This window comes from Podarcis cretensis (assembly GCF_951804945.1).
Source record: "Podarcis cretensis genome assembly, chromosome: 1".
NCBI classification, from domain to species: domain Eukaryota; kingdom Metazoa; phylum Chordata; class Lepidosauria; order Squamata; family Lacertidae; genus Podarcis; species Podarcis cretensis.
In genome coordinates this window covers 91,820,719-91,892,807 of record NC_137170.1, presented here as the reverse complement: position 1 = coordinate 91,892,807, position 72,089 = coordinate 91,820,719, and positions in this window count along the sequence as shown.

Below are 72,089 nucleotides of genomic sequence, written 5' to 3'. Positions count from 1 at the left end.
GGGCCAGATGGGCTGACCTCCAAGTATTATAAGACATTAAAAGACTATTTGATACAACCACTGATGGAGGTTAGCAATGAAATTATGGAGGGGAAGAGGGCGCCGGAATCGTGGAAGGAAGCCTTTATCACATTGATACCAAAATCGGAAGCTGAAAAGACACAACTTAAGAACTATCGTCCCATCTCTCTTTTAAATGTGGATTACAAAATATTTGCAGACATTTTGGCAAGTAGACTTAAAAAAGTTTTAAATGAAGTAATTCACAAGGACCAGGCAGGCTTTCTCCCAGGTAGACACTTGTTTGCTAATACAAGGAACATTATTGACATCTTGGAACTTTTGCAAACAGATATAAATACAAAAGCAGTGTTAATTTTTATAGATGCGGAGAAGGCCTTTGACAATATTTCCTGGAAATTTATGAAGGGAAATTTAAAAGAAATGGGAGTGGGACGGGGTTTTGAGAATGGGATTGATGCAATATATTCAGAGCAAAAGGCTAAATTGATAGTCAACAATGTGGTTACAGAAGAGTTTAAAATCGAAAAAGGAACACGACAAGGCTGCCCTATTTCCCCTTTGCTATTTATTTCGGTTCTGGAGGTGCTCTTGAATATGATTAGAGGGGACCGGTTGGTGGAAGGAATTCAGATCGGAGAGAAACAATATAAACTTAAAGCTTTCGCAGATGACCTAGTTTTGACCCTGCAGGAGCCAGAATCTAGTACGAAAAGAATATTACAATTGATTCAAGATTTTGGTCGGGTGGCGGGATTTAAATTAAACAAACAGAAAACTAAGGTATTGGGAAAAAACTGGACAGATACAGAGTCAGAATGGTTTCAGAAAGAGACAGAACTAAATGTGGTTAAAAAAGTAAAGTACCTAGGGGTAAACATAACAGCAAAAAATCTGAGTCTTTTTAAGGATAATTATGAAAAATGTTGGTCAGAAATTAAGAGAGACTTAGATAGTTGGACAAAATTGAAACTTTCTTTGCTAGGCCGAATTGCTGCTATCAAGATGAATGTATTGCCAAAAATGTTGTTTTTGTTCCAAACATTACAGATTGTGGACAAGACGGAGTGCTTCCGGAAGTGGCAGAGAGATATTTCTAAGTTTGTCTGGCAGGGCAAAAAGCCCAGAATTAAGTTTAAGATATTAACTGATGCGAAAGAAAGAGGGGGCTTTGCCCTGCCAGACCTAAAGTTGTACTATGAGGCCGCAGCTTTCTGCTGGCTAAAAGATTGGCTACTTCTCGAAGACACTGATGTATTGGATCTGGAAGGTTTTAACAATGCTTTTGGTTGGCATGCATATTTATGGTATGACAAGGTTAAGATCAATAAGGCCTTTAAGAACCATATTGTCAGAAAAGCAGTGTTTAATGTCTGGACAAAATATAAAGACTTACTGGAAAATAAAACTCCAAGGTGGCTTTCACCGCTGGAAGCTAAGGCCCGAAAAAGACCCAATATGGAGGCCAAATGGCCAAAATATTGGGAAATATTAGAAAAAGATGGAGATAATTGGAAATTGCAGAGTTTGGAGAAAATTAAGGGCAAAGTGCGAGACTGGTTACATTACGCTCAGATTAATGAAGTTTTTAAAAATGACAAAAAGTTAGGGTTCCAGATGGAGAAATCGAAATTGGAAACAGAACTGTTAGAACCTAAGACTAAGATACTTTCAAGAATGTACAACTTGCTGTTAAAATGGAATACACAAGATGAAATGGTTAAATCGGCCATGATAAAGTGGGCACAGGATATACGGCATAATATCATGTTTGAGGACTGGGAAAGGTTGTGGACCAACGGGCTGAACTTCACTGCATGTAATGCTTTGAAGGAAAATGTAATGAAAATGATATATAGATGGTACATGACCCCAGTTAAACTTGCCAAAATATACCATTTGTCTGATAACAAATGTTGGAAATGTAAAGAAAATGATGGAACATTCTTTCACCTCTGGTGGACTTGCCCGAGAGTGAAGGCCTTTTGGGAAATGATATATAATGAGTTGAAAAAGGTATTTAAGTATACCTTTACTAAGAAACCAGAGGCCTTCCTTTTGGGTATTGTCGACCAGAAGGTGTTAAAGAAGGACCGAACATTTTTTATGTATGCAACAACGGCAGCAAGGATACTCATCGCTAAGCATTGGAAAACTCAAGCTCTACCCACACTGGAAGAGTGGCAGATGCAACTGATAGACTATATGGAACTAGCCGAGATGACCGGCAGAATCCGAGACCTGGGAGAAGAGAAGGTTGAAGAAGATTGGAAGAAATTTAAGATTTACTTAAAAAAGCATTGTAATTTGGTTGAATGTTAAGATGGAGGCTAGATCATAAATAATTGACCACCACTAAATTAGATGCAATTAGGATGATAAGTGAGATTGAGGGAAAACCTTAAACCTTTGGGAGAACTATTAGATTATATTCTAAATGAATGGGACATAAGAATGTAAACAAGATGATAAATTGCGGGCAAGAATTGACAAAGATGCAAGTGGGAGCGGAGGACGTGAGGGAGTCCAAAGAAGTTAAGAAATTATGTTATGATATATGTTACATTGTTTATTATATTTGCATTTATGTTTAAAAATCTTAATAAAAATTGATTTAAAAAAAAAAACATAAGGAAAAGCGCGCCTCGGTTTAAGAACGGTTTCAGTTTAAGAACGGACTTCTTAAGTTGTAAGTTTGTAAACTGAGGTACCACTGTACTTGAATCTGCACTTCACCGTTCCAATTCTCTGTTCATGCTAGTTGGTTGCAAGTGGGAGAGGATGCCTTCCTGCACATACACACAGAATCTGCTTACTTACGACAATCAACTGCAGTAAGGAGTCGGGAATATTTCACTCTTGGGAGGTTAATTGAGTGGTTCTGCCCATCATGACCTGTATTAATAATATCCCCACATGTCTTGATGGATGGCTTGTTTCAATTCTGGACTGAAAAGCTCAAGTTTCTTTGAGCTTCATTCAAGTGCAGTCAGGAAGAGGATGCTCTCAAAGCAGATGAAGCCAAGGTCACGAAGGAATAATATTCTAGTCACATTCAACAGATCCTTGTTTTCGGCACCTGAAACCTTGTCCACTTCTTCGTACACCACAAAGAGAATATAGAGGTGTGAAGAAAGGAAAGGAAAGAACTACATTAGTGAAAGATCTCTCCACCTGCATCAGAACTCTTCCCTCCTTTTTTGGTATGCCAATTAGCTAGAAATGTTAAAAATGAAGACTTTAAAAAAAAAAAAAATCACCTAAGGGATGTGTGTACTAAGGCCGTCTGCAAGTCAATGGTACCCATGAAATTTGGTGCTTCCAATATGGTTGTAATCTCCTAAACACTAAAACGATCTACAGAGATTATAGAGTGCATTTGAATATAAATACCAATCACCTGAATGAGAGTATTAATAACATAAAGAGCTAAAGTGTGATTAGATTATGGTCCTTGATGACAATTTCAGTAAAGCAGAACCTTCCTGAGCTTCCTCTGGGGATGGCAGTGCTACTAGGACAAATTTCAACTCATAAGATGTAAGAGCATCAAATAAGGTCATGAACATTTTCTCAAAACCCAGTGCAATAAAACCAGGATCTGAGTGACAGCATGTTGACTGCCAAGAATATTTATCCATGTTATTACATATAATGCTCTGGCATATTTTCAAAATGAGAAGTGAAAGCATTACAGACAGGTTATACACATGCAAACACACACAAACACACTTATGAGCAAAATGCTTTTTGATGTAGATAATAACTTATGGAACAAAGAGCTTGGTGGCTGAAGTGAACATCCTTATTTAACCATGTTAACCTCCTAATCTATTTTTGCAAGACTGTTGTGAATATAAAATGGGATAAACCTACATATATTGTCCTTAGCTCTGTGAAGAAAGGGCAGCATACAAATTAATTATGTGGAGTTTTTGTCTTGTGGTTTTGCTTCATTCCATAGTTTAACTATGCACTGTGTGAAGAAGTACTTTCTTTTGTCTGTCCCTAATCCTACAACATTTGGTTTCATGGGCTATTCACATAATATCATAGTATTATGAAAGTGAAGGACTATCAGCTAATCAGCCCTATAATTCCCAGAATCCCCCCTGGATCTCTTATTAAAAATTGGTGTTATATTAGCCATTTTCCAGTCGTTTTTGTTTGTTTGTTTGTTTTTTGGAGGCCGATCTTTTGGATATATGCATTTTTGGATGGTTGGTGCTCACTCCTAAAATGCGCCAGTGTTTACTCAGGTTTGACAAGAATCTGTGAAGACACAGAATGCAGAGGTGTGGATTGGGAGTGGGGGAGGATATGGAGGTGAGGGAGTAAGCCTGCTGAGACCTCCTAACAGCTTACACCAAGACAGTATCCTGCAGTATCCTGGCTAGGGGAATTCAGATTTGCATGCAGTAAGATTTTTTATAATAATAATAATAATAATAATAATAATAATAATAATAATAATAATTTATTTGTACCCCGCCCATCTGGCTGGGTTTCCCCAGCCACTCTGGGCGGCTTCCATAGAAACCAAAAATACACTAAAATACCAAAAATACACTAAATCTCATCTCTAAAGTATACATTGTATTTCAGGAGAAAAGGGAAATAAAACACACACACTTCTCCTTTCTACTCTCCTGATTCCTTCCCCCACTCCCCAAAAGCTGACAATATAGTGATAACATGATCAGATTTGGGGCTAGCAGCTTTTTAGCACTGAAGGGGGGGGCTGTGGCCCTCCAGATATTGCAAGGAGGATGGGAGTTTAGATCTGGAAAACAGGTTCCCTACCACTGCACTAAAGGTTTGTAGGAAGCTGCCTTATATTGGACTCTTTTTCCACCCAGACCAGTTTTGACTACTGTTGATTACGGTGACTGCAGCATTTCAGTTTCCACACAACCAGTCTCCACACAACCTGCTACATGATCCTTTTAGTTCAGCAGAAGAAGGTCCCAGGGTGAGGGAATCAGAAAAAAATTGCCCTTTTCCCTTACCCACTTCTGAAACCTTCCCTCTTATTATGCCTCGCAGGCATGTCCAAAGTCCATTTTGGGGGCCCAATCCAGCCCACTGGTTGATTTAATCTGCCTCCTATGGCAGTATATGCCCTGGGGTAAAATCCTTAGAAAGCTCACCAACCTTGGGGTAAATTTTTTTTTTTTTAAAAAAAGCTCAACAACTTTGGTTGGCCCTCACGCACGTTCACTTCATCAAATCTGGCCCTCTTTGGAAAAGGTTTGGGCACCCCTTGGGTGCTGGGGATATACATTATGATATTTCCTTGCAAGTGCCACTTACAAGAACAAAAAATAAATACTAGGTTAAAACAGAACAATGAAGCAGTCCTTCGGCTTGTATAGGCAGCTGGTAAACATAAGCCTCTCTCCCAGTGGATTTGCATTTGAACAATTATCTCCACTTTCCATCTTGTTAAAGGAATTAAACTGCTTAAAATCTTACAAAGTGTTACCGTTAACAAATAGCAAGTGTCACAGATGCATTTCCCAAAAAGGATGACAGACAAAAGAGGAGAACTGACCCGGAAGATGCCGCAGCAGAGATGGAGCTGAACGCTTTCCTCCCTCTCTTATCTCAAGTGCTGAAGTCGTTTAAAGTTCAACATTAATTTAAGCACATTGCATTTTCTCTTGGTGGCAATAGAACTGCTTCATAAACACTGGTTTCACAATATTTTTCTGCCTGTTCTATAGCAATCCTCATAGAAGAATCCTGGTAAACATATTGTTGTTTATTTTGACAAGGAACATTTTCTTCCAGTCATAAATGTCTGAATAATACTTTTGTGAATGGCTGGACTTATTGAAATCTCCTCTGCTGCCATAATATATTCCTTCCCCTGACAGACAGGCATGGTTCCCCCCCCCCCCTTGAAGGTTTATTGAAAAATGAAAGTCTTCTATAAAATGTATTGCAGATCATTTATATCATCTCTATCTCTTTTTATAATCCACTCAGTTTTTATTCATTGAAACAATCTTCTCCTGAACCTAAGTACTGCAAGGCAGAGATTAAAATACTGTGTATATGAAACAGGGTTCATAAATGATTATCTGTATCTGCATGCTATATTACCACAACCACTTGGAGGAATCAAAGTCGCTGAAAAATGAAATGAGCCTAAGCTGACTTGCCAACCAGGTTTCATTCTTCTGTGTCCACACAAATCAAACGGTGGCTGATAAAAGAAATGCATTTCTGTAGGAAATTTATTCTCGAAAATATTAAATTCTGAAGTTGAGGAGACCATCTTGAACAAATTTTAGTAGGGAACTGATCGAGATGATAACTTTCCATTCAAATGCTCCATGGAAATTTTCTAGAGACGTTGTGTGCATGTATAAATTTTGCTTTAAAATGTCCACGAGTTATTTCAGTATTTTATACCCAAAAAGCATTTGATAATTGACAGTGTATGTTTAGTGCTGAACAAGCTGTTTTTAACAGGAATTGATATTTGATATTTGGTGTTCTGCAAATGACTGCGGTGTAAGTTTGAATGTCTCTTTTGAAAAACAATGTATAAAAAAGTACAAAATATGTCAGTGTGAAGGTACACAAACATCCATGGGTTTTATGTCCCCAAAATACTGGTCTTTTACATTTTTCAGCACAACATTAGATCAAGCTTCAATATGGAGCTGATGACCTGTATTTGATATTTCATCAAATGAAATATCAAGGTGGGAAACACTAAACGTTCTTGTGAGCAACCCTTTCCCCCCAAAACACTTGGTGAGATACTACTGCTCTGACGTGCTTAAAAGACTAGTATGGCTATTTCTCATGTAATTATGGGTTTTTATATGAATAATCTGCCATCTGAATTTCCAATTCGTTGTAAGAGAATTAGAGATGTGTGGTGTCACTTCCAAAGCATACATTTCAAGTATGGTTAAGAGTCATACCTCCCTTGAAGAACTCTGGAAACTGTAGCTTGTTAACGGTTCTGAGAGTTAGGAGACCCCTGAAAGAGCTACAATTCCCAGCAACAGGTTACAATTCTCAGGATTTGGGGAGAGGGCATGGCGATTAAATAAGCATAAAAGAGCTTCAAAGGTATGCTGTGGATGAGGCCAGAGAGAGAGGAGCTGCAGGGAGGAATAGAGTAGAGAGGTTATGGAAACTCTTCCCCCTCTTCTGAACAAAACTAAGGGCATATAAATAACTGAACTGTGGGTTTTATTACCCCTTATGAAGATGCACTGCACAAAATTCTAATCACATTTAGAAATTGATCAGGCACACAACTACTTTAAATAGCAGAACAACAGTTATACTATCCTTTCCTTAAACTAAAGTTCTATATTAGATTTTGGAGACAGTTAATAAGATACTCATTGATCTGACCCTTCAGGCCAACTCACACAATTCTCTTTCTCTCTCTCTCTCTCTCTCTCTCTCTCACACACACACACACACACACACACTCATGAGCCAGATCTATTGATCCAAGAGCATAAACAAATTCTCTCACACACACACACACACACACACACACACACACATGGATGAGCATTTCAGACTTCAGGTGAGGCTCACATGATGGAATAATTTATTTAATAAGAGATTTCTACATTGCCCTTCATCAGAAATGGTGACAGGGATTTTTGCAATGTGATATAAAATACACTACATAATCACAAAAAACAATTCTCATGAATAAATTAACAGCCTCATTGACATTAACTTAATTCATTAGCCTCTGAAAGTCTGACAAAAAAGGGCAAACCTCCACCTAGTGTCTGATAGAATAGAAAGTCAGGCTGAGGCAACTCACCTGAGAACACCATTCCATAGATATAGAACTACCAGGAGAAATTCCTGTATCACACACCTCATTTAATGCAGGAACCACCAGAAGAATCTCTGCTGATTTTATTACTTGGGCAGGTTGATAGGGAAAAAAACATTTGGGCCTTATGTCACTCAGGGCTTTGAATGTCAGCATAAACACTTTGAATTCAGCATAGAAATTAACTGGCAGCCAGTGCAGTTGTTAGAGCTCCCTTCAACACTCTAGCCTAGCTGCCACATTATAACACTGAGAAGACCAGCATGTCAGAGAGAGAGGTAGTGCTGGCCATTTCCCTGGTCTCTAGTTTTCTATATGGAGCATTCCAGCAAGGAAATCGGTGCCTACATACAAAAGGGAAACATCTATTGCTGGCCATTTGGCCACATTGTGAATACATTCACATGGCCTGCTATGATATATTAATTCTATATATAATATATGATACATTAATTCTAACTGAGTCAACAAAGCACAATAAACCTGAAGGGAGCCCAAGAAAGGGTTCTGTGAAAAAACACAGAATATACCCTACTGATATAATCAATACTCTCCATTTTCATAGCTTGCTGAGAAAATATGGCATATGACATTGAAGACAAATGTGTCCAAACTTTTGCATACTATGAAAATAAGTTTTGCTGTGGGGACATTGCTCAGATATTTGATCTTATACAAAGACAGGCCCAAGTTTAAGACAGTATAGAAGACACAGTTCAACCCAGTTGGGCTTCATTTTCACAGAGTGGGACAGGAGAAGAGAAATGAAACAATGTAATTTGAATTTATGGAACAATAAATGGCCAGAACAGCAGAATAAACATCAACAGAGAACATAAAGATATCGTGAAACATTTCTCCCAATATGGTTGAAATCTCGTCTCCTCAACAAATCCATCAGGACATTTACATTCCAAAGCTAAGGTTATTCCATACAAAGGGAAAAGAGATCATTAAGAGATTAAAAACAAAAGAACTTTTTAGTTTCACACATTACATGTCTTTCAGTGATGCTATTAGGGAAATTAATGAAACCCATTTTCTTTACTCTGGGGCGCTGGGAAAGTCATTAGATTCGAATGAATACATAACAGCACATCAATCTAATTTGAAGAGAGGGAATCGGCAAGCCAGATGCAGCTTCAGAGGGATTCACCTTAATGGTAGTGATGCAAGTTTCATAAATTACAGTAGAAGGCAAATTACAAACAACACAAAGAGACAATGATTCAGCAGTGTGCAAACACAACAATTAAGTATGTCTATATTCAGCATCACCTTGACAATTAAGACCACACACCGCTAATCTCTAGATTTGTCTCCTTTTATTTGTCTTATGTTGTCATCTCAACAAGGTCTTTGAAGCTGCTGTTCTTTAAATACTCATGCATTTGTTAACAGCTTTGAAATTTCAGAGGAAAGACAAGATGCAAAATAAGCATTTTGAAGAGGTACATAAAACAAAGGCATTTTCTTGGAACAGTTTGAAATATACTATATTTACTTTCAAATCACTTCTGAATGCATTTGGGTACCCCTCAACTGCATTTTACATGAGTAAATTAAAATGTTTTGTTGATTCACTTAATGTCAAGTTGACGTCTGGAAAAAATACTTAAAGAACACACCATATGCATCCACATAAAGTAGAAAATTATTGGATTTGATCAGTTGTATCCAGTTGATATCCCTCCATTGATGGAAATATATTTGATCCAGCAGAGCCTTTCATCAAGGGATCAAGGTAATCTTCTACTTCACAAACTTTTCTGAAGGGTATTCCAAAGATCTGGAGCTATTTGGAATGAAAACTGCAAGAGATCACCTCGATCCCTCCTCTGCAAACAGAAAGTTCTGTTGGATTAAAGATCCTTCAATCAGCAAATAGTTACCATATGGATCCAACCTATTAAAGCTAATATTTATCTACTTCAGATGTTTGCATGTGGTGCATCCTTTCAAAGATCAGTCCTCCCAAAGATTGTCTTAACACTAAGTGAATAAATAAGGCATTTTAAATTAATAGTGCAAAATGCGAATCTACCTTACAATGTGCCAGAGCATTGGCTCATGTAAACCAGTGCTGTCTACTTTGACTGGTGGTGGCATTCCTTTTTCCAGCTCTGTTGCTGAAGATTCAAACAACACAGGGAGCTGTATTACACTGAGCATTGTCTACACTGAATGGCAGTGGCTCTCCAAGGTTTCAGATAGGGAGTCTTCCTTATCCCTACCGTTACCTTTCCTATAGTTGTACATGTGGGGAATTGAACTAAGTCTTGAATAATGGGGTACATAGTACTGCTGATGCTGCAGATAGATGGTAGGTAGATAGGGATAGATAGATAGATAGATAGATAGATAGATAGATGATAGAACGATGATAGATTGATGTTCTACAATGGTGCTTTGGATCATAACCATGAAGCAACATGTTTCAAATTATTTGGATAGCACAAACTGGAATGGAGAGATGCAAGCTCCCCAAGATATGCAAGATGTCCCAACACATGTTTCTTTCTATGCCTTGATTGGTCCTTAACATAGATCTGACACTATACCCATCAGTAATTTGCTTCACAACCTAGCAGTGGGACTTACCTGCTTCCCCCTGTGGATGATTAATGGGAGAATTTAGATGTTCTTTTGATCTCTTATGACGCTATGATACAGGAATGGTAGCAAGTAACCAACACATATTTTTAAAATATAGAACATGAAAGCATTTGATTCAGTGAGCATTCTTCTCAGAAAAAAAGGCTTGCTTTGTCAGTAGGCCAAGTCTACTGATGAGTGCAACCTTTTGATCATCCAGGCACACTGGCAACATCACCATCTGCACTGGCAGCAACCAACAACCAGTATACTTTAGGTGAAGAATGTCTCACCTGTAGGAAATATGTACAAAATCATAGATTTCCTATATTGCCTTTATAATTGCCCGTGCAGTGATTGTGACTGATACCCTCTAAAGAGCAGGAGTGCAGAGGAATAAAAGCTGGAGGCAGGCACTTTGGAGACAGCTATGATATTACCAACAATCCCCATCAATCCTCAGATCAGATTTACTGTGACAGCTGACTTGACTTTCCACAATAAACGCGTTTGAGTATGGTATATGTTATAAGATCCCAAGAAAATATTATATTTTGCAGTGTGGTAACTGTCACTCCACTAAATTTAATGAAAGTTAGGAGTACACGGGAGATTTACAAGCTGGTGGCTTTATTGCCAGAGCTGCTGTGGCTGCTGCTATAGGGAAAAGTAGTAGTTGTTTCATAATCAATGAAACAACCACACTGTAAACATAGTTTATATTTTGCCTCGCTGAAAGTTTTATGCTGTTTCATAAATGTCAAGCCAGGTGGAGAGGAAAATATGTGATCTAGCACCTGCCCATCTTCCCATCCATCCTTATCCAACTTTCCACCCATCCTTCCATGTAGCAGAATGGATAAACTGGGATACTATTCCTGAACTGATGACAGAAGAGCAGGACTACAATGCAGCGACCAAAGTTGAGTGCTTCAAGGACTTACATCAGGCATAGTGTGATGGCCTGGGAATCCAATTCAGAGGCTGAACCGGAGGAATCCCAGCCTGCACAGGAGTCCCCGCCTCCAGGGCCAGCTGAACTGGGGCAGGGCCTTGATTCTGAAGCGCCTGCACCTGTGCCGGATCCTCAGGAGCAGGCACCAGGTGAATCCACTCTGGCTCCGGAGGTGGTTGAGGACACAGTGCCTACAGGTGCGCCTCTCCCAGCCCTGTCAGGGGAAGGTGAGTCTCCCCCTGGGTCCAGTAGCCCTCCAGCCTCTTCTGAGCTGCAGAGGCTCAGGGCAGAGAGGTGGAGGGAACTCAGGGCAGAGAGGCGGAGGAGTGCTCGCCTTAAGGCCAGGAGAGGCGGGTCTCCTGGGGGCCGGGACTGCCCCTAGCCTCAGAGAAGATAAAGGCCAGTCAGCCCAGTCCCAGGTTGCGCGAGCAACGTCACTGAAGAGCTGTTTCGGCCAGCACCTAGTCCTGTTCCTCCAGAGTTCCTGTCCTTGCCCGGCTCCTCGCTTTGGACCCCACTTTGCCCGTGGAGGACTGTCTGCCGACCCTCGACTCAGGTCCTGGACCTCACCCCACGGCAACCTTCCCCCAGGACCAACACACATAGGCAAACTCGGCCCTCCAGATGTTTGGGGTCTACAACTCCCATGATCCCTAGCTAACAGGACCGGTGGTCAGGGATGATGAAAGTTGTAGTCCCAAAACATCTGGAGGGTCGAGTTTGCCTATGCCTGACTTACATGCTTTAGAGCAGGGATGTCCAACAGGTCGATCGTGATTGACTGGTCAACCCCTGGGGAGGTTGTGGTGGCATAAGAGCATCCGGCCCTGGCCCCAGCCCCGCCTTCCATTTCTGCATGAACGCTGGAATGGAAGACGAATTCTTCGCTGTGAGGTAGATTGTCCCCTTAGCAATCTTTTGGTGAGTGACTTCTGCCCTTTACTCAATTTTGACATCTTCCTCTCAAAAACGGGACCTTCCTCCCTAAGAAAAGCTCAACAATTTTGACCTGAAACCCCCCACCCCCAAAGGGATAGATCACTGCCAGTTTTTTATTCTGTGAGTAGATCGCAGTCTCTTGGGAGTTGGATGTCCCTGCTTTAGAGTATAATGCCCATCAGCCCCAGTCTCCACATCTGGAGGGCACCAGGTTGGGGGAGGCAGGTAAGGAGGTATTCTCGGTGGCTGTTCCCCAGCTATAGAACTTTCAGACCTGACTACCTTGTGGGATCAAACCAAGACCTTTTATTTTGACAAGAATTCAGTGGGCAGGATGTTTTTTCTTTATTTCTTTTTAGCAATAACTATTGTTTCTCTTAACATGAATAGGTATTAAGACCACACACTGCTAATCAAGCTACTTTGATTCTTTATATGGATTAGGCATCTAAGCAAGCAAATAAGAGCTGCACTTTAGAAAAGTTAATTCAGCATTCAAATTCAGGGTTGTTTCCTGAATGGAGCTGTGGCCATGACCCAGCCAAGTTAAACACCTAAACCCCACTCATTTAAATGGAAAAAACAAGCTTGTGCTAAAATTTCAGACTCAATGGGACTGAAAATAGCTTAGTTTTGGTGGGGTCATGTCCTTAGTAGTCATGGCTGGATGATACTCTTAGCATAGACTTGAAAGTATCCAAACATTTCAAATTACAGAGAACCTGTTTTGGAGACTTTAGAATTTGGTATTTTGGTTCTCAGCTTCACAGACACTAAAATGTCATATTACACACACACACACACATTTAAAAAACAACAACCTGGGAAAACATTGCATCCACTTCCCCTCTGTCAGAATGGATTAAGGAGAAGCAGAATTATTCCTTGGGGTTCCAAAATGCCTGGCCAGTAGCGTTTTCATTTTATGGGCTCACAGCAAAGGAGTAATTATTTGTAAGCAAGCTACAACAAACTTGGTGAATAAGTTACTAACAATTCATTGAGATCTACTTCCAAAGCTTGCAAAATGGGAAAAAGCAATATGCATTTCCTGTTTGCTTCACATTTAGTTGAAATCTTTGAACTGTGAAGTGTTTTGCTGCTGCCCATTGTTCTCAGTCATTTGCTCATCTTCCACATGAAATGCCTTCAGAGTCATTGACTTTCCCTTACCTAAGGAGTGATTTTTTTTTCATTTATGCAACAGTGAGGGTTTTCTGCAGTTCTAGAACCAAGTGAAAAGACCAGAAAACATGCAAATGTAAAGAGAAGCAGACAATCAGGTTACCCAGAGATAACCAAAATTGGAATAACTAAACAATAAATGTAGCTTCACAGGAATGTCATCATCCTTACATATTCCTTGCCAGTATGTCTCCCTCAGCCCAGCAGAGCTGAGGCTATCCTGGTTCAGCTGCAAGTCAGCTGGTAGAAATTAAGCCAGTGGAACATATACCAGTTCTGGTCTTAAAAATGATAGGGTACAGGGAAAGGAGACACTTACATGTATTCCAAACTTCATTCAGCTCAGTCATGTGACCTGGCAACCTAGTGGAACTTAAGCCAGCAAAAGTGTGATGTCAATAGTACCGCCATTACAAGCACAATGAAACCTTAAAGTATATTCTTCCTTATAAGTCTTCCATATTATTAGTGGCATCCAAGTTTATATAGCAAGTCAGAAATCAGTATTCTTGTAGACAAAGGGAGTACTTTGTGCTATCATTTTTAAACCCAGCAGTCTCTGTAAAATAAGGTATTATAAAGTGTTGGTCGGCCTACTTACAAGCCTTGAGACAAGAGAGTATTTTGCTAGCAGTGGAGAGTGCACTACAACCCCCCCTTTCTTCACACACAGTTATGAAGTCTTTGAACTGTAAAAGAGTTTTCTGTCCACTGATCTAAGTTGTTTATTCATCTTCCAGATGAGTTGCCTTCATAGTTATAAGATGGGTATAATCTTTTACTCACCCATCAGTACTCTTTCATCCACACACAAACATAATGACCCAGGAATCCTTTATATGTGAGTGATTCCTTTGCTGTCAATTAAAACTGTCTGGTAGGATTCATTCAGCTCATCCGAGCATACTCTCAGAGCTTTTGCCAATGTAATCCTTTGTAGCTTCATTTCAGTGAAAAATGCCATTGTGAGCACGATGCGATATTACCTTCCACATGGAAATATACAGACATATGTTGCTACATTTACTGGCTGACTGGTTTTTGAACTCTCTCGCCTATATCCATACCTCCAGAGCTACAACAGCAGATTTGGGAATCCAAAAGTGCCAGAATTTCAATTTTTCTGTAGCATCAGGCACTGCAGATCCATTGAAATGATAATATGATGCAGAGGATTCATGACAGGAAGATAATGTGGCTTACTAGATCATGAGTAAACTGATTATTGGACTAAAATGCCCCTACCATCCCACTTTTTGGACCAATGCTTGATTGTTAGGAAATCTTGTGCATTCACCAATGATTTGCCAAAACAAGCAAACATTAAGACTGCTACCACAGCTATGGAATATGTGTATGTAACACCACCTACTATACAACATCATGTGGAAGCCTGGAAAAAGAGACTTCACTCTTCATTTGGTATAATAGTATACCATAGCATAAACCATAGGTAGGCAACCTAAGGCCTGGGGGCCGGATCCGGCCCAATTGCCTTCTCAATCCGGCTCACAAATGGTCTGGGAATCAGCATGTTTTTACATGAGTAGAATGTGTCCTTTTATTTAAAACGCATCTCTGGGTTATTTGTGGGGCATAGGAATACATTCATCCCCCCCAAAAAAATAGTCCGGCGCCCCACAAGGTCTGAGGGACAGTGAACTGGCCCCCTGCTGAAAAAGTTTGCTGATCCCTGGCATAAACCATACAATATCTTGCCAAAGCATAAGGAAAGGATAGATTCCTAAGGGAACATAGGAAGCTGTCTTATATGAAATCTAGGCCAGTGTTCATCAATCTTGCATCCCAAGTTGTTGTTGGACTACAACTCCCATCATTCCCAACAATTGGCTAACCTGACATGGAATGATGGCAGTTGTAGTCCAAAAGTATCTGGGGACCCAAGGTTGAAGGACAGTGGTTTGCCCATCCACACCGATTGGCAGCAGCTGTCCATGCAAAGCAGATGCTGTACCACTGAGACATGGCCCTTCCCCAGAATTGGTACAAAGGTAGCTGAGATGAGTAAACAAGCATTAGGCATAGGGAGAAACCATTCAGTTTGTTTCTAGTCTATGTTACACATGAACCACATGGGTTCAGTCATAAGTTCATTTTATCTTTTTTAAAATCTATGATTTAAAACACCTGCACATAAAGATCATATTTAAATACACAATTTAAATGTCTTTTTCTCAAAATATGATTTTTTGAATACATTCTTTTTCAACAAAATATGCACTTCTAAAGATATTGCCTCTTAAAATATGCATTTTTAAAGCGCACCATTTTAAAAATTATTATTCATAAAAAGCCTTGGCTGGAACATTTGAGAAATAAAAAAGCTAGTGGATAAATAAGTTTTGATCTGCAATTAGTCTGGAGGTACAAATCATGGCAGTTAGTATAGGAATTCACAAAGATCAAATTCTTCAAGCATCCCTAATTAGGTGCTATACTGTCCAAATGGCAGTGAGGTCTTCAGTTTTAGATCAAAGACGTTTGTGTCCAGTGTTCACTGAAGAGCATTTGCCCAGAAATAAAAGCATCATTTAGCTTAATCTCTGAGTTTCCTCCTTTGTTTTTCACCAGTAATATCCCTGACAGTGGAAGGTATCTAACAGTTAAGAAAGTGCTACAACTTTTAGCTGCAGAATGTAAATTCCCCCTTTTCTGCTCTTGGAATGGATTTAGGTGGGGTGTGAGGTGAGTACAGGCAGAAGAGAGGGTAAGGAGGTTACTGAATATTATATACCTGCTCAAATTCAAAACACTTGTTTGTTGTTTAGTCGTTTAGTCATGTCCGACTCTTCGTGACCCCATGGACCAGAGCACGCCAGGCACTCCTGTCTTCCACTGCCTCCTGCAGTTTGGTCAAACTCATGCTGTTAGCTTCGAGAACACTGTACAACCATCTCGTCCTCTGTCATCCCCTTCTCCTTGTGTCCTCCATCTTTCCCAACATCAGGGTCTTTTCCAGGGAGTCTTTTCTTCTCATGAGGTGGCCAAAGTATTGGAGCCTCAGCTTCAGGATCTGTCCTTCCAGTGAGCACTCAGGGCTGATTTCCTTCAGAATGGATAGGTTTGTTCTTCAAAACACTACTGCTATATAAACTATATAAACTAATATTGAATACCGAATAAATAGTCCTGGTTAAAATATCAAATACCACATATCAAATGTGTAGTGTAAAGTATTCAATATCTTATAGATGATCTGATGCTAGAATGCACAGACATGAATACAGGGATTAAAGTTGGAGAGGTGAATACTTCTTAAACTAGACTCATACATTTCTAAATTAGTCTTATCCAGGGCTAACTTTTTGACATGCAGAAGTAACTTAAGGAACAAAAGCAAGGTTACATGTCTTGTTGCTTTTAATAGCATTGATCTCTCATTGGCAGGTGCTACTCTAATAAACATTCTGTGACAAACTAGACGATTGCTTATGCAGGGAGATATATTTGTAAAGATTAGAGTTTTTCTCTTGGTGATCAATCTCCATTCTGTCATTCCCCATAGTATTAATGTCAAAAAGATTGTGCTGAGAAAATGTTTGTGTGAGGCCTTGTGGTGTCACTCTATAATTGATCTAGGAAAGAAGAGCAATTGAGAGTAGTGTCTAGAACTTCTGGTTAGGAAAGCAAAACAACATTATGGATGTCCCAGTCTGCATGTTCTGACACTCTCTCATCACATTTCACAACATGTAAGAAATGAGATTCTTCTGGCATGATTTGTTTTTGAGGAAACCCATGCTGGACCTTAGTAATCATAGCATCCTTTTCTAAGTGCTCACAGTCCATCTGCTTAATTATCTGTTCTGGATAACCCAGAACTGGCCCTATTAAAAATCTTCCAAGACAATAATGCCCACTCACATCACAAAGAGCTCATAACCCACCTACTCTCAGCAGCCAGAAACATCATAGCCAGACACTGGAGAGACTTGTCAGGAGTAAGCATGGACCGGTGGTATCAAATAGTTTGGGAAACAGCCTTATTAGAAAAAATAACCAATAAGCTGAAACTGATATGGGGACAAATGGAAGAAGACACCTTCACCCTGGTATGGCTGCCTTTTATCACATACACAGCCCAACAAGACAACGGCAAGAATCCACCAACAGCATATGAATCAATCTGGCTAACCTGGTTCAAAAACACCCACCCACCCCACTCACACATGAAAACAAAGTTCACCCCAGCCAATCACGAACGAACAACCACACCCTAGGCCAACCCCAACCTCTCTCACCACCAAAGGAACACAAGCGAATAGTAAAGAGAACCCACACAAGCGACGCTGACACAAAACCCCACACATACATTAAGTAAAATAGAAACATCGCCACCCAACCCCAACCCCCCATTTCACCCTCCACCTCTTTCCCCCTTTCTTCCTAATGTAACATTAATGTTTCAACAAATGAAACTGATCTATAGAAAATGTACCTTGAAAAAAAGAGACATTGCACATACTTCTGTAAACCAAGAAATCTTGAATAAAAAATACGTTAATTTTAAAAAATCTGTTCTAGGACCTCTGCTGGTATCAATGTCAAGCTCACCAGTCAGAAGACCACACAGAGCCCCCCTCAAGTGAGTGGAGCTATACCACATTATTGGCAAGATGCCAACTTACTCTGCTTAATTTAACAACACACCCACATGTGCAGCAGGTGGAAGTGAGCCTTTTAGAGCCATTTGCAGAGCTGCATATTTTTCCTCGATGCCTTGAATTTAACAAAACACCTGCTCAGAGCAGCAAACCTAATACACTCTGAAAATAACCCAGTGGGAGCAATATGCAATCCTCATTAGTTCCTCAGTTCTTAGATCTAGCAGGCATTTCTTTCCTAATTGTATATTATGTTACACTCCTTACAAATGAGTGACACTGCTGCTAGACAACATCAAGGTTTTGTTCATGTCATGCCATTCTGCATGAGCTAATAGATCCCATAAATATTCCCAAGGCCTCATCATTGTCCTACTTAAGAGTCTTCCCTCCACATATTCCTTTACTGCCAAACTATGAAACGCACTAAAGCATTTTTATCACTAACTTACCTAAGTCTGAGCAATGTATATTACTGAGCCATATAATTATAGGGCTGGGATGGGTCAGGAACTTATGATGTTGATTCACCAGCAAAAGGAGATCTTCCACATATCAGGACTCTTTCTCAATAAAGGAACATATGAGAAGCCATGTTATAGTGTTGATTCTGATAGTAATATCTCTGAAAACACAACAATACAATCCCACGACTCAGAAGCAAAACATACTTTTTCCACACAACATAATTCCCAAACCAATTTCATGATTTGTCAGAAGCTGTTGATTCCAGGTTCATGCTCTTCACAAGCAGCTGATACTGCTGTATATGCAATTAGGATAAGCAAATTAGAACATATGTCATTAATCTTACTGTAGTCTTCAGTGTCAAACTGCTCACTGCACTGATTTTTAAACAACCAAATCTTTCCCTTTCCTTCATCCTCAGGAGCTACAGACATGTATTTTGCCTCTCTGTGACATATTTTCATACTGTATTTCCTTCTTGGCCTGGAGGTTTATAAAAAACTAACATCACTTAAAATATTGCTTTTAGGAAGGAGCCAGGAAAAAGAACAACGGTTCAGTAAATAAGTGCTTTTTCATTGTTCTACAATTTCCTTAGGAGATCATTTTGTCTTTGCATCCGTCCAATCAGTGGCTTTATTGCACCTGACTCTGTTCAAGCATCCATTTCGCAAGAGAGCAGGTCTCAAGATGCCAAGCAACTGAGGGTTTTTTCCCATCGCAACTGGGAAAGAGCACCATGCTAATAATATGCAGTGTATATTGCAACCCTTTGACACCCTCTCCTTTATTGAAAAAAGAAAAGCACACACAAATGATGCTGGCTGTAATGGCAAGTTGTCTTATACAACAATCAGGTTTAATTGTTCATTCTGACACGCTCCAGCACTCTATTAAACACAGATTACGCAGTATTGAATAAATGCATACAAAGCGACTTGGCCCGTCGCTCTGCACACATCGGTGGAAATAATGAATTACATCATCTCATGAAAATGCATTAAAGGTCCGGGGAAGGTCAAGCGCTTGTTATAATTTCATGTTGTCCATTTCGGGTCTAATTTTCTACAACAGAATATGTTCCGGACACTGCTTCTATCTTGAAGCAAAGGTCATTATCTTTTTTCCCCCTCACTTAAAAAAAAAAAAAGATTTTATATTTGTGCACAGATCTAAACAACAAATTCCAATATGCAGACTGGATGCATGCCTTTAGGACCGCAATACTGAAGACATAGCCAGTCAAGTGGGTCTGTTTTGGCCATTTTGTGGTCTCCTAGCAGATGCCTGCCTCTCCTTCCTGCCTGATGTCCTGTTCCCTGATACTGGGGTTGTTTCAACCTGATTGAAGCAATGCCCAGATTCCCCTGAATCAGTCTTTTTTGGTCTGGGCCTTTGGCGAGTCTGGTAAACAGCTATACTATATACTCCTGTGGAATAACCGCACATGGTCTGAAACCTTATTTGCACCTTATTTGTGTGCATCTGTATGTGTGGATAAAAAAAATGCTGAAAAGTATAAATCATCAATCAAAAACCAGAGCCTGAGTCTAATACTGTAGCATTTTCAACTCTCATTCAAAAATTCTGACAGCCAGTCTGACATTTGCCAAGCTTCCTCCCTCCAGATATCAGCACACGGACGACCCAGGAACTGATTTTGTTTAATGCATGTTTAGCACGCAGCAAAGGAAGATCCGCGATGGCAAACAGAGTAAAATCCACCCCCTGTCCACCAGTTATTTGCCAGCTTGCTGTACAATTACACAGAACATTTCTGATACTGTAGCAACAACTTTCCATTAAGCGTTTTGATGGTTTGAAATTCACTCTTCAGCACACTTCAGTGGGCTTTGTTAGAAACTGCCCACTCCAAGTGAGATGACTCTGTTTCTTCACATCTTCTTTTCGCCCCCCATTAATATTATTGGGGTGAATTCACAGATTCAACTTAAGCAACAGCTAGGATCTGATCTACTATATATTTTGGAAAGTGGTTTGTCTGTCCAGCTGGCCATCTATTCTTAGCGGTTTGGTTGCCTCTTAAGATATTGTTGCCAAAATTGGCATGAGGGTTCCTAGGATGGGGGCAGTGGTTTTCATCAGTGTTGCGTTTTCGGCTGCCACTTTGAATCATTTTGAATCAATTTGGTGGACCAAAATGTCACTTAGGCATGACTTTCATCAGGGAGGTGATCACCAGCTGTCACAGAAATCACCCAGCCGAATTCATATTGAGGCACTTTAATGCCTCCTAAACAACTGTGCAACCAGCACAGATTTTGCTCTTATTTGTTCCTAGGATTTGTAATGGACTTGGGATCTAATATTTTGATCCACTTAACCACAGAGCTGCCTGTAACCTAAAACAAATCAAGGAATTGGGGGATGTAGTTAGAATCAAGCTAGAAAAACAAATTAAAGGAGGACATGAGATAGGAACCATGCCTATCGTGGTCCTCTAGAGCAGGCATCCCCAACCTTTGGCTCTCCAGATGTTTTGGCCTACAATTCCCATCATCCCTGACCACTGGTCCTGTTAGCTAGGGACCATGGGAGCTGTAGGTCAAAACATCTGGAGGGCTGCAGGTTGGGAATGCCCACTCTAGAGTCTAGGTGCTGGACTACAACTCCCATTATGCATATGTGACGTGAGCACATTGTGTGGTGTGTGCACATTGCCATGGAATATTGAGGGGGGCCTGCTGCCCTCCTTGCAAATTGGGGGGGAGGGAGGCCCCTTGGCCCTCCCTATATGGTGGCCCTGGCTGTGACTGTGGTGTGAATTTCATTTAGGACAACATGGTGGTATAGTGGTTAAAAAAAAATACAGGTACTGCAGTGTGGAAAGGATGTTAGAAACTGGAACAGAAGCACTACCATTATAATCAGTAAAACTGATGCAATAAACCCCACCTGTAACTACACCCTTAAATGACTGCAGGTCTTTAGCTGGTACTTTCCCCCTTTCCCCTTACCATTTCCGTTTTCCTCCCTTACTTATAACTACACAATTGCACACACAAAAGCAAACCACCTGAAGTGAAAGGTGCACATTAGACTCCACGGAGCTGAGCTTTGTGCATTTATTTTGGAATGCAAAAGAGAGGCAGAAGCCTGTGTCTAGCAACACTTCCATCCTGATGTTCAATAGGCTCTTCAGATCTCTTTCAGCAGCTGTCTGAGTGAATGCCATAGGTGCTACTGTGAAGGATAAACTAGGAGGTTGTTGACATGATGCCCACTGGCTCCTGATTATGACCATTCCACAGTTTGAGACTAATTATTCTTTTATAACCAAACATTGGCAGGCGGGATTTAAAATATAAATGCCAGTGGGACTGAAATTTTTTGCTACATGCTGCTCGTGGTTACTGTCGCCAAAAGTAAAAATACCTACAGGCAATTTTGACAGCTGATTTAATTTAATTTTTTCCCCATTTGGAATGATATGAAAACTGCACCGCTGGCTAAAGTCCTAGTTCTTGGCCTCCTACATGATCCAGAAAATAGCTAAGGTATTTTTTTTTTCTTGTTTAAGTGAGCTACAAGCAAAACATTTAAGATGCTAGTTTTAAACTTCAAAGCTGTAATTGCTTTGGAGCCAAGTTATCTGAAGGACTGTATGAACTTGCCTAGGTTTAAAAAATCAGCTTCAGGGGTCCTGCAGTTGGGTCAGCCATTGTGGTTCATAGATTGACTGGGTACCAGAGGCAGAACCTTTTTGGTGATGGCTCCATATCTTTGGAATTTCCTCCTCAGTATGGCCCTGTCAGTACTGCTGTTTAAAAGAACCTTGAATGCTTTTCATTTCTATCCATAGTTGATATGCTGGTTTTTAATTTTATTTGTTGCCGCTGTTGCTTACCAGGAGGGAGATGGGGAGGGACAAGGTGGTGGAGAGTTAGGGCTTATCCATAATTCCTCTTGTCCCTCTGCCTCCTCACAGGGAAAACAACTCTTTAGTGCCCAATCGGAGCAAAGAGCAGTTCAGGTTTTCTCTAGATCAGGGGTCAGCAAACTTTTTCAGCAGACTGTCCCTCAGACCTTGTGGGGGGCCTGACTATATTTTGAAAAAAGAACAAATTCCTATGCCCCACAAATAACCCAGATATGCATTTTAAATAAAAGGACACATTCTACTCATGTAAAAACACGCTGATTCCTGGACTGCCCATGGGCCGGATTTAGAAGGCGATTGGGCCAGATCTGGCACCCGGGCCTTAGCTTGCCTACCCATGCTCTAGATTGATGTTTGCTCCAATTTAGCACTAAATAATAAGTTTTCCCTGGGGAAAGAGCAAGGTGAGAAGAAAATTACCCAAACCTGTGCTTTCTAGGCATGGGAGAAGTGGAAGTGTAGATGAGCCTCAATAGTCAATATTAATGCATCCTCAGGAGCAATGGCTTGTCTCTGCCAGTGTGTTTGCACTGCACTGACCTCCTTGCTGCTTTGCCCCTATCCTGGCTCCAGAAGGTTCAACTCTCCTCTACCAAACCCCCCGCTTGCTTGATAAAATAAGGCAGAAAAGTTGACACAACAACACAGAGTTCTGCAGGGAGTGGCACAGGCTGGTCATTTTGGTGCCACCTGGTTTGCCTTTTTAACATATCTGGATAGGGATAAACAAGGTGGGAGATTCTCCCATGTTTGCCTCAGGATGACCCTTAGTATAATTTAGAATATGCTTGATGCACCCCAAATTCTTGCTTCATGGTACCATGTTCTTTCAGATACTTGTTTATGATTTTAATGACAACAATAAAAATGATTTCTTAAAAAAAATACCCCTCCCAAAATAACTTGGTAGCCCTGCACAAGCAGGAAAAAGGGCAATCCCTCTTATAATGCATAGTCTAAACCAGTTGTTACTAGATTATGGACAACAAGCATAAGATGTGCTGTGACTAAGTGAGCCACTAGATTTTCCAAAATCAAATTTGGCTTTATGCATTTAGTCTCCTAGCAATTAAGCAAGCTACACTTAAAATAAATGTTTCTTAATTGATTAATCCTGTTAATGGACCCCAGCATTGTGGCAGAGTGACTTGATTATGCGCATTTGTGCTCTGGTTAACTACATCTATTTTTCTAATTGCACAATGGCGCTATTTGCATAGTGAACAGAAGTGACTCCAAATTACGTTTCTGACAGTGTAATAACTCAGCATAAACCCAGTACCATCTCTATGCTACAGAGAGTTCAAAAAGAAAGAAATATTTTTTTAAAATAATAAAAAAACAGATCCCCTCATGGTGGTACTGCAGTGCTACCATGTTCAGATTTATTTATTTATTTAAACGGTTTATTTACCACAGTTGCACAAGCCACAGGATGATATGCGACAAAGCAAGCGGATAAAAATAGAGTGACAAAAATAATGCAATCCTTTGAAAACCCATAAGAACAAATCACTGCCTAACAATTACTCATAGCAGAAGATGATGTGATCTTGTGTTGAGCATCCCCTTGTTTTTCTTGAAGTAAAGAACTATCCCCACTTTGGAGAAATCAGGTGGGTCACACATTAACAAATTTATTTTTGACTCTATTTTTTAATTATTATTAATGAAAATCAGTTAATGGGAATATATGAGAAAGATTGGACACTTTTTCTTATAATCTAAGAATTCATCATGCTTCAGAAATTCCTTTCAAACCTCCTCAAAGATACCAGGGATTTCTGTATATTGTCCCATAGATTTCAGTCAGCCCACTAGCATGGATTTCTGCTTGTGCAATGGGACTTTGCCTCCCGTGGCCAATGGAAGACGAGGCAGAATGGGTGCCATGGCCATTCCCCCCTTATACATGTCAGGATACCAGCCTGTCCTGTGCATGTCTACTCAGCAGGAAATCCCAACTGATTTCCTCTAAATGTTATTGGGATTGCAGCCCAAATGACTAAAACTAAATATCAAAGTATGTTCAAGAATAATTAAACATGGGTGGCGCTGTGGTCTAGGGCTTGCCGACTGGAAGGTCAGCAGTTTGAATCCCCGCGACGGGGTGAGCTCCCATTGCTCGGTCCCAACTCCTGCCAACCTAGCAGTTTGAAAGCACGTCAAAGTGCAAGCAGATGAATAGGTACCGCTCCAGCGGGAAGGTAAACGGCATTTCCGTGCACTGCTCTGGTTTCACCAGAAGTGGCTTATTCATGCTGGCCACATGACCCGGAAAAACTGTCTGCAGACAAACGGCGGCTCCCTCAGCCAGTAAAGCGAGATGAGTGCCGCAACCCCAGAGTCATTTGTGACTGGACTTAACTGTCAGGGGTCCTTTACCTTTTTAAGGTAGTACAGCAGACTGATAAATTAGTAGATGAGAAGAAAACAAGTAGGTCAATTAAGCACAATAATCCAAAAGGGATCAAGGGATATACTTTGCATTTGCTGAAGGCTGAGTTGCTTCTCTTTTCATTCTGAGTTGTAAACAGGCCAGCACTGAATCAATGCTTAAATGGAAACGCAAGGGGTTTTCCAGTGCCCATGTGATTTTTTTTGTTAAAATATTCAATAATATGTATTTATTTACAATTGTAGCCCATCCTGTAACAAAAGTTTTCAGGGCAGCTCGCAACATAAAATAAAGCAAGTTGACAACCACAATAATAATTCAAAAACAAATGGGAGGATATGTGGCAGAAGTAAGAGTAAGAAATCACCTATTCACATTTTATTTTCTGTTGTCTAGCATATACTCGTAAAAGAGTCAAGCTGCACACCTAAGGGTAACTGAAATGATTTTATTGGCAGAGGATAAAGTTTTTGTATATGAAACTTACTTTATCTGAGGAAATAAGTAATCACCCATGAAAGCCAAAGTCATTCTTGTTCATCTTAAAGGTGCAACTAGACACTTTTAATAGGATTGTTTAAAATATAGATAGAACTGCTGCTCCTTTGTGATGGTTATGCATTCTGTGCAGTGAACAACCTCTTTCCCAACAGTTTTTTCCATACTCACTTCTGTCTACGCCAGCAAAGTGTTCTTAGCTCAGAACACTTCTGAGTTTTGAACACAGACTTACCTCTAGAAAGAGATGCAGATGTTAAAAGCAATGGGTGGGCTTCACCTAAGGAGCCCCTCAGCAGAAGCCCACATAAGGACTTCTGCATGTACAACAGAGTTCTGCCGCCCCTTCTTCCCACACACCCAAAAATTGGCCCAGGGGGACCGGAAGAACCCACAGAACAGTGCAGGAGGAGATGAGCAGGTCATTCTATCTGAAAAGCTGAAATGCTTATGCTGATGGGACAATTGCAATAGCATATAACTAAATTCATTTGAAGGGGAGGCATCTGAAGGGTAGGGGTGAAGTTATATGGTAGAGTAGGGTTGCCATTTTCCCAAAAGTGAATTTTCCCCCCGTCAAATTTGTTCAGCTTTTTGGGGGAAGTATCTTGAAAAAAAAAATTGCCCTACTTGCCATATGTCTGGGTTTTCCTGGACATATTTAGCAAATATCCACCTAGACGCCATTTTTCAACCCAATTTCCGGATGTCTCCAGGAAAACCCAGACATATGGCAACCCTATATAGAGCAAATGGCAGAACACTCCAGGTTCAGTGCCTTCTGTTAAAAGGATACCTGATGCTTGACATTTTAGGTCAAAGTAGACAACGTTTCTTTTCAATATGAGGGCCACATTCTATTCTAGGCAACCTTATGAGGGCCACATTCTATTCTGGGCAACCTTATGAGGGCCACATACGAAGGGCAGGCAGGGACAGATGAAAAAGTGGGTGGAGCAACTAGTATAATTTTTACCTTTATACAGTCGGCTAGTTTCTACATCCACTCAGACACCCCTCTTTATACCCCCCAATCCAGATGAGCAAGACGCATTATTCAAGGATGTAGTCTAGTCAAGCAAAAAATGGGTTGGGTGGGGGCTAAGGAGATCCGGTGAGGGATATGGCCGGGGAAGAATTCTGAGGGCCAAGCAGATGAGCCCAAGGGTTGCATTCAGCCCTTAGGCCTGAGGACACACCCCTGAGCTAGCTGGACCAATAGTCTGCTTCTGTGTAAAATGGCCTGATCATGACTTTGTGTTTGGGAGAAGTCATAGGAAACAAAAAGATCTAGATGGTCCACTTAGCAAGGCCATTTTTATGTCCCTTCATAACAGAGAATAGAATACATAAGGACAATCAGAAACATTAATGTAACGAAGAGTCGGACATGACTAAATTACTAAACAACAACAAAGCTTGCCAAATCAGCATGAACTAGAAGGAATGTGGAGGGAGAACAGAAAGCAGAGAGAGTGAAAATAGATGTTTTCCAAGATAAGGTAGCTGCTGAGCAACAGAAGCTATTTTGAATTCTGAAATAAAGCAACACCCCAGTTCTGATTAAACTTTCCCCATATTTTCTCATATTACCCGTTGGCATGCAAATATTTATGCACTCATCTATCTTATCATCTTCAGTATTATTTTCAGGCCAAAATCCTCTCCTGAAAAACAGAGCGACTGTCAGTGAATTATTCTGGCTAAATGATCAGATGTTAAGAGTTGCAAGAACAGTAGGCACTTCTGTGACTCCCCTGAAATACAACTCTCCAATGTTCGTTGCTGGGGAAAGGTTAAAATCTTTTAAAAGATACAATCCCAAATTCATCCTGTGGAGTTAGAAAGCACTTTACAGAGGTGCTATAAGAGTAGGTTTGGGCAAAAGGTGAATGTGACTTCTTTCTAGATGCCATATTACAATGAATGTCTACATGCATTTCCTAATCCTACTGTTTGTGGATGTGAACCAGCATCTTTTATATCTCCATTTTCAAGTTTCTGAACTTAGGACATTTAGAACAGCACTTTGCACTAAAATGATGTGTATGTGTTGAACAAACTGGCTCTGATAAAGTGTCTGCATTATTCATGAAATAATCAAAGGTTTTAAGTAATGGGGCTATATTTTGATCAGTATCAAAAGAAATTGTGTTTTAGATGGCTGAGTTTAAAGGAATAGGACTTTAGTCTGTGAGGCATTACAGGAATAAACCATTCTGGAAACAGGGTGAAAACTCTCTTCTCCCTTTACTGGAGGAACCCATCTATGGCGGAATCTGCACACTGCTTTTTCTTTTAAGTGTTTTTTAAAAATACATTGAATTTTCCATAAGACTCACCATCGCCATCTAGTGTCACATTGTATATTGCACTTAAAACACACTAAACACGATTTATTTGCAGCTTTATAGCTGAGTCCTATGACTACCCTTGTGGTGAAGGAGATTCTTTGGTTGAAGCAAGGTGGGAGTTATGGGTCTTTGTGTAAGAACATGTGAATCTCCACTCATCTATCTATGCTGCTTCTGAACACAGTCAAACCACGTGTGCAGAACCAGAAAGAGTAGTAAACAAATTAGAGGTTTGGGAAGAACACAAAAAATTGTATGTGTATGATGAGGGGTTGTCCCCCATGCCCCAGACCAATTTGCTTCCTAAGCACTGCTAAGTGAGAGGTAACTCATAAGACTAGTTTGTAGGTATAGCCCACTAATTCTTTCCCTCTTGAGGGAATACTGTACCTGTTAGCTCTCTTGGGATAAAATGCTTTGCTAATTCTCTCCTTTATCTTGAAAAGTAACTAGGGAGATAAACTACATGAAAGTTAAAAGGAAAACAGAAGAGGAAGATGAGGTTGTAAAGGAGGAGGAGGAATTTTCCCCTCCATGTTTTCAAACCACAATATTACTAGGGCCCCATGGGGGAAAGCGTATTCAGAAAGTTCACACATCTTTCGAGTCATTTCCCCATATATGTTTCCACATCCTGCCAATAATTTGTTGGCCTCTTTTATTTGTCTTTCTAACTGGTCCAATTGGACTTTTCATAAAAGAATTTTAAGATTTCTTATACACCACTATTTTATAGGCACTGAGAACTTCCTCTTATCATTTATTTCTAGCAAAGGAATTTAAATGATGTCTAATTTGTATATATTCAGAAATTATAACCTTTTTACCTTCATGTCATAAAATAATGTGGTTGGTTCCCCCTGCTCCCTCTGGATGTGATGGTTATTTTGAATAATGAGATTGGTCCTTTCTTTGCTTTTAATTAGATTGGTTAACATGTAACAAATCCCATTGTCAAGCACTTCTGACTGCCAGCATCTTAATTAGCTGTACATGCATTTTCTGCCTTGTAAGCTCCCTCATTAGCGGTTTAAGAGGGGAAAATCAAACTAAAAGACTTCTATCCCTTTTCCAACTATGAATCCATTTCTACAGTTTTGCATCCTGACGGCACTTTTTCTGATTCAATTTTATATTAGACAAATGGACATCAATACAAAAACATTGTTGTGTGTTTTAACGGACTCACACTCAGTCTAACCAGCTTCTTACCATAGCCAACTTTGCCTGTCTTTACTATTGCAAGAGTAAAAAAAATGTGTTTTTACAGGCAACCATTAGAGTCTGCTCACTTAGAGCAGAGACAGGATCTATTCCCACTTGTGGAAGTATTTTTTGCAAACAGATGTCATTAATGCCGAGGCAAATAGATATTTTTCTTCCTTCCACATATTTATAGATATACATTAGCTATGAATAAAATATAAAGCAAAACCCCAATAGAAAACTGTATAATTGCATCATTTAGAATGTGGGATAAAAAGGGATAGAGCTACATTTGCTAGGTAACATCTAAATAATGAAAACAATTAAAACTCAGTAAAATATCGGTGGACTGTTTACAAAATGGCACAACGAAAGCATAATTTATTCTGCTAAGCTATCTCTTGCCATGCATTCACTTTTTGCTGAGTCGTCATATGAAGTGTTCTTTCTGATCTGCCATCTGTGTTTACAGCAGGCAGCTGCTTATACAACCTGGTAGATATATTCCATAGAAGACAACAACAGACAGTCTTATTAGCAGAGCATCATAGCAACGCTGGCACTGGCACCCAAGCCAACAAATAGACCAGAGGGGCAACTGACTTCTCGCTTCTGAAAGGTGACCACAATCTCTTGTTGCCTGGGCTAGAAAAAACATACCCATACCAAGGGTACAGCTTTGTTATGCAGAAGTGCCGCTGTTAATTCCTATATCGGCATATTTGCAGGGTTTGTTCCCACAGCAAGTGTGCAGTCAGTGATGAGTCTTCACCTCTTGCCAACACAAGGACCTTGATCTAAAGGACCATGTGCCAACAGATGGACACGATCATCATCCTTAGCATGTATGTGCATTTTGATTTGTATTGTTCAAGTATTTCACACATATTCTTCCTGTGATCCTGACTGCTTTGTAATGAAGCCCAGTAATTTTATTCACAGTTCCTCCAATGGGAGACTGGGACTGAGACCTAGAAATAGCCATAGTCATTTATGCTCGAGTAAACTCAAGTTTTGACTGCTGTAACACATTCTACATGGGATTCAACTGGTTCAAAAAACCACTGCCAGGTTGCCAGCTGGGACTGGTCAATTGGAACATATTACTCCAGGGTTTGGGATTTTTGTTTTGCTTTTAACATTTTTGCTTGTGCAGCCACTACTGGAAACAAGTGCTGAAGGTACATTATTGTTAGCTATCTCTGTAGTAACCATAATGTGTTCTGGCAATCCCACATGGCTAACAAACAAAATGCAATTTAATAAGCTAGGTGAAACAGGGAAGCTATCTAAACAGTGTCACATAATAACTGAATTCAAAATATAATTGCTGAAATTTGTAACCCTGGATGCCACTTCTGCAGTAAAACTGGCCAGGTACAGTCACTGCTTATGGCCTTCTTTTCCATCATAGTCAATCCTTTACATCCTTAAGTTTCAACCTGCTTCTTCAACTCTGAAGAATCTCCAAACATGCTTCACAACACCTAGCACAGACCTGCTTCCATCCTGCAGTCTTCTCAGTCTCTGCTTCTCTCACTTCTCCAGTGTCTTTTTTCATATTATTTCTAAGGAAGGGCAAACTCAGGTACCTTTCAAGTGTCAGTGGGAGGAGGCTGATAGGAAATATGGTCCCATACTCAAGAATCTGGTTAGAAGAATTCTGTCATTTCCCCAAGGAACTTCATAAGCCACTAACACATCATTCCCCAACTTGGTGCCCTCCAGATGTTTCTGGAATCCAGTTCCCATCAGCCTCAGACACTATGCTCAATGGTCAGAGGTGATGGCAGCTGGAGTCCAGTGATATATGGAGAGCATCAAACTGGGGAATGTTGCATTAGTGGTGCATGAAGTTCCATGTGATACTTCAAGAGATGGACATTGGACAGGTGTGGAGGTTGGGTGGGTGGAGATACAAACAAATTTGTAACTTGTTTCTTCCGGAATCTGAATCTGTGTTTCTTCCGGAATCTGAAGGAGAGAAAGAAAAAATAAAGAGATATAAAATTGAATTAGGTTGCCAGAGTGTCCTTGTTTGATTTCAAACTGGAAGGCAAGGATGAAAGGAGCACACATGGTCAAAGGAATCTCCAGACCTGCCTAAGCCTTTAATCATCAAAATATTCCCAGAGGTTTTCTACATTTGAGCGGAGAGTGGGAGGAGGTTGGAATTCTAAAAAGTCTGTTGACAGATGCTTTGATGGACAACTCACAGTGCTGTCTTGTCAGTGCATTTCTCTCCAGATAGAAATAATGGGAGCTATGTATAGTTTTTTGGGTTCCCCTCCCCATGACTTATTATTACCAAGTCCTTTGTTCTTTGCAAATTATCAGTGCTATGCTAATTGCTTCCAAGATACATATTAAAATGCACTGAGGTAGATAGAAAATTGCACATGCCTGTCTTCTAAAGAACTAGCCCCTTTTATTAGTATAACTTTCCTAACTCTTGAAAGGAGATGATTTCATGGAGGAGTATCACTTCTAAAAATTTCTATCTAAACTTATATTTTTAGACATTCTCTTTTATTATTTCAAAGGCTGTCATACCACTGCTTGCATTTCATTAGCAGATTATTTTCAGGTGGCGTTTCTTTTTTAAAATCAAAATGGTGCCTTCCATATAACCTCACCCGCCTCCCAATTTCTGAATATAATTACTCTTTTCTGTATTCTTATACCAGCCAAATCAAAACAAGCTAATTTTTAAAAAGGAGAAATGGCAATTTTCTAAAAGGTCATTACCTTAAATCCAATTGTTTATACAGTGGTACCTTGGGTTATATATGCTTCAGGTTACAGAACTTTGCCTCAGGTTAAGAACTTTGCTTCAGGATGAGAAGAGAAATCGTGCTCTGGCGGCGCGGCGACAGCGGGTGGCCCCATTAACTAAAGTGGTGCTTCAAGTTAAGAACAGTTTCAGGTTAAGAATGGACCTCCGGAATGAATTAAGTACGTAACCACTGTATGTAACTTAGGTGAGCCCCATTGATGATAGCAAGGTAATATGATTGTTATGGGTTTTAGGGGGGATCCCACTTAACCCTAGAAATTAATAAATAGTAGGATTTTGATTAGTTTGGAAAAGGGAAAATACAAGCTGTGTAGGAATTCCTGGGTTAGTGTATGCAAAAGAACTTGGCTGAGCTAGGTAGGGCCATTAAGAAGCAATATGGGGCCATTGAGGGTCATTGTCAATGCAAGAGAACTGTCCTGAGGTGTGAACAGAGGCAGGGGTTTTTGAAGCTTGCCAGGGTAGCTGGGTGTGATGTCACAGGAAGAGTTTGGAGCCCTTGGGATGAGGCTTCAAATAGCTGAAACAAAGACAGAGAACCATCTTTGGCAGGTTGGCTGAAGGGAGACTAGGAGAGATTCCTTGGACTCTAGTGCTGCATTCCTGTGGGGATCAAGTTCCTCTTGAGATGACCATGCTGTAAGAGCCAGACTCCCTCCACCTAAATTCAGGTGTAAACATGTTAATAAATCATTTTTCTTAAAGCTATGACAGTCTCCACTCTGTCTTCAATTGTCCACAGGAACGCAGACCCTGGTTGAGGGCCAAGACCCTTGGAATCCTTTGAGAAGTTCAGCAGGATTTGGGGTGGCCTGTAACATTATGTAAGCAGTGGGTGTACCCCATTTTGACAGGCACAGGCTATAAGTGGGAGAACATCCTTTATTGAAATTCTTCGGAGCTAGGAAAAGTTTTAAAATATTTGATGGTCTGGTGGGGGGGGCTACCTGTCAATAAGTAGGGGGGAGCAACACCATTCTTAAACATTTTCTCTCTTTTTTAAAAAAAAAGAAATGAAAGTTATCAGTTTCCTCTATCAAGCAGTGTTCATTAACGAAAGTATATTTCTTCTTTTGCTTTATCTTCCTCCCAGGAAACAATTTAGGTTTGCAGTCACTTGCCTGTGAATTTTACGAATCACAACATGTCTTGAGTGTAAACTAAAGGTTATTATTGTTGGAATGAACGGGTTGTTCCATGTTCACAAGGGGGAAAGTGAACATGATTCCCCCCCCCCATACACAACAATCTTTCTGTAGCAGATATTTCAGCTTTGTAATAATTTCTCATTCAGGTCTGCAGTGTCTTATAAAATGTACAATGTTAGGTCTTGCACTGGAAGAGACATCAGAACCTCTACTGAGAAAGCAGAGATGTCTGAGCAATACTCAGTGACTTTACAGCAATCTTCCACTAATCTCTAATAAGTCATTTCTATAAAGTCTGTAAGCCCACACGCTATAACATTAAGAAAGATCTTTCTGACCTTGAAGCTTCATCGCACCCGAACAGGTCTTGTTTTTTAGACGTACAATGGATAGAATCATCTACTCTCTGTAAATTGGCATTTATTGTTCTTCTTGGTGGGTTTTCTTTAAAAGAATCAAAACAAAACTTTGCACTTGCTCTGTCTCTGTTATTCTGTGGGACAAGTGGCTCCTAAACCTTGGGCACCTCTCTAATATGCACAGATAGTTATAGAAATTTTCACCCTCCTTGGGCATGTCTAATTGCACTTACTGCATTTACCCCGTCTGCACTATATGTTTAAAGAAGTATCATGCTGCTTTAAACAGTCATGGCTTCACCCAAAGTATCCTGGAAAGTGTAGCTGGGTAAGGGTGCTGAACAGCATTAGGAAACCCCTTTACCTCTCACAGAGCTACCATTCTCAGAGTGGTGTCTAACAATGAACCCCTCTCCTTGGGGAACTCTGTGAATTGTAGCTCTAGGTGGGAATAGGGGTCCCCTGGCAATTCTTAACACTCTTAACAAACTACAGTTCCAAGGATTTTTTGGGAGGAAGCCATGCCTGTCTAAAATGCTATGATGCTACTTTAAATGTACAGTGCAGCTGGGGTCTGCTGTCTGCATGTCCATACCATTAGTTTCACAACAAGGCAGGAATTTCCCTTATACCACCTAAGACTATTTGTCCATCTGACCTGTTTTTCTGAGTGCAGCAGCTCCTAAGGACCAAGGCAGAGATCTTTAGTCACCTGCTATCTGAATTGTTTTTAAACTAGAGATGCCAGCAACTGAACCTGTAACCTTCTGCGGGCAAAACATGTCTTCTACCACTGAGCTGTGCTATGGTTTCTTCACTAAATTCAGGCTTCCACTTCCCTTCTTAGGACTGCATAATATTTATGTTTATGTTGTGAACCTGCCCAATGTACTTTGGGACTGATCTAGGGCAAATTGTTATATGTCCAGTTTAGAAAATATAGAATAGGGAGAGTCAAAACAAAAAAATAAGGTAGAGTAGCTTTGTAAGAACTCATGTTCAAATCCCATTATCTCTAGTTAAAATTATTTCAAGTACTATGAGTACAAAATAACATGGATGGGTGCTGACTGTGAGTGTAGATAATACTATATTTGATGGACCAGTGATCAGTTAGAAAAGTCATAATTTTTTCCTATATTTTTGCAGTGATATATAGTTGTGTCCAAGATTTACCCATAAAATATCCATCTATACATTCAAATATCAGTGTACCCTTAGAAATCATTGTGTAGAGAAATATAACAATGGGAAAACATAGTATTATATACAAACAGTAGATTTTATCATTTGATGTAACAAACCAGAAATGGAGGTTGAGGGAACAGCCATTTTAGATCTGGTCTAACCAGTGTTGATGACCTGGTTAGTGGGGTAGAAGTGGAAGGATCATTAGGCGCGAGTGATCATGCTCTTCTGAAGTTTACTATACAGCAGAAAGGAGCAGCCAAGCATACTAGGACTCAATTTCTTGACTTTAAGAAAGCTGACTTCATAAAACTTAGGGAAGTGCTGGGTGAGATCCCATGGACAGTAATACTAAAAGGAAAGGGAGTTCATGATGACTGGGAGTTTGTTAAGAGGGAGATAGTAAAAGCACAACTTCAGGCAATACCAATGAGATGGAAACATGGAAGGTGCCTAAAGAAGCCAGGGTGGCTATCTAAAGAACTTTTAACTGAGTTAAGATTAAAAAAGGATGTGTACAAAAAATGGAAAAGGGGGGAAACCACCAAAGAGGAATTCAAACAAATAGCCAGCATGTGTAGACACAAAGTCAGAAAAGCTAAAGCACAGAATGAACTCAGGCTTGCTAGAGAGGTTAAAAGCAACAAAAAACGCTTTTATGGGTATGTTCGTAGCAAAAGGAAGAACAAAGAAACAGTGGGGTCACTCAGAGGAGAAGATGGTGAAATGCAAACAGGGGGCACAGAATGGGCTGAACTCCTCAATGCCTTCTTTGCCTCAGTCTTCTCCGATAAAGAAAATAATGCCGGACCTGAAGAATTTGGAGCAAATGATTCAGCAGAGGAAACACAGCCCAGAATAACTAAGGAGATAGTACAAGAATACTTGGCTAGTTTAGATGTATTCAAGTCTCCAGGGCCAGATGAACTGCATCCAAGAGTATTAAAAGAACTGGCAGATGTGATCTCAGAACCACTGGCAGTCATCTTTGAGAATTCGTGGAGAACAGGCGAAGTCCCGGCAGACTGGAGGAGGGCAAATGTTGTCCCTATTTTCAAAAAGGGGAAAAGAGAGGACCCAAATAATTACCGCCCAGTCAGTCTGACATCAATACCAGGGAAGATTCTGGAGCAGATCATTACGCAAATAGTCTGTGAGCACCTAGAAAGGAATGCTGTGATCACCAATAGTCAGCATGGATTTCTGAAAAATAAGTCATGTCAGACTAACCTGATCTCATTTTTTGACAGAATTACAAGCCTGGTAGATGAAGGGAACGCAGTGGATGTAGCCTACCTTGATTTCAGCAAGGCATTTGACAAGGTGCCCCATGATATTCTTGTAAAGAAGCTGGTAAAATGCTACCACTCAGTGGATTTGTAACTGGCTGACTGACCGAACCCAAAGGGTGCTCATCAATGGTTCCTCTTCATCCTGGAGAAGAGTGACTAGTGGGGTGCCACAGGGTTCTGTCTTGGGCCCGGTCTTATTCAACATCTTTATCAACAACTTGGATGATGGACTCAAGGGCATCCTGATCAAATTTGCAGATGACACCAAACTGGGAGGGGTGGCTAACACCCCAGAGGACAGGATCACACTTCAAAACGACCTTGACAGATTAGAGAACTGGGCCAAAACAAACAAGATGAATTTTAACAGGAAGAAATGTAAAGTATTGCACTTGGGCAAAAAAAAATGAGAGGCACAAATACAAGATGGGTGACACCTGGCTTGAGAGCAGTACATGTGAAAAGGATCTAGGAGTCTTGGTTGACCACAAACTTGACATGAGCCAACAGTGTGACGCAGCAGCTAAAAAAAGCCAATGCAATTCTGGGCTGCATCAATAGGAGTATAGCATCTAGATCAAGGGAAGTAATAGTGCCACTGTATTCTGCTCTGGTCAGACCTCACCAGGAGTACTGTGTCCAGTTCTGGGCACCATAGTTCAAGAAGGACACTGACAAACTGGAACGTGTCCAGAGGAGGGCAACCAAAATGGTCAAAGGCCTGGAAACGATGCCTTATGAGGAACGGCTAAAGGAGCTGGGCATGTTTAGCCTGGAGAAGAGGAGGTTAAGGGGTGATATGATAGCCATGTTCAAATATATAAAAGGATGTCACATAGAGGAGGGAGAAAGGTTGTTTTCTGCTGCTCCAGAGAAGCGGACATGGAGCAATGGATCCAAACTACAAGAAAGAAGATTCCACCTAAACATTAGGAAGAACTTCCTGACAGTAAGAGCTGTTCGACAGTGGAATTTGCTGCCAAGGAGTGTGGTGGAGTCTCCTTCTTTGGAGGTCTTTAAGCAGAGGCTTGACAACCATATGTCAGGAGTGCTCTGATGGTGTTTCCTGCTTGGCAGGGGGTTGGACTCGATGGCCCTTGTGGTCTCTTCCAACTCTATGATTCTATGATTCTAACAGGGAGGGGGGAAATTGGAAAATGGATGTTTAGTAATGATGATGGATATTTGTTGCAAGAAAGAAAATTAAAAAGAAAAATAAAAAAGAAAAAGAAAACCTTGTATAAGAAAAATGTGTAAATGAGAATAGGTGAACTGGAAATTCTTTTCTTGCCTAATATTGTAAACTGCACGGCTTCTTACATTTTTTAAAAAAATCAAATAGTTCTCTTTGTAGTGTGATCTTTCATATATATAATGTGGTTGATAGTCCTCTAAGTAAAGTCAAATTTTGGGATTGTGGTAGTTTTAAAAATTTGTTATCCAACTTGCAACAAGTTATTAAAACAAGAATCCCCCCTTCTTGCCTAGTTATTGAACCTGAAGGTTTCAGAAAGTCAATGAAATATGTCTTGTCAAATATATGATGGGTTTCAACTCCTTACTAACAGAATGTGAAATGGACTTTACAGAAAGAAAGGGGCCAGCTGGGCACAGCATCTTTTAGGAGAAAAAAACACTGAGCAAGGATGTGCTTTGGGTTGCTTTGTAAAATTCTTTGCTGGAGGCCATCAGATCAGTTCAAGCCCTTGAATAATTAAGCTGCTCAGCTCTTCAATTCTACACAAGTGTATTCATTTACAGAATCAATTTATTTCCATCATGAGGGAGTCGTTATGAGCCGGACCAACATTAAAGTCTGCTGCCTCCATCGCCTCGGCTTCTCCAATGAGCTATTGATTTTGTTTCTCCTTGTGTGGATTTTGGATGGTATTGTGGCAGCTCTGTGAAGCTGTAGGTTGGTGTTTCACACATAGGAGGCATACCTCGGAATTCCATGAGGAAATATTTGAAGGCCCACTAAAGTTTTAAAAGTCAATAAATGAGTAAGAGAACTAGAAAAAAGACAATACAGAAATATTTGTGCTGTGAGAACATACACACATATTTATACATACATGCCGCAAAGAAGGTGGACAACATTTAGAGAAAATCTGTTTGTGGGGTGTAGGGTATGAGAAGAAAAAAAGGCGACTTCATGAGATGTGTTCTGGCAGAGAAACAAATGGGACTGACTGACTTATTTATTTACTTACTTACTTACTAACTTTCTAGAATTGTGCCTAGATGTGAGTGCTCTGTCACATGGTGAATGATGAGCAGCAACTTATGCTTTTGGTTGGATCTGCCTGCTTGAAAGGAAGAAACAACACATATAAGAAATCTCTCTTATCCTTCCTCCTGCCTGCTCTTTTCTCAGAGTTGATGCTGGAGCTGATTGGCAGTCCCTGTGGATAAGAGAGTTAAAAAGGATCTAGCCAGGGATTAATGGTGTGAAACTGGTAAGTCTGAAATGTTGCACTTCAACTCCTTGGCTGACTACGGACTTCAGGAGATCACAGAAAGTCTTCATCATGTGCTGAAGCAAGAGTGGTGCTTGACTACAAGACTATTGCACCCATTAGGGCATACTTCTGAGTAATAATAATAATAATAATAATAATAATAATAATAATAATAATTTATTATTTGTACCCCGCCCATCTGGCTGGGTTTCCCCAGCCACTCTGGGCAGCTTCCACAAAGACCAAAAATACACTAATATATCATATATTAAAAACTTCCCTGAACAGGGCTGCCTTAAGATGTCTTCTGAATGTCAGGTAGTTGTTTATCTCTTTGACATCTGATGGGAGGGCGTTCCACAGGGCAGGCACCACTACCAAGAAGGCCCTCTGCCTGGTTCCCTGTAGCTTTGCTTCTCGCAATGAGGGAACCACCAGAAGGCCCTTGGCGCTGGACCTCAGCGTCCGGGCAGAACGATAGGGGTGGAGATGCTCCTTCAGGTATACTGGGCCGAGGCCGTTTAGGGCTTTAAAAGTCAACACCAGCACTTTGAATTGTGCTCGGAAACGTACTGGGAGCCAATGTAGGTCTTTCAAGACCAGTGTTATGTGGTCTCGGCGGCCGCCCCCAGTCACCAGTCTAGCCATGCATAACCATGATACTTGTAAATATTCAGTTCACAGAGAAATAAGTTGCTATGCAATAGGTTCGAGTTAGAGGAATTATTTAAAGTCTGAAAACTGAACATGATTGGCAATTCTATATTATTCCTTGAGTCCAATACCCAAATAAAGATAGGAAGGTTATTTTTGCACTATATTTTGTATGTAGGTACAGCCTGTCTTTTTACTATACTGATTTTATTATACAATGGCGAAATGGTGATGTTTATGTATGATGTAATAAGATAGCCCGAGGTTGATATAGAGAAGTGGGCTCTTTTTTGTACACCTTCCTGGGCTAGAGAACTGCACTGCAATTTTTTTTCAAAGAATGGCTGCATTTTGGTTTCCATACTGCTTCAGAAAGTGCGAGTGAGGTAGGCTTGTCTTTGAATGTGAACTGAACTGAATTTATCTCCCATACCTAGAGCTGAGAAAGCATAACATAAGGATTTCTATTTGAAGTGAGAGTCAGTGCCTGCCTGTCCAGTATGGAGGAACAGAGGAGACTCTCTGGGGATATTTAATTAGAGAGGAATGAACTTTTTATAAAAACTGACTTGATCTTCTTTTTTAAAATTAACACTGTGAGTTACTGATATATTTTTGTTATATTATTAAGATAGCAAAGCTTGAAGAACTCCAGACCTTATTTTGTTCACTTTGTAAAGAGCCATTCTTACCTGAGGAGGGCTTTTACGGCTATGGTTCAGAAATCTGAGACCCTTGTTTTATTGAGTGAGCCCAGAAAAAAGTTGTTTTGCTCAAGTAGGGGGTCAGGCCTCTGACAGACTGATTAGAAAATAGCATATTGTAGCCAAGTCAGATCCACACCATACATTCAAGGTCCTCTTTTGCAGGCATGGGTTCCCATTAAGATACTTGGCAACTGTGGTTGGTTAAGGTGCTGAGAGTTAGGAGACCACTCAGAGAGCTATCATTCCCAGAACCCGAAACAAACCACATTTCCCAGAATTCATATGGAAGTTGATTTTCCCCTTTCCTTGTGTAAGGATAAACAGCACTGTATTTCTAGAAAAAAGGGGTTCATTCTCACCCAACACTGGAAAACAATCCATAAACACCTCTTTGACTTGAGCTTGAGATTTGGGTGCTATCAGCATATGGATAGCACCAAACCCTTTGTGATATCCCCAGAAGTTTCAGGCAGATGTTAAGTAGTATGGGGAACATGAGAGAACACAAGAGAGCTAAGAGACAAATGTCCCAACAGGAGCATCCCATCCTCACCCGAGAGTGACATCCATGTGCAATTGCTGTTGGATGCCAGAGCAATGCCAGTTTTCTTACACTTTCACTGTGGACTTAAAAAATAAATAAAGTGATGTTTCTGACCATTGCAAGTAGAAAATACTTACAAAGCAACCTAGACCTAGATATGGAAAGATCTTGGGAGTTGAGGCAATCCACAATTTAAAGAAATGGGATCTTAAAATTCATTAGTCATTGAGGTCTAACTCCACAAGGAATCTTCAAATGCCCTTTTCAAAAGCACGGGGGAACCCAGGAGAACAAAAGCCTACAGGTTTGGTTTATTTCTTCTGACTATGTGGCTCAAGGGAGTAGTTTTAGCACTTCACATTTGTAGTAATGGAAAATTCCTGGATGCTTAAGTCTGTGTGGAGCATTTCCTTTGTAAATGTGCCCTTTGATACCACTCTGGTTTCTGGTCTTTCTCCTTCTATGCCATTAGTCCCCCCCCCCCCAGTGGATGCGATGTTTTCAAAATATATGTGTGTCTATGTACGTGTTAAGATGGGACCACATTTGCATGCCATTGATTGGAGCTGCTACAACACCAACCAGAGGCAGCCAAGCCTGAAACTGAGTGTGTTAAACAAACAAATCATGAGCTAATGATTTTCCAATAACTCAGCTGCCTTCCTTATGTTTTTGAGATGCTATATTTTTTTCTTGGAGGAACGAATTGATGTGGAGCTTTGAATTACAACAGAGAGGCTGATGTAAGGTGACTGCAAGAGGGCCGAGGGCTTTTATTTGCTGCTGTTTTCTGATTGATTGGTGTTTCAGCACTTTTTAATTTCATGTTCCGCTTCAGCATGGCCTCACCACAATTGCATAAACTGCAGCCATAGATCAAAAGCAAGAGGACAAAATGTAGCCTGCATCAAGGCCAGCATCCTGTTCCTTCAACTGTTAATATTTTACCCTCTTAATGCTTCAACAGTCTTCCACAACCTGGTGCCCTCCAGCTCTTTCGGCCTTCATCACCATCAGTCCCAGCCAGCATGGCTAATGGTCAGTGATGTGGGAGTAGCACAAGGTTGGAGGAAGCAGGTCTGAACAGCAAAAATGCACACTATCACTATCACCTGCCTGTCTTCTGCACTATTAGCATGATTTCGCTAATCGATTATTCAGAGCCATTGTGATCTGCAAAGGGCAATGAAAGATGGTAACCTAGTAAACACATTTTTGTATGCTATTTTCACCCATATATGCATTTCGTACACAGTTTTGGAGAACTGCATTACAAAATTCAGAGTAGTGAGAAATTCAAAGACTAGCCGCTTGTTTTGATATGCATAAAAAATAATCAACCCTATGCATGATTACCTTCCTCTGGATGTATGCTAAAGCTCTACCCTGAAGGTATTTCAGACACTGTATGACAGACTTATGCTCTTGACTGGTGTTTTGTAAGTATGCTAACAGCTGTGTACCAGGCAAAATAAGAAACATTTGCCCTATAGTAATGTAGCAAGCAAAGCTTCAACTGCTGATTTTCCACCTGTCAAGCTGTTGCCCTACTACATCAAAACATTGCAGGCTGTCCCCCATACCTAACATGAGTGCTCCTATTCAGGGCTCCAACCAACCTGGATTAGGAAGTTTGCAGGGTGTTTTGGAGCTCATGGGGGAGTTCAGGATAGGGAAGGAAAGGGGATGGCTTAAAAACAACAACAACCCTTTCTGAAATCTCCCCCTGCCGTGTTATTTAGCATTAAAATAGAGGGGTGTGCTGTCACTTCAAAACCTTTATTAAGTACCTATATAGTATGGTTGTGCAGTACAGTTCTAGAGAGTGGGAAGTATTATTTTTCCTTGCTTGCTTGCTGAAACATTCTCATGAGTGGCATGGGAGATTAAGTCTTTAACACCACAATGTGCATCCACCAAGTTTTCCCTCCTGGAGGATATAAGAGGCGCTCAAGAAGACCATTGTCCATGTTTTTACCCAAGTTTCTGTAGCTTAGATGAACTCAACATGAACCCTCTCAGCCCTCTGTATGTTGCTGGACTTCAGCTTCCATTACACCTGACCATCAACCATGCTGGCTGGAGCTAATGTGAGCTGGAGTCCAGCCAGGTTCCCTATCCTATTCTTGCTGAAGATCTGGGGAGTTCCCAGGTCCTTGTTAGGCCACCCTGTCCCTATTTAATTATTCTCTTCCTTCTTTATTTGCAAACTAATACACTGTTGCAAATATAAGAAGCTCTCCAGCTTTTCAGTAACTGATCCTGTATCACTTCCAAACTGATAGCATGGGACTGCCTGTGTTTTATACTAGTGTCAGGGTGTGTGGCTTAATAATGATGATGATGATGATGATGATATACTTATTAGCCACATTTTTGCACTCAAGTGCCTCAAAGCAACGTACACAGTAAAATAAAATAGCAAAGACATTAATATCAGATAAAAGCAGCAATAACCGAAGACTAAAATACTCATCTGACAATATATTTAAAAGGAACGTGCCATTTCGTTGTTCTTGTTGATATTAGGGGAAACTAACCATGTTTATGGAAGACAATCTTACTTGGCTACGAGTGATCACCAAAGAGATACAACATGTGTGTTTTTAAAAATATGTTTATTTTCCATTTTTATTGGGAAATAATTGCCTTTGTTACTAAAAAAAATTGTCTGCCAAGGGAAGCCAGTTGCTTGACGCGGGTGAGTGTATGTGCGGGTGTTTATCACAGTGTGTTTTGGATATTTGGTTCTGATGTCACCCTCACATAATGAAAACACAGAGAGGGAGCTCAAAGAGATCAAGAGCTGATCTCTTTCTGAAGTGTGGATGAGCTTTCTCCATTTGGAAATATTTTCAGACTGCAGAATCTTCAGAGCAAAGACCCCCCCCCCTTTCTAAAAGAAGGAATATGCATGAGGTTTTTTTCAGACCATTGAACACACCTTTCTCAAAGCAATGGAGTGGCCAGGGAGCCTAGCCCAGAAGATATGTTCTAGATAAAATGCAAGACTTTATGAGATTCACATGCCTTTTGGCAATTTGAATACATTTCAGTGATTCATCACATACTGGCTTTTCACTTCCGAGAATTCGTGCAATAAACTTAACCTTTGGTTTCTTTTCAATCTCCTGGTCTCAGAAGATTTCCCCCTCTTTCTGTAATATCATCACTGGAATTTTACTTCTGAGTAAGGCTATTTAGGAACTAAAAAAATCACATTTCTGTAATTTGGGGAAAGTCTGCAGCTCTGTGGTAGAGCACTTGCTACATATACAGAAGATGCCAGATTCAATCCTCAGCATCTCAAGGTATGGCTGGGGAACACCAGTCTGAAGCCCTGGAGAGTTGCTGCCAGTCAGTGTGGACAATATTAAGCAGGACTCTATATAGGGAAGTTTTCTGAGTTTCTATGCTTAGGGCTGTTGTCTTTGTCCATGGAGTTTCCTTCGCAGGGATACTGGAGTGGCTTGCTGGTTCCTGCTCCAGGTGGATCACATTTGGTCAAAACTCTCCACTATGATCTGTCCAACTTGGGTGGCCCTGGATGGCATAGCTCATAGCTTCTCTCCGTTATTCAAGCCCCTTCGCCACAGCAAGGTGAAGAGTCGGACACGACTAAATGACAAGGCAGAGTCGGACACGACTAAATGACTAAACAACAACAAATGTTTAGGGCTACACTCTTAGGGCCCAGTTAGATATTATGAGGCAGCCATGGTGTTTCCTCATGATGCTGAGGGGCAGCATTTTCAGGAACGAATTGATACCCAAGGTTATATTTAACCCTTCCTCTGAGGCCGGCCCTATCATTAGGCCCTACCATAACACCAACTGCTGAGCAGCAGGAGGCGGGGGGAACAGGAGAGGAAAACTGGAGGACAGAGCTGTGTGTGCCCCTTCCAGCTATGGCACAGGATTCTGCCTGGTTTATAGTACTGAAGTAAGAGTCAGCTTCCAGTGTTGCCAGCTTTTATACATGTAATGGGGGAGAAGTTAAGTATGTCAGAGAATCCTGACAAAAATGGAAAGGGGAGTTATCCTATGTGCGTAATGGAAATTCACTGTTGCTGTTGCTTTCATTCTGCTAAGGATATGTAATTGATCACTCCCCTCCCCACCACCATTGCGCTGCATTTCCTCGGCTTCAAAATGAATGAGGTGGAATAATTAATTACATAACTTACATACATTACATGATTTACCGGCAGTGAGTCAAATAATGTAGCTGGAGTGCCAACTTGAATAAAATATTGGTGTGGGTCAGGTAATTCCTTGAGTGCTCACTGGAAGGACAGATCGTGAAGCCGAGACTCCAATACTTTGGCCACCTCATGAGAAGAGAAGACTCCCTGGAAAAGACCCTGATGTTGGGAAAGATGGAGGGCACAAGGAGAAGGGGACGACAGAGGACGAGATGGTTGGATAGTGTTCTTGAAGCTACCAGCATGAGTCTGACCAAACTGCGGGAGGCAGTGGAAGACAGGAGTGCCTGGCGTGCTCTGGTCCATGGGGTCATGAAGAGTCAGACACGACTAAACGACTAAACAACAACAACAAGGTAATTCCTGCCCTGGATAATTGATCGCATGATGTGGCACATGCACACCATGTAAATGGCAATTCCCATTAACTGGGGCGGGGGCAGGGCTCCAATATTTTATGGGGGAGGGCAAAGGGACCTCAGGCCCTAGGAGTTTGCACCTATGAAAGTAGCTTTTGTCAGAAGATGAACTGCAGCCAAATGGAAATGGTGCTGCGTGTGACAAATGCAGGGCAGAATGGGAAATGACACCTTCTTACAGCCCCAGGAGCAGTGCCACAGAGAGCAAAATGTATTGAATCTACTTCTCCGGTCTCTCTTTTTCATGTGCTCCTCTAGGCAGTTTTTATCCTCACCCTTCGCCCTCTACCCTGGCAGGGCTGCCTGAATGAAATCCAGGTTGAGGAAATAACTTGGGAGGGAGGAAAGAGAACATTTGCAATTAAATTGCTTTTCATTAAACAGAATTTAACTGATACATCAAACAGGGATATGAAAATGAAGAGAGATGGTTATTTTTTTTATTAAAAAAACTTGACTGAAAGATCATTAGGATTTCTTTTAAAGAAAGATTCTGGATATTTTGGAGGAACTCAGTTCTTGTGAAGTTCTGAAACAACTCCGTCTCTTGATATGGATCTTTTAAAATGACTGCATTCATTTGCATCTAATTAATGGATGTATTTATGCAGAAGTGAATGTGGATTATGTATATGAGCAAACATGAACTTTTAAAAAATCATTTTTAGTTATTTTAATGCTAATTTGTGACTTGGGCTGAAATTGTATATACATTTACCTGGGAGTAAGTCCTGCTATATTTATGGGGATTTTTTTTTTGTAGAAGACGTGTCTAGAATTACACTTGCTTTTGTTTTTACTGTATGTGCTTTTGTCTTTTTAAATGCTTTGAGACCTAGTACCCCTTCCCCCAATTCACCAGCTATGTTACCAGCTGCCAAGTAGGTGGCAGCAGCCCCTCTCTCTCTGCATTTTCAGTCACTTGTCAAGTCATAGCAACATAGGAAGCTGTCTTATACTGAATCATATCATTGGACCATCTGGCTCAATACTGTCTACACTGACTGGCAGCAGCACTCCAGGATTTCAGGCAGGGGTATCTCTCTCTCAACTCAAGCTGGAGATGCTGGGAATTGAAACTGGGACCTTGAGATGCTGTGCCACTGCCCTTTGTGCCTTTCCTAGTCATTGGCAAGGACTGATCTGAGTGACCAAGTATTCATGGAGTGTATGGAGGGGCAGAAAGGGGCTGCATTGAGTTTGGAAGATTGCAGGTGACTCAGGCCTGCTTTTAAAAAGAAGGGAAGAAAAGACCTAGTCCTGAATTCCCAACACTCTGCATGTTCTGTTGCTTACCTGGGTCTCCCACACAGGGAGGTTGTCCCCTTTCAGTTTTAATAGCAGAAGACAGTTGTATGTCTAAAAGTGCCTATCATAGAATTCCAAACATATATTTTTTAGATGTCCTTTTTATGTTGAGATTCGTAGAGACACCATTGATCCTATGCTGAAGAGGCTCGCCGATCTTTCAGACAAGTCTAAACTTAATTCTCTCCTCTTAGGCAAAGATCACAAGACGACCTGGCTGGTAGCCAGATTCTGCACCCAGATTTGTAGGCACAGATCATCCTCTAGAATAAAATAGCTTACTAGGGAAATGCTGAAGTCGCCGTTTGGGGTGCATCAGGGTCAATTTTTATGGTAGCCCAAATCTCAGTTGTATGGGTGTATGTATATATCTCAATTTTAACTCATGAGCTATTGCTGCAATCTGCTCTGATTGTATATTTTATCTTTATGAATGCTGTTTTTATTGTGTTATGCAAGCTGGTCTTTGACCGTAATAAATTATCTATCAATCAATCATAGAATTGGAAGGCACCTCAAGGATCATCTGTTCCAAACCCCTGCAGTGGGGCTCAAACCCATGGCGTTAAGTTTAAGAGTCTCATGCTCTACTGACTTAGCTATCGCTCCTCGTAGAACTGAACAGGAACAAGTACATGTAGGTGGCAGAGGTACAGTTCTATGGGTTGCAGCCAATGATATCTATGGGGAAAGAGGTCAGATTTTTGCCTGCTTGCACAACAGGACTTCGCCTTCCTCTTTTCCTCCCTGCAGCCCCCTGAATGTTCCCACAATCTGCTCTGGACTGTTGAGAGATCCTCCAGGTCAGATTTAGCAAACTGGGAGGGGGGGTTCAGGGGAGGAGAGGAAGAAGTTCCATTTCATGACTGGAAGTTCTCTTGTGCAATGTATGATTTCACCATAGAATATGAAGCACTCTCTGTGCATTGGAGACCTTGTGCTCAGTGAAATTAAGCCTGTGAGGTCCAGTCTACACCTAAAAGAAAGACAGCATAAGAAGTAGCTGATGGCTAAAGTTTTTGTACTTTAACAGATTTTGTACTTTAACAGATTTTTGAGGGACCAGACACCACTGTCTTATCTGACTTATGGTGAAAACTTTTCATTTATTAGATTTCCCTCCCAAATGAAAAGTAATATGCAAAGGCATAACAGTGTTATCTTCTCTGGGCTGTTTTTTCTTGCTAGGCTACCATGTGTAACAACACATTTGATTTCGGAGTAGATTACATTAAGAGGAAGTGTGTGTTTGATTAGGAAATATATTCTATATTACACCAGACGTAAGCGTTATTACTTTTGCCAGAGTCTCAGCATATGTATTTAATGCTTCCATTTTTCTGCATTTTGATGTGAAACACTATCTCTCCTAATAAGAAAGTGTCATGGTTTTTATTATAAATGGATAATGAAGATTATCAGAATAAGGGGTGTAGTTATAAAAATAGGCAATTGGTTTAATGTGCATTGGCTGGTTGATGCATACAATAAATAACAAGCAACCACATTAAGATTGCAAATAGGCAAATCTTATGGGAGTATTGATTTCTTTGGAAATAGGAATTATTACTCTTGGAGAATTCAGATTTGCCCTGGCAACACTGAAGAAGACACTTTGCACTTTGTCTTTGTACACGGCATGATCTACTGTCCCTAGGTTGCAAATCCTTAGGCTACAATCTAATAGACACTTTCTAGGGAAAAGGCACCACCAGATGCAGTAGGACTTGCTTCCAAGGTCACAGTAGGACTGGACTGTGGTATTTAGTCTTAATCAAGCGGTCAAACTCTTGGCTGCAACTCTTGCAGCCAAGCTGGTGCCAAATGTATTGCTCTGCTTTCCTTTAGACCACATCAGCAAGGCTGAGAGCGGGGTGGTCTCGTCATCTGTGCAGCCCAGGACCTCCATAGGCACTGCCTAAGCTTATGCCCTGAGATTACTTTGGGGCTTCTAACACAGCAGTCTGACTTCACCCCTGGAGGCGCATTCCTTTGTCTCTAGAGACAGATGGATGCCAATGACAAAATGGTATCTACCCTCTTCAGTCATAGTATCTTCTAACCTTGATTTAAATACCGTATGTTCCGGCATACATACGTATGTTCCCTAGAAAATCACCCCAAAAGTCGGGGGTCGTCTTATATGCTGGGTTGAGAAGGAGGAGAGGGAGTCGGTGAGCAGAGGCACCCCTTCTGCCATCGCTCCTCCTCCATCCCCACAGAAGGGGACATGGAAAGTCCTTCCGAGAGCGGTGCTCACCCACCCACCCGCCAAATTCCTCGCCTCGGGCTGCTGCTGTTGCTGTTGTTGTTTAGTCGTTTAGTCGTGTCTGACTCTTCGTGACCCCATGGACCAGAGAACGCCAGGCACTCCTGCCTTCCCCTGCCCCCCGCAGCTTGGTCAGACTTATGCTGGTAACCTCAAAAACACTATCCAACCATCTCGTCCTCTGTCGCCCCCTTCTCCTTGTGCCCTCCATCTTTCCCAACATCAGGGTCTTCTCCAGGGAGTCTTCTCTTCTCATGAGGTGGCCAAAGTACTGGAGCCTCAGCTTCACAATCTGTCCTTCCAGTGAGCACTCAGGGCTGATTTCCTTCAGAATGGAGAGGTTTGATCTTCTTGCAGTCCATGGGACTCTCAAGAGTCTCCTCCAGCACCATAATTCAAAAGCATCAATTCTTCGGCGATCAGCCTTCTTTATGGTCCAGCTCTCACTTCCATACATCACTACTGGGAAAACCATAGCTTTAACTATACGGACCTTTGTTGGCAAGGTGATGTCTCTACTTCTCAAGATCCCCTTCATGGATCACTGCCTTGCCGTGGCGAAGGGGCTTGAAGAACTCAGAGAAGCTATGAACTATGCCGAGCAGGGCACCCAAGATGAACAGGTCATAGTGGAGAGTTTTGACCAAACGTGATCCACCTGGAGGAGGAACCGGCAAGCCACTCCAGTATCCCTGCCAAGAAAACTCCATGGACAAAGACAACAGGCTGCTGTTGCTAAGTATTACAAACTGATTTATATATTTCTAAATCAATGGTTTTGAACTATTGACAAAGAAAAAGGTGGGTAATATGTCATCCTCCTAGTGTAATGGAGGTTTTCAAATAGAGGCTGGATGGCCATCTGTCAGGGATTATTTAGCTGCAATTCCTGCATTGCAGGAGGTTGAACTAGATGATCCTATGGGCATGCCTTCCAGCTCTATAATTTTATGCTTCTGTGCTGGTGGATAACAACTTCCTTGAACACTGACCTTGCTGGCTGGGGCTGACAGGATGCCTGAAACATCGTCTGTGTGTGTGTGGGGGGGGGCACATTCCCTATTCCTGGACTAGGAGGTCAGTGCAGAAGGTGATACGACAATCTGAACCTGAGAGAATCCTGACAATGTATCACTATCTTGGAAGCCACTGCACTAGGGTTTTTATTTGGCCTTAAACTTATCAGCAGACCTGTCACTACTGTTATGGAGACTTCCAAGGACCTTAGAGCTGGCTAACTTCACTGCTGTTCTTATTCATAGGATCAAAGTTTAGGGCAAGATTGTATTAGAAACTGGGAAGATATATAATGTGCCTCGCACAGCTCACCTCCTTGCGTTTATAACAGGGGGGATGGTGGGAAATAGACTACTAAAATGAAAACTAATTATTCCATGCAGGTTATCATGAGATCCTTGAATGAATGATCAAGAAAGCAGTTCCATGAAGTAGAATGTCAGACTTGAATTACAACCTCCAAAAGTTTTGTTCAACAACTGCAATGTGTTCTGTATCATTGTCTCAAATGCGAACGAAGTTCCAGTGATTCTATTTACCCTGCCTGTCAAAGTTATCAATGGAAACATGAATATATATTAGCAGTCTCATTCTATTTCATGTGACACCTGCGGAAGAAGATAAGGCTGCAGAACAATGGGAGCTGCTTCCTTTGCCGCACCAGGGTCAGATGCATTTATTGCAGCTTGAATTATGTGGGAAGAGAAGAAGGCAGGTGTTTTGCATACCAAAAGTGCCCTGTTGCTCACAGAGCAGAATGGCCTTCGTGACTAAGTTAGATAAACTGTTAGCAAGCAGGAAGCTCACACTGCCTCCCCCACTCCATCTTGCTAAAGCGAAGCGGAAACTTAAAGATTATTGAGCCATTCCAAGGAAATGAAACTGATTCTGCTTCTTTCTTCTATTAGCACCAAAGACCTTTGAGTGCTTGCTGGTTTATGGAAAGTAAATAAGAAGGACATTTTAAAAGGAGCTGCTATCTTGACCAAATCACCTGTGACCGAACTACGGATCTCACTGAGTTAAACATTGGAATTTAGATTGTTCCACTGCATTGATGCACTTTGCAGCTGGCCTAGAGTAGCATATATATACTCTAGCAAAAACAAGTCACCACTGACAATTAGTTACTCCTAGGTTGGTCAGAATTAATCACTGTATAGCCAGGCTACCTAAGCTAGAATTTTTAACAATGGGGACCCTAATTCTTTTCGGGAGTTCCCCAAACATCTCTGATCTGTGAACGATTGTGGGAGCCATGAAGCCATGGCAGAGGTTTGTAAATGCTGCCTGGTGCCTCGCTGACATCGGACCGGCATGCCTGGGTTTGCAGTGTATTGGATGTATTACCTTATATGGAGTTGTGCTCCCTCTGGGCAGTAATTACCTTATATGGTGATGGGTGTTGTAAAGCCATGGTCGGGCGATGTAACATGAGACATTGGCAGATGACCATGCAGGCTGTGAGACAAAGGATAATAAAAATATACCGGAGAGGACAGAAGTCGAATGAGCTGCCCTCCACCCTGAAAATATTTGCTGTCTCTCTGTGTTTTCTATGCTGTGCACCATTCTGATGACGGCAGGTTTCCATCAAACAATGTTATTATATCCTGATATTGCTTAGAACTGGTCTGCAAAACTGGAGTGGGGCCATTTTGGTCCATTACTAGATCCATACCAGGAGAACTGGTGTAGTTGTTAAGAATGTAAGGTATGATGCTTGAAGTCCCTAGGTCAAATCTCAATCATGAACTCACTATGCGGCCTTTGAAACACAGATCTCGGCCACCCATATACATTTTTAGAAGAACTACAACACTGACATAAGCAGTGAATAACCTCTTTTTGGTCAACTCTTCAGGCCCCTAACACCACCAGTACACACAGCCATAAGTGCACACAGCCCCCTTCCCCATATGATCCATACATATCAGCTGATGAGAGGGTCATCACCCAATCTCTGCTCATCAGCCTGATGACAGAAGAAGGGGCAGTTTCCACCCCTACATGCTCTCCAACATCCTGCTGTTTAAAATCAGGATGCTCCTTTATTTTTGGTCTGGCACTCTAGTGTGAGCCAGCTGACTCCCATGAGAACACGAGATCAAAAACAGGACATTCCAGAATCTCACCAGATGCCAGGGTGGCTTCCGTAATTCTGGGATGTCCTGCTCAAATTGGGACAGTTGAGGGGTATGTCGCTACCAGGGCACTGGGTTCTACTCGCCGCAGGACTGTGTCTATTTTATTTTAATGTCTGCTGTCCTTCTCTCTCATCCTTCAGACACACACACACTTACTGTTGTGTTGCATACTGTAGATCATCTTCCAGCCTTCCTCTTGCCATGCCTTCTGTAGCAAAGAGCCTATCTATCAGCTCCAATAATATCTGGCCTGGAAATGAAAACATTTTAATTGCTTGTGCTGTGCTCTCCCCTTTACTCACAGCAGCATGCCTGGTGACCTCTCCTATAAACCACGGGTAGGTCCTTCTTGAGAAGGTCCTTCTTGAGAAGAGAAGACTCCCTGGAGAAGACCCTGATGTTGGGAAAGATGGAGGGCACAAGGAGAAGGGGGCGACAGAGGACGAGATGGTTGGATAGTGTTTTCGAGGTTACCAGCATGAGTTTGACCAAGCTGCGGGGGGCAGTGGAGGACAGGAGTGCCTGGCGTTCTCTGGTCCATGGGGTCACGAAGAGTCGGACACGACTAAACGACTAAACAACAGGTCCTTCTAACACAGCATTTCAGAATCACCCAGCGTAGATCATTAGAGCATTATGTTTATAAGAAATAAGGGGAAATTTGTTGTATACACAAGGTATTAAGTCTGAAATGTTTTTGGTTCCCCAAATAAATTTGTCTGCATGTTTATGTATGTGAGAGAGACAGAGAATGTTGGAAGACAATTGCAAATTTCCATAAGATTGTAGTATGCATAGCTTATTGTGTCAATATATCAAACCTCCCGTAACAACCCAGAAAATGGAATTCAATTTTGGAGAATGTAAAAGGGCTTAAGTAGGGTACAACAATTTTATGCCAGATTTTGATTGCCCCCTGTAGGCACAAGAATTACACTCTTAATAAAGCTATACAGATTCATACTTAGTACATTCCCTCCAAGGATCTTAAAATGGCCTGTGGAAACTGATTAGTCTCTACATTTTTACTCTTATTGAAGATATAGGTAAGTGTCTATTATGCCATTGGAGCTGCTACATTTTGGTGTCCAGGCTAACAATCACTTGCCAACTTGGATTACACATATGTTGTTCGGAATGGCTCACCCAAATCCTGTAAAAAATTTGTTCAGTTCTGCTAATTTTGGGATTCATGAACTGCATAAAGAAAATCTGATTTTTAGCAAGGAGACACATTGTGAGAACTTCATAAAGCTCATGCCTAGCTACAATGTGTCTGAAGAATATGTAACACCATGTATGCCTATCTCACCTGTTACTCTTGCACCTTCCTTGCCTTCACTCTGTGCTGTCTTCCCCAGCATAAAAAGTTAGATTGTAATTTTCTGAGATAATTTCCTAGGAGCATTCTGAGAACAACTCAGATCCAAAAGATTCCAGTGCTTAGAGCTAAGTGCAAAGAGCATCTCACTATCCCCCTGCCCCTGCATTTTGTGGCAGAGAAACTGAGAGCAACTTTTATCCAAATTTCTTCAGGGGAGGAGAAATTCTCCAATGGCTTCTCAGGGTTGGGACTCACTATTAGCAGTGTCAGTAGCCCAGCTGTTTTCTTTCTTCTCCTAAGTGTTTTTTCTTTCTTTCTGTCACTGGCAGCAGTAGCTGCTGCACTGGCAGCCTGGCCACCATTTTGTATCCTCCACAATGTCCTAGTGTCATTCCTGGTCATTGTGTAACACTATCCAAAAATGGTGGTGAATATTTGGAAAATATTAGGCCTTCTTTTTTTGGGGGGGGGGAGAGGAGAGGGTAAAATCTCGGAAATTTTCTCAGAAAAATGTATCCTGGGAAATTTAAGTTCAGCTCCAATCTCGGTCGATCCCACCCTTTGTGACAGTCTGAGTCATAAAACCAGTTCCACTTTCAGATCTTCTGACTCAACCAGAACAGAACAAGAATCTCAAAGAATGTCCTGTCACATGGACTTGTAATATATTATGGCGATCCTGTGCTAGATATACCTACATACTTGGACATACTGTACTTAATTTGTTGGCTTCCTCTGGGATGGGTGGTTGCATCTTGAGATTATGACCTCAAGTACTCCTTGGGGTTTTCATCAGATATTGCTGATCCTCCATAAGGATGGCTCTAGGCAAAACTGCAGTGATGGATAGGATTCTAAGTGGCACCTCGGAATGGGCATGCATAAGAACTCCCCCATATTCTGATCATCTAGTAACATCACCACCATAGCTTAGCTAGCATCCAACTTAAATTGAGCCATTCTCGTGCATCCATTGTAGCATTAAAAAAACAAAAACAAAGTCCACATCACCCAGTCATCACATGATGGCTACCTTTGCCATAAGCACTTGCGCTGCTGTTAATTTTGTGGAAATGTGGCTGCTTCTGCTGCATGACTTGTTCCCACACTGGCTGTAAAGGTAATACTAGGACAAAAATAGGTGCAACAATAACTGCATCATTGCGTTTAATGCACAGAGTGTTTGTTTGTTTGAAGGCAAATAGCATTAGCTGGGAGATCTGATAATGATCAGATTACAGTAAGAAAGAAGGGGAAAATCAGATTGCAGTCTTGGGGAGGGGCGAGAACCCTCTTTTGAAAAAGGGGGTGGGGAATCTGGCACTGATGATGTTAGCAGCTGTGAGCTTGTGGTACTTCTGTCTCACCCATAAAATCTTGTGCAGGAACAAAATGTTTTGTGGACTCCTCCCAGTGGTTCTCAAGATTCTGTCAAATGCCCATTATACAGATCCTTTAATTCACAATACACAAAGGGCTAATCTACAGAACAATAGGTATGGTGGAAGTGTGTTCTTGAAGTGTATTGACCTTGCAGTATAGAAACTTTTACTTTTGCTGCCAAATTGCACAAATTGTCATACCGGCTCATGTGTGCAATTATGTGGAAGAATAGAATGCTGAGTCTCTCCATGCAAATTACTCCCATTTATCACTGGATATTTTAGATAGATTAATATTTAATGGATGAGATTTACTATTTTTAAGAAATATTATATTTCCAATTATGTCAGAAAAAGCATTCTGTGGAAATTTACATCAGACTGCCCTTCTCAATAAACTGATAACTTTACAAAATGGTTGCTAATGTCCTCCATGCTTATTGCTTAAGTACCTTTGATTTTTGTCGATAAAAGATAAATTAGCCTCTATCCGGCAAATTCTGTCTGGGTGTTTGGATTAATCTGGTACTCCATCTTATCTGAGATATTGATATAAATGCTTTGCAATTGTGCCAACTGGTCAGAGGAATAGGAATGAATATGAATATGACAATAAAGTTGCAAATAAGCAGAAAATTAATCTTCGGATGTTTAATCAAAATAATAATACTTATATACAATCAATTAATTTTGCTTTGAGCCTTGCTATTTACTAGTTGGCTTAAGAGGAGGACAATTAAACAAAATCCTAAAGAGAAAAAGGATAGTAAAAACAAACAAACAAAAAATCATTACTGTGTAAAGTGAGGAAAACAAATTGAAGTACCGTATTTTTCGCTCTATAGGACGCACCGGACCATAGGACACACAGGACCATAGGAGGGGGAGAACAGGTAAATTTTTTCCCCTTGTTCTCCCCCTCTAAAACAAGGTGCGTTCAAGGTGCATTCACCCGAGCGTGTGGGGCTGGCAGTGGGGGGGAAGCGCTGCTTCCCCCCACCGCCAACCTCAAAGATCCATGAAGCCTTCGGAGCGCAGTGCCCCACTGCCCTGCAGAGGCTTTGCGCGCAGCCATCCCCAAGCTAGAAGAGCGAGACGGAGCCCTCCGTGTCGCTGTTCTCGCTTGGGAACAGCCTTGCTAGCCTCTGCAGGAGAGTGGGGTGAAGGCACCCCGCTGCCCTGGAGAGGATTTGCGTGCAGCCGTCCCCAAGCTAGAACAGCGAGAGGGAGCGCTCCGCAGCGCTCCGTCTCCCTGTTCTGCCTTTGGGCTTAGCGGCGCAGCCTGCATTCACTCTATAGGAGGCACACACATTTCCCCTTAATTTTTGGAGGGGAAAAAGTGCGTCCTATAGAGCAAAAAATACGGTAAGTGTCATGCAAAACAAGTCTCCCTTCTTACCTTTGGTGGCTGCACACAACTTATCTGTGCATTGTAACATAGGTGGAAGCAAAAGGGAAGTATTGACAGAACCTGGTATTCAGCTACACCTTTTTTCACCAGTTATTCTGTGAGTCTTTCAGCAATTGATTAATTTGTCAGGAGGCTGCTGGATCCTAAATGTGGCTACTGTTGAAAAACCCACTGTAAGATATCTAGAAGTTCCCTTCTTCTGGCAAAGGACACAAGAGGATGGCCTCCTCGCCATGCCAGAGTTTAAATTCCCCACTGACACACCTCCATTGGCTCTGATTGGTCAGTGAAGCCCACCCTTTGAGCGGCAGGGAGGGTGCCAGTCTCTGACCCTTGGCCAGGTCACTGCAGGGCACAGGGCCTGGCCGCAACACTGCCTACCAAATAAGGTAAGTGGACTTCCTCTTCAAGGTGTAAACCAAGAGGTCTAGACAAGATGAACACAAGTGTTGTTTCTACATTTCATGAATTTGTGATCCCCTCCATTTGCTTAGCAGAATGGGATTTTTGTACCATACAAACAGGGGATACAAAATTGCAATTGCTTCTAGTGAACATATAGATTGAAGGAGGAAATAATTTGGTAAAAAATGGTCTAGCTCAAGGTCTCTTGTCTGCCTAGCTACTCTTGTCTTCCCCACAACAAATTTCAATGCAATTCTTTTACTCAGGTCATGGTTTAGGGTAGATAAAGGGAGGCCCTTAAAGTAGTGGAAAAGCAAAGCTAAGTGTATGAATGAATGTATTAATACATGTGAGAAAATTGTGAAGGCAAGGCTGTTGGATATGTCCCCATCCCCCTAAAAAACGAAAGAAGGGTTTCTGGGGATTCTGAGAAGAAGAGAACTGTGGATTGTAACCAACAGTGCCATTCCACTTGCACAACAGATTTCTCCTTGTGCAAAGGAGCTTCCCCTTCCTCTCCTCTTGTACTCTCTGTAAACTCTCTAGAACAGATTTTGGGGGCTTGCAGGAAAATGGCTGGGGCTTTCTGTATGCATATGTATGTCTATGGGTGCGACATCAGCAATTCATACTCTAGAGAGGTGTGCTTGTATATGTGGAAACTGACCAACTACTTATCCCCTCCCACACATAGACCCCCACCTCCCACCCTCAGCTTGTTTAAATTCATTTTTGAACATGCCTCCAAGGATCAGTAGCCCAGAACATCTGTTGTTGAATATTACTCAAATGCCAGATAATCTCGCAGTCTGTGCTTCTATCTGTGTAACAAATGTTCCTAGCCAGGAATGACATGAATGCTTTGGGGAATCCACAGATATCAAAAAATATAACTGCATCCATTACCTTTGCTATGTTTCAGACAAGTGCTGGATTAGCTATTAGCACTTGTATGCCTTCAAGGACAATAGATGCCTACAATTTCGTTCTATAGCACACCCAATTTGCTTTGTGCCTACTTGAGTCAGCCTGCAATATTCTATCCGTCTTTTCCCATGCCCCAGCTTCACATCTTGTCCTGTGAGGTTATCACTTTTCATCTTCTTCCAACACAGGCAAGCACATTCCAATATGTAGAATTTTTTATTAGATCCCTCCTCATGCAGTGGAAATAAAAGCCTTAGAAATGGAGGATCTGTGGCCAGGCAATCAAGGGTGCCTCTGGAGAACTGCCTCACAGAACTGACATTTCCCCCCACATACATTTACACTGGAATAAGAGCAAGTGCACTGGTCTATGTGAAGATCACAGAAATGTCCTTTTTTGAGGGAGGGATGGGCTTTGATGTTTTTCACAAGTATATGCCCAGACAAAATGGATTTGCATGCATTCCACCATGCATTTAGGTGCCTAAGTACATGTGCAAAAAGCATACACACACACACACACACACACACACACACACACGAGGCAGGGTCTGATGTTTCAGCCTCTCCTTTATGAACCTTTTTTCTCCACTCAACAAGGAAAGAAAAGAATATTATATTTTTAAAAGGGAGAACAAGAAATGGACTGAACAAAGTTTTTTCTTCTTATTTTAAATATTCCAGGAATAAATTATGTCATAAAAAGGAATAACATGTTTTCCAAGCTGAGAAAGAGAAAGCAGATTCAGTATGTTGTCAATAAACTCATATATGAACATGCAATGTGCCCCTGTTGAAATATGAATCTTTAGGGTCAGTTTAAATGGCATATGAAGTTAAAAAAAAACAAGAGGTGCATCAGTATGTTTAATAAATCATGAACTGGAAGCTTATAGAGTGCCCTTGGAGGGAAAATGAAAGTCAGCTTTATTGACAAAGGGACAGGGTTAATACACGTTTTGTGGCCATCCATATCATTACACTGTAAACCGTAACAATGAAAGGCAGTCGCACTTCCACCAGGAATATTCATTAGTAATGTAACAGTTCCCAATTATGTACCAAATAGATGTGCAGGTGAGATATGCATCTCTTTTGCATTAAAAAGACATTATGTCAAGGTGTCAATGAAGACAAAATTTTATATGGTGGAAAAAATGGGGGGTCATAATGACTGGCAGGAACAGAGGAGAGCATTCAGAATAAATATTTGTAAGATAAAGAAATATATAATCATATTTCATAATATAAATGAGTATTATGCTATCCTATAAGGCAAATGAAAGGTAAATGACCCCTGAACAGTTAAGTCCAGGCGAAGGCGACTATGGGGTGTGTCACTCATCTCAGGAGCTGGTGTTTGTCCACAGACAGCTTTCCGGGTCATGTAGCCAGCATGACTAAACTGCTTCTGGCGCAACGGGACACTGCAACAGAAGCCAGAGTGCACAGAAATGCAGTTTATTTTCCCACCTCAGGGGTACCTATTTATCTACTTGCACTGGTGTCCTTTTGAACTGCTAGGTTGGCAGTTGGTGAATATTAGCATCTATATCCTACATTTGTATGAAGTAGCTTTCTTATAGTATAATAAAACTGTGTATTTTACTCCTTTCTGTCCCACAAACTAAACCATAGACTTGTAAAGTTGGAAGGGATCTCAAGGGTCATCTAGTCTAAGCCCCTGCAATGTAGGAATCTCAGCTAAAGCATCCATGGCAGAGGGTCATCCAACCTCTGCTAAATAACCTCCTGTGAAGGAGAGTCCACCACCTTCCGAGGGACTCTGCTCCACCATCGAACAGCTCTTACCTTCTGAAACTTATTCCTGTAGTATGTACTCACAGACTGACTGTTTTATTATCTGTTCTAGGAACATTCCTGGCATCAGTGTCAAGCTGACCAGTTGATAGTTACCTAGGTCTTCTTTTCCCCCTTTTTGAAGATGGGGACAACATTTGTCTGCCTCTAGTCTGCAGGGACGTGGGTGGTCTAAACCACAGAGCCTAGGGCTTGCCGATCAGAAGGTCGGCAGTTCGAATCCCATTGTTCGGCTCCAGCTCCTGCCCACCTAGCAGTTCAAAAGCATGTCAAGTGCAAGTAGATAAATAGGTACCACTCTGGCGAGAAGGTAAACGGTGTTTCCGTGCGCTGCTCTGATTCGCCAGAAGCGGCTTAGTCATGCTGGCCACATGACCTGGAAAGCTGTCTGCGGACAAACGCCAGCTCCCTCAGCCAGTAAAGCAAGATCGCCACAACCCCAGACTCGTCCACGACTGGACCTAATGGTCAGGGGTACCTTTACCTAGTCTGCAGGCACCTTACCTATTCTCCAAGAATTCTCAAAGATTATAGACAGAGGCTCTGGGATTACATCTGCAAGCTCTTCTAGTACCCCTGTGTACTAGAAGCTCATCAGGACTTGGAATTTGAATTCATATACATAGCTAGATGTTTCCCTACCACCTCTTTTTAGGTTGGGCTGCAGCTGCCTCCTTACATCATTTATTCTGTTACTACCAGGTTGGGCACAGCAAAGAACATGTAAAAAATTAAATTAAAATAAAATGTGGATCAGTTCTGTGTTCTCTCTGTCACCCAATAGCATTTCTTATGCATGCCCTTCTTAAATCTCAGCTCATCTAAATAATTTAACGTGACTCCTGAAATACAAATTTTCTGCTTGGTAGATCCCCAAATTGTAAACCCACAAATTTACTTTAGAAGCAACTTCAGCAAGAGCAGATATAGTTTAACAAGTAGCAGTTGCCTGCCAGCCAGTGGTAGGTTTGATGTTGTCCTTTTTGCTATGTGTTGGACTGTGTCATACAAAAGAAACATCAAAGCCTTGGATTCTAAGGAAACCTGGCAAACATCTAAGAGAACTGAAATCAACAACACTTTGAGTTCTGCTTCCCTGTGTCTCAGTGTAACCCACATGTGGGGTTGATTTTTGTTAAACCTCTCTGAAAGCTGAAGATATGTTTGGCAACATTTTGGAAAGGATACTGATGGAAGCTTTCTTATTAAGCTTGTGGGAAGCAAACAACCATAAATCTACTGTACCTCTAAAGTCTTAACAAGTAATATTTTATTTCTTTCTTCCCCTCAGAACTAAAATAATCAAACAGAAAAGCAGTTTAGACCCTGAGCTGCATCCAGAAAGTTATTAAAAGCCCAGAGGAATTGCATGGTTGTATATTTCCACCCCCACACCTGATTATTCAATGTATTCAAAAGGAAGAAACAGAGTTGTAGGCAAGATGGGGAAGCCTACAAATCAGTACAATAAACAGTAAAAAAATAGTAAGAAAGATTAGAGCAAGAGGCCACAGTAACAAACTGATTGCTTATGTTAGACTAGCCCCAGGTCTGCTCAGTATATTAATTTAAAAGCTCATCTTTTGGAAATTATTAGGTTATATCTAACCAGGCTGTTCCAGTCATGCAGGTACTTCTGCTTGCACAATAGTACTTCCCCTTCCTATTCTTTCCACCCATTCCCCCCAAATCTGTTCAGGGGGCTATCCCAACCCTCCAGGGCAGATTGGGAGGCAGTGGGGAGCATCTGGGGAGAGAAGGAGGAGAGGAAGTTCTGTTGTGCAAGCAGTCATCATGACATGAACAGGATAACTTCAGTGGATACAAGCCACTGGACTGAAGGCACAACTGATAAATATACAGGCTCAGTGGGGAAAAGTTGTGTGTGTGTGTGTGTGTGTGTGTGTGTGTGTGTGTGTGTATCATTTCTAGTGCTTAGCTAAAACCTCTCCAACTGTTTCTCAGATGTATTTGTTTACCGTGAAAGAGGCTACCCATTTTCTGCATCATCTGAAAGATACTTTATAACTTGTTGAGTGCATCCTTTGCTGGGAACCATACACAACTGCATTTATTCATATTTATTCATATTCATTCAAACCATTAAGCTGCCAGTACTGCTTCAATCCCTGCCCACTGGATTGTTTAGGGCTTTGATATTCCACCTTTCTGTTATCATGCAGCTCAAAGTAGCATAAATGGGATTCCCAAGTGGTCTGTCATCCAGACACTGACAAAGCAGATCTGCTTAACTTCAGCAAGTTGGATGTATGATGTGGCTTCAAACCATGCATTAAGGAAAACGGAGTTTAAAAAATTGTCGCTCCAGTTTCCTGTGAAGACATTAATGTACATACTGAGATTTTTTTCTTGATTTTTTTTTTAAAGCCTCATTTTTTTCCTGCAGAAAGAAAGCTGCTCTAAACCTGGAGAGATTGTCTGTTCCCCTTGCAGGTGCATTCTTCAGCTGTGCAAGAGCAGTGAAACAACTTTGATAGGACACAGGTGTTGGGTGGCAATCTGGCCACATATTTATTGACTATGGTGGAAAGCAGGTTGGGCATGGCAGTAAGGCAAGGTAAAGGTAAAGGTAAAGGCAAGCCCTAGGCGCTGAGGCTTTAACCCACAGCGCCACCTGCGTCCCAGGCAAGGATCAGTTCCTAATTCCACTCAGCCCTTCCTGGTGGATTGGCACTCCATTGGGGCTGGGAAGTGTCCAAACCCCATTCATGGCAACCACCCAGCATTGTACCCTGATGGGGTATGAGCCAAGCATCCAGGGTCTCAATGGGCCACAGTGGGAGAGATTCCAACCCGGTAGAAGCCTTAACCTGAGCTTAGGGTGTGCCTTAGCCAATCCTTCCCCCAGGCCCCTTCTGGAGGCCCCCTTTATGCTGATCTATCCCAACAACATTTTCAGCAAAGGGTACAAAGTAAGCCTTAACTTGCTAAGGGAAAGGTGAACCACCTCTCCTGCCCACCAGGGTCCAATTAGATTTTTTTTTTGGGGGGGGGATCTTCTCCAGTCCTCTCAACCAATGACACAAAACAAGCAGTGAGGCTCTGAAACTGAGGGAAGCTTGCAAGGCAAAAATGACGCTGAACTCTTGTGGGTGAAGCCTTTTAAATTGGGGGGGGGTGTAATGGGAGAAGCAAAACTAGGCCTCCCCGCCACTCTCTGGGATGCACACCACCAGCTAAAGTTGCCCCACATGGAGGTCATACCTGAAATGTGACTTGTTTTCACAGCCTTCCTAGGGCTGCAGCCATTCTGTGGGTATTATGAACTTCAGTATGTTAAGGACTCTGCAATGAATGCTGTCCAGCCCAGGAGATTGATTGATTTGTAACCTGTCAATTAGCTTAATACAGGTAGAGACTGATTTGCACAGGGGTTACAATTCAGATTCCCCCTGTGCATTGGTGGGGCCCATGTAAGGCCGCTCCACCCTGTTCTGCCCCTTTTGGTGACATTTTGGTGACATTTTCAGGTCACTTCCAGGTTTGGCGCAACATATGTATGTGTGGCCATGCACATATTGGATGCACCTAAAATGGCTGCTGCCTGTAATGGAATATTTTGTTATGTCTGTATGACATAGCTCCTCTGGCCCCCTCCCTGAAATAATGATTTGGGTGTGGATCTCTTTCCAACATATTCTCCAGTGCAGACAGATGCCCAAAGCATAGAATCCACTTTGTGCCCTTCCACTAGGACACTGGGGACAGCAAGAGAGAGGACAAGTTCGCAAAAATCTCCTCTCCTCCTCTTACACAAACAGCAGATCTTAAACCCTTTTGTGAGCACAAATGCACTCAGTCTGCACCTCTGCACTCTCATGTTGTCCTTCAGTTTTCCTTCCATGCCATTGTCCTATAAAGGTCCTTCTGCCACCCTGGCTTGTTTCCTGCTTGAAATGTTTGCTTGTTTTTATGGCTTTAGCAATTTGTTCCTCAAATTGCTTCTTCACTCGCTCTATCAACAACTCGCCTTTGTCTGGCCAGAGTTCATGCTCTGTCTTATATTTGTCCTTTGTTCAATTCTTCCGGTTTTTAAAGGACTCCTTTTTGCCATGTGTGACTTCTTTGTTCCTGCCATATATTTCACCACACTTGTGGTACTAGCAGATACCCAAGAAATCTCCTGGTTAGACCAGCTGAAGAAATTCGCAATGTAGAAATAACGGATTGGTTAAGTACAACCATGCATTATCCTTTATGTACTTCATTTTACAGCTCTTATTTTCTGCTTTTTCTGTTTGAAAGCTCTATCATTTGTTAAATATTAACAGCCTTAGTAAAACTGAAATACTGTGTATTGTTTTCATTAAGATCTGTCTGGATGGTCAATATTTTCTTCTTTCCTTCATCCTGAAAACACAGAAATGTTGGTTACCACAATATGCACAGACTAATTTGTTGGATCAATACTTAGTATTTTCTGTTTTCAGTTTTTTGTCAGCATGTCACTTACAAAATTGAAACTGACGTGACGATAAACGAGCCTGGCAGGCATAAAGGTCTGGATTCAGAAATTGGTAATGAGTTTTTTGATAACTAGCTAGGAGTGTTGGGGTGCCCAGAGGTTTATCACAATGTGTGGCCATGAAGCTTATGAAAGTGCTGTGGAGATCAGCTGCTTTGAAACACATGAACCTGCCAAGTTTAAAAGAGCAATTTTAAGAAGTTTTTAGTAGCTGGGGCCTTGTGTTTGGATGCATTTCTCATCCCCAAAATTGCCTGGGCCAGGCAAACGAGACAGGCCTGAGAAACATAAGGCCAGCTGGACTCATTTTAGCCTAAAGGGCCTTTTCCCAACTTGGTAGCTTCCAGATGTAGTTGGACTCCGGATAAATCACTTTTTAAAATGTGTTTACTAGAACCAGTGCTTTTCTTCTTTCTAAAAAAAAATGTTTAGGGGTACTCTCATTTTGACTCAAGAAAATCACCATTTTATAGTTCAAATTGGGGGGAAATAAACACAGTAAATGGACAAAAGTAGAAAGATTCACAAAATGTTTAGGGGTATGCGTACCCTTGCGTTCCCCCAGAAAAAAAATCCCTTACTAGAAGAAAGTTTAGTTTACATACTGTATGTATTTGGCATTCATGTAAGGGTAACATTTGTAATACTAAGTATCTGTTGGTGAATGATAGTTGACTGTTATTTAGCTACCCAGGTCTGGCCTGTGAATATTGGATACTTTTAACTGCTGAGATAGAGGGTTGTAAAATTATATTTTTTGATTGGTTTGTGGGTAAAAGTTCTTGGTCACTTATTGGAAAGGAAAAGTGGTCTGATGAGGGGAAGAGTAACAGAATCATAGAATTATAGAATTGGAAGGGACCCTGAGGATCATCTAGTCCAATCCACTGCAATGCAGGAATATGCAGCTGTCCCATACAAGGATCAAACCTGCAACCTGGGCATTATCATTCAGTAAAAGCACATTCAACAAGGTTGCCATTGTTGCTGCTTTTGTGCTAACAGCTGTGATGTGGCAGCCATAAATCATGGTAGGATGTTGGGGATGCTGCCATTTGAAGCCAAGTGTTATGATCTAAAGCTAGAACAGAGGGCGCTGTAGAGCCATTAAGTCCAGAGTCCAAAACTGCCTAACTGCACCACTGCCTACAGGAGAAACAACTTTTCTAGCTCCAATTTTATGAAAGTAATGACATTTTGCCCAACAGTGTTCCAACAGCATCACCTCCGTATCTTCCTTTTCCTTGTGAACTACGGTACATATAAAGCAGGGATAAGGGGGCATACCTCCCCCAGATGTTATTGGACTATAACTACAACTCTGAGTCTTTGCAATGTTGGTTGGGGCTGATGGGAGTTGGAGTCAAGCAACATATTGACCCCCACTGGTGTCCACCCCTAAAATAAAGGGTATTTACTATACACGCTTACAAAAGCCTCTGTGTGTGGTATATATCTGCTCTAATTTCCCTCATTAATCTGCAATGCATGGCACTGAGAGGGTATCGCCAGACAGGCATGTTTTAGCTAATGAATCATTGATTAGTATCCAAGAAGCCAGTACACAAGTTGTATTCCTTCCAACAGCTTGTAGTGGCATAATTATGTAAGAAGGTAACATTACTTTCCAGATCCATTCACAACTAAAGCCCACAAATATTGGTTTGGGTGTGCATAATGAATTCAGCCAAGAACAGCACTGATAAAGAGCCAGGGACTCTGTGAATCATAAACCCGGCGTTGAAATGGAAGTATTGTGAACCAACTGAAACCACAGCAGAGCTCAGTTCTGGAAATGAGCTCTCTATACCTTTAGAGATATCCCTGTTATTGAACCACTACTTATCAACAGCTTTAAATTCATACTGCAATCCCTTCCTCCTATTTATGAACATTTTATTTTTAGTCATCTGACCACCACACCGCCCCAAAGAGTTGCAGATGTCCTGCAGGCCATTAAGGTTCCTGTCCATTGGCCCATCTAGTAGGGAGTATGCATTTGTTCAATTTTTGCTTTGTGTTTGCCTCCATCTGAACAATATGAGCTTATATTTGATGGATATTTGTGTATGGATGTGTTTTTTGTGTTGTTGTTTTTTGCCAAATTGAAACAACTTTCAGACCCATTTCAGATCTATAAATGTGACAAATTGAATATCCCTATTTCTTACCAATGACCCTGTGTCAGGTTCCTGACAACCTCAGTTGCAATATTGGGCATGCAGCAAAACCAAGTTCTTTATGCATTCCTTCCACCATAGCTGGTGAGCCATTTTGGGCTTCTTGGGCCTTGCTAAGGCCATGCAGACAATCTTCAAAGAATCTGCAACTCACTAACATGGCAGCATCTGTGGCTGTTGCCTCCATCAAAGCTTATACTTGCAATAGTTTACATTATGCCTTTAGCGCGGGAAGCCAATGGGGCAACTTTGAACAACTGGGCATTCTAATCTATGACTCAGTTCTTAATGGTCTTTAATATTCTCGTGAGAATATTTGTTTTTATGGAAAAGGCCTAAAGGTTGTTGCTGCTATCAGCATGTGGACAAGGAAATACAGTGTAGCAGTTCTGTCAAACGGTGTCAAACACCATTTTCAAAAACCTTCCAAGACATACAGGTGCTAATTATCCTTTACTTATTGCACACAGAGGGGCCTAAAAATGCCATTAACAGATGGAAGATTTCATTTTTAAATACAATCTTCACTGAAAAGAAACTGTGTGCAAAGAGGGATGTTAAAAGGTCCCCCGGGATCAAGGCTTTGATGGTTTATTGATCTCATTTGATGCTTTTAGAGTCATTAATAGTCACCTTTCTTTTGTCATTCAGTCCAAGGGAGTAATTGAACATTACGGAATTGTAGGTCATTGAGCACTTTGTGGTAGTTTGTTCAAGCAAACGGAGCATAGTGTACCTGCTAGCTAAGTGGCACTGTTAAGGAATCAGAGAGGGAGGGAGGAATTGCTAAAGAGAAACAAAGCACAATTCTACACTATAATGCATGGCTCTCTATAAACACCAGAATCAATCACTCAAAAATGACTTGTGAGTAGTTGCCTTAGATCTTAGCAGTGTGGCAGGCAGGTGACCAATAGGAGATTCAAAAGAGTTGAAGCTGAGTGTGATAGTGGTATGGTGTCATTGGCCGTATGCTACAATACAAACACATTCAGCCCACTATCATTCCTGGCTAAACAGGTTTTGTAGTCCGTCCCCCCCCCCGTGCCTCACACATCTGTTTGAGCAGAAGGTGATAATGTTGCAAAATAAACATGTCTTGTTGTGAAGACCATGTGAAACAGTACTCTGTCTCAAAGTGGACAAATAATAATAATAACAATAAAGAATTATTTGGTGTTGTTTCCCCTCCCTGCAAGAAGCACTGAGGGGGAAAATCTGTAACAAAATACTGTCATGTTTTAATTTAAATTTTCATTTTAACTTTTAATCAGCAACTTGTCAGTCTGCAGAAACAGAACAAACATCACATTTTCTCTTTCCTGCAAGATTTCTTGTCATTTTTCCTGAAGTCTTCTTTGAGCAAATAATTTCTGAATAAACGTTAACAGCAAACATTGCTTCCTTCAACACCTCCCCCCCATATTTGATTAAAAGAATTAACAATTAAGAGACCAATTGCCACAACAAAAGCCAGCATTACTTATTTGTGCTTGTAGTCTGCAGTCTGATCTGGGGGAAATTTAGCACTTTATGCCCTACAACAAACTGAACCTTATAAGAAGCATCTCTGATTACTTTCCATGGCTTCAACATCTAGAGGACTAGTAAATAATGGGATAAAGGTTTGTTCTCCAGGGGACAGTTCTATGAAGTACAAGCAAACTCTTTTTATATTGCCTGTTAAAAATGCCGTCCCATTTTTATTGTTAAATAGAACACTAAGGACAAGAATGAACAAATGAAAGGTCCCTGATAGCAATATTTCACTCGATTTTCATTGCTGGTTGAAAGTGAGAGAAAAAGAATTAAGCATCTAAAACTGTGTTACATGAATGTTATTGTGTGGATTAAGTTGTACTGTGTATGCAGCCCAGCATCTTGAGAGGTGCAAGTGATAAGTTACTGCAATGATGGAAAAGAAAATGGCATTGCTATTGAAAGGATTTCCACGCAGAATGTTTCAGAGATGCTGGTGTGTCTGTTTCCCAATCGTATTCAATGAGAGGAGTATGCGCCTCTAGGGAGTTATAAGCATGCAACATTCAAAGTGTTTCTTGACCTTCATCTACGGGGGAAAAGTTTGGACTTTGGGACAACTGCTGAGTTTGCTAAGGTCACAGGTGCAACAAGAGTGATTTAACTGGAATTCACACAATCAAGGATAATGGAGACAGCACTGACATTCAAACAGTTGGCACTAGCACATAATACCCATCGAAAGAACTACGAAGGCACCAAAACATGTAGGGTGGGACCCAGACTTGTCCTTTTATGGACACAAGGACTTAGGACTTATTTTGTTTGCAGAAGGGGCTCTGAGACATGCTCATCTAGTTCCACCAAATTCAGGATTATTGCACAAACAAATATAAGTGAAATGAAATATAATAAGGAAAAGACAGTTAAAAGTAGTACATACTGTTTAACAGAAAGGTTTATGGAAATAGGTGATGTGTGTCAGGTTGTAAAATGTGTGTAGAAGGACTATAGACAATTGTGCCATGAAATCTTTTTTTCTTCCGATGTCATGTTCTACAACAGATTTTTACTCAAATGTCAATCCCATTAAACCTTTATCAAAAAAGACCTACTTTGATTTCCCCCTATTGCACTGATGAAACATTTGGTACCAGATGGCAACGAAGCATATTTTCAAATCACAGCAAAATAATAAGCCGTACCATCAATGGGTTTTAGCTTGTTTGTTAAAATTTACCATACAATAATTAAGAGTGGCATTAAAAATTCAGGCCTTGGACTAAATGCATTCATTTGGGAGAGAATTTTCAACCAGCCATTACTTCAAATGGAATAAACAGAAGAAATGATTAGAGCCCAACCAAACCCATTGATAAATGTAGAGTGGCTGTGAAATTGATAGAGGTGGATAGAGGAAAACAATGAACCATATTATGTTTCTAATGACTGACAACTGTGCATCATAGAAATTCATTTGTATTTCATCCAGCTTCATAAAGTATCTTGAACAGGCTTCTTCAGCCTCGGCCCTCCAGATGTTTTTTGCCTACAACTCCCATGATCCCTAGCTAGCAGGACCAGTGGTCAGGGGTAATAATAATAATAATAACAAAATAACAATAATAATAAATTTTTATTTATACCCCATACTTCCTGGCCAGGGCTGGGCTCAGGGCGGCTAACACCAAATATAAATTACAATAAAACATAATAGGAAAAAGGAAAAAGGAAAAAACAGTTAATTAAAATACGGCTTAAAATACAGCTTAAAATACAGCTTAAAATGCAGCCTCATTTTAGTAGTAGCCCATAAATCAAGACCATAAAGGGAGGAAACATCAGATATTCACCCGAGCCATCTATCCATGCTGATTCTACATGGGCCAGCAAAAAAGCAAAGGGAAAATTTATATATCAAATCCCATATAAGGGGTCAGAGTGAATCCAAGCCGAAGGCCAGGCAGAACAGCTTCATCTTGCAGGCCCTGCGGAAAGATGTCAAATGCTGCAGGGCCCTGGTCTCTTGTGACAGAGCGTTCCACCAAGTCGGGTCCAGTACTGAAAAGGCCCTGGCCGTAGTTGAGGATGATGGGAATTGTAATCTCAAAATACCTGGAGGGCCGAGGTTGAGGAAGCCTGATCTTGAACATATCTGAATGATACTGTAGCCCCTTTCACCCATTCCATTTATGCATTTGTTGAAATGGTTCTCTCTCTCTCTCGTGTGTGTGTGTGTGTGTGTGTGTGTGTGTGTGAGAGAGAGAGAGAGAGAGATTGAGAGAGAGAGATTACAGTTTCTTGAGTTCAACCAGGAGGTCTAGGCTACTTTCTCAAATCTTTTTTTGGTACCAGGAAGAGGAGGAAAATAATCAAAGGCACTGGCAGAAAATGACAGCGAAAAGCACAGGCTACGCCTAAAAACATTTAAGTGGCAGTTAGGGTCTCTGAGTTGTGATTTGGTAACAGAAACAGTGAGACACAGTTTAGAACATGAAAGCTACAGTGGGAAAATGGGTTTACAAAGAAACATGCTATACTAGTTATTAGGACTCGCCTCTGTGCAAGGCCATACTGCATAATGCCTTAACAAACAAAAATTACAACTATCAAATCTAGGCCACCTTAGATAATAATAGCTAATAATGGGAAAGGTTGGCCTGGAAAGTTCTAATGTATCAAAACATTCAAAAACTACACAATGCACATAATGTCTGCAGTTCTTTCACAAGGAACAAAAACATCAAAGTGCCACATTAACCAACTCACAGAGAGATGAGAAAAGCTACACCCACCAAAATGCCTTTTTTCTTCTGTATAACAATTAGTTCCAGGAAAAGGAACTTTGTGCCACCCTAGCTGTTATGTTATGTGCTTGAGAAAAGATGGCGAAAAAGCAGGCAGACCCTCGGATGCTGAGGAAGGAACCAGCAGGGGGAGAGAGAGAGTTTCCGCAGAAACTCAGTCGGAGGGATGGCTCCAAGATACTTCCAGTGAGAACAGCGGAGAGGTCTCAGGACCGCCGCTGGGGATGCCTACTCCGCGCAGGAAACTGTCACGCAGAGAATCCAGAAGGAGAGTTTCCGTTAAGGAACTCTTATGTTGGTGTAAATTCCAGAAGCGCCCACTGACAGATTCTGCCAGCGATTGAGGCAGCCATGCACCCATGGCTCCGTGGTCTGGGAGAGTCTTTAGAAACTGATTGCATGAGTTGAGAACTCAACCATTTACGCACAAGCAGCCCCTTAACCCATAACAGCAATCCGTCAGTCTTCGACGCTGCGTGTGCGAAAGAGAGGCATCATGAGCAACCCAACTGGAGACGGAGCAGCGGGAGGAGCTGGAGCGGGACCAACTCTGGAGGAGAGAAACAGAGCATTGGAACACCAGCTGGCGCTGCTAACGGCACGTCTCGAGGAGAGGAGAGCTCAGGATGCACAGGGGAAGCCCACCCCCATCGCAAGGAAGGTACCGGGGTTGGTGCAGAAATTCGGGGGTGACCCAAGAAGCTACCAAGCATTTAAGACAGAAATGCAGTACGCACTGAACCTGCAGTTTGATGACTTTGCAGATGTGATGGTCCCGGGGGAAAGGTACCGTGATCGTAGTCAGAGTTCACGAGATGAGAGGCGAGGTCCGAAACAGGGAGCCGGGCGGGGAACAGGAACGCTGGGAGGTCAGAAGCAGAAGGCTGGGCAGGGAACAGGAGCGCTGGAAGATCAGAAGCAGGAGGCCGGGCAGGGAACAGGAACGCTGGAAGGTCAGGAACAGGAGGCCGAGCAGGGAACAGGAACACTGGAAGGTCTGAAGCCAACAACGACGTTGCTCCCGCAACCTGGGACCAGGCTGACTGACCTTTATCTTCTTCTAAGGCCAGGGGCGGTCCCGGCCCCCAGGAGCCCCGCCTCCTCTGGCCTTAAGGCAAGCACTGCTCCTGGGAGCAACCAGTTCCCTTCGCCTCTCTGCCCTAAGCCTCTGTAGTTCAGGAGAGGCCAAAGGGTTACTGGGCCCTGGAGGAGGCTCACCTGTAGCCACTGAGTCCTCAAGCACCTCTGGGGCCAGAAGGGTTTCACCTGGTGCCTGCTCTTGAGGATCTGACACAGGTGCAGGCTCCTCAGAATCTAGGCCTTGCCCCAGTTCAGCCGGCCCTGGAGGCGGGGACTCCTGTGCAGGCTGGGATTCCTCTGGTTCAGCCTCTGAATCGGAATCCCAGGCCATCACAGCAGATGAGGAATTGAGAGTGGCTTTTGTGATTGGGCACCTCGAGGGGGGAGCTAGAGAATGGGTGAGACCCCTGATGGCATCAAATAATGATGCCCTAAAAGACTTGAGGAAATTCTTTATTGCGATGGACTTGATGTTTTCCAGCCAGATTGAACAGGGCGTGGTACGCAGACAGTTAATGGCGCGCAAACAGGGGAATCAGTCCATCCGAGAGTATTGGACACAGTTTACCATGCTCATACATAAATTGGGGTGGGACCTGTCTTCAGACCCGATTCAAATGCTGTTTGAAGAAGGGCTCGCCCCGGCGGTGAAAGATGAACTTTCCCGCGCGCCCCGTCTGGAGTCCATGGATCAGCTGACCAAATCGGCACTTGCGATTGGAGCGCGCCAAGAGGCAAGGGCTCTGGAGAAGCGGGAAGGGAGAGGAGAGCGTTGGAGTGATTTCCGCATTCCTGAGATGCCTGAGCAACCTTCCCCGCCAGTGGAACCAATGGAGATTGGGACTGCGCGCGCACGCGGAATTTCAAACGTCAACAAAGGGCAGAAGAAGGAGGGGAAGAGCTCCAAAAAATGCTTCCTCTGTCAGCAGCCAGGACATTTTGCCAGAGTGTGCCCACAAAGGAAGGGATGGCAAGGAATGGTGGGGGCTGTTGGGAGTGAGGAGGAGGGGGTTAAGGAGCAGGTAAAAGCCAACGCCTGGCTGCCAGCGGCAGGGCACAGCAGCCAGGCCAAGGATCAGTGAACGTGCCCAAGCCTGAACCCCCAAGAGCAGCTCTAGTCGTAGAGGTGCTGCTAGAGCTACCCAATGGACATCCACTGACGATAAAAGCCCTGTTAGACTCAGGCAGCTCCTGCAATTTCATGAGTAAGGAGTTTGCATCAGAGCACCAGATACAGACACTGCCCTTAAGTAATTCCTTGCAGGTGACCACGATTGATGGGAGGGAACTTCTGGGAG